Here is a 71,721-nt window from a genome sequence, read left to right as displayed (position 1 = left end):
TTAAGAATCCGCCTGTCAATGTAGGGGACACAGGTTCGAGCCCTGGTCTGGGAAGATCCCACATGCTGCAGAGCAACTAACCCTGTGTGCCACAACTACTGAGCCTGTGCTCTAGAGCCCAAGAGCCACAACTTCTGAGCCCACGTGCCACAACTACTGAAGCCAGCGCACTTAGAGCCCGTGCTCCGCAACAAGAGAAGCCACTGCAATGAGAAGCCTGCGCACTGCAACAAAGAGTAGCCCCTGCTCGCCACAACTAGAGAAAGCCCGCGTGCAGCAACAAAGACCCAACGCAGCCAAAAATAAATAAATAGATTTTAAAATAAAATAAAGTTATATCAAGAGACTTCCATGGTAGCCCAGTGGTAAAGAAACCACCTTCCAATGCAGGGAACGCAGGTTCGATCCCTGGTCAGGGAACTAGGTGCCCACATGCTGCAGGGCAGCTACACCTGCACACCACAACTACAGAGCTCATGCGCTTCAACTAGAAGGCCCATGTGCCACAAACTACAGAGCCCATGTGCCCTGGAGCCTGCATGCCACAACCAGAGAAGAGAAAACCTACGCCAGAGCTAGAGAGAAGACTGCACGCCCCAACGAAAGTTCCCACATGCCTCAACGGAGATCCCACATGCCACAACTAAGACCTGACTCAGCCCAAAAAAATAAATAAATAAAATAAAATTATATCAAAAAGAGTAGAGCTTCCCTGGTGGTGCAGTGCTTGAGAGTCCACCTGCCGATGCAGGGGACACAGGTTCATGCCCTGGTCTGGGAATATCCTACATGCCACGGAGTGGCTGGGCCCGTGAGCCATGGCCGCTAAGCCTGCGCGTCCGGAGCCTGTGCTCCGCAACGGGAGAGGCCACAACAGTGAGAGGCCCACGTACCGCAAAAAAAAAAAAAAAAAAAAAAGAGAGTAAAATACCTAAGAATAAACTTTACCAAGGATATGAAAGACCTATATGCTGAAAACTATAAAAGACTGATGAAGGAAATTGAAAAGGATGCAAAAAAATGAAAAGATAGCCTGTGTTCATGGATTGGAAGAATTAATACTGTTAACATTACACAGTGCAGATTTAATGCAATCCCTATCAAGATATCCATGACATTTTCCACAGAACTAGAACAAATGATCCTTAAATGTATATGGAAACACAGAAGACCCCAACTAGCCAAAACAATCTTGAGAAAGAAAAATGGAGCTAGAGGAATCATGCTCCCTGACTTCAGACCATACTACAAAGCTACAGTAATCAAAACAATATGGTAGGTCTTCCCTGGTGGTGCAGTGGTTAAGAATCCGCCTGCCAATGCAGGGGATATGGGTTCAAGCCCTGGTCCAGGAAGATCCCACATGCTGCAGAGCAACTAAGCCTGTGCACCACAACTACTGAGCCTGCGCCCTAGAGTCCATGAGCCACAACTACTGAGCCCACATGCCACAACTCCTGAAGCCTGTGTGCCTAGAGCCTGTGCTCCACAACAAGCGAAACCACTGCAATGAGAAGCCCACACATCACAACAAAGAGTAGCCCCCGCTTACCACAACTAGAGAAAGCCTGTGTGCAGAAACAAAAACCCAATGCAGCAAAAATAAATAAATAAATAAAATTTTTTAATTAAAAAAAAAAAACACAATATGGTAGGGTATTCCCTAGTAGTCAACTGGTTAGGACTCCACACTTTCACTGCTGAGGGCCCAGTTCAATCCCTGGTCAAGGCCACTCAGCGTAGCTCCCACCACCCCTCAAAAAATAAAAACAAAAACACCAGTATGGTACTGGGACAAAAATAGACATATAGATCACTGGAATAGGATACAAAGCCCAGAAAGAAACCTACACACTTATGGTCAATTAATCTATGACAAAAGAGGCAAGAATATACAATGGGGAAAAGACTGACTTTTTCATAAGTGGTGCTGGGAAAAATGGACAGCTATATATAAAAGAAAGTAGAATATTTTCTCATGCCATATGCAAAAATAAATTCAAAATGGATTAAAGACCTAAATGTGAGACCAGAAACCATAAAACTCCTAAAAGAAAACATAGGCAGAACACTCTTTTGCATAAATCATAGCATATTCTTTTGGATCTGTCTCCTAAGGCAAAGGAAAAAAAAACAAAAATAATCAAATGAGATCTAATTAAACTTAAAAGCTTTTGAACAGCAAAGAAAACCATCAATCAAACGAAAAGACAATCTACTGACTGGGAGAAAATATTTACAAATGATATGATAAGCAGTTAATATCCAAAATATATAAACAGCTTGTAAAACCCAACATAAAAAAAACTCAATTAAAAAATGGGCAGAAGACCTGAATAGACATGTTTCCAAAGAGGATATGCAGGTGGCCAATAGACACATGAAAAGAAGTTCAACATCGCTAATCATCAGTGAAATGCAAATCAAAACCAACAATGAGGTATCACCTCACACCTGTCAGAATGGCTATCATCAAAAAGACCACAAATAACAAATATAGGTGAAGATGTGGAGAAAAGGGGACCCTTGTACACAATTGGTCAGAATGTAAGTTGGTACAGCCAGCATGGAAAACTAAAAAGAAAAGTACCATATGATCCAGCAATTCCACTCCTTGGTATATATCTGATGAAAAGGAAAACACTAATTCGAAAAGATACATGCACCCCAATGTTCACAGCAGCACTATTTACAATAGCCAAGATACGGAAGCAATGTTAAGTGCCCATCAGTAGATAAAAGGATGAAGAAGATGTGATATATATACTGGAATATTACTCAGCCATAAAAAATAGAATGAAATCTTGCCATTTTCAACAACATGGATGGAAATACAAGGTATTATCATGCCTAGTGAAATAAGTCAGAAAGAGAAAGACAAATACTGTATGTTATTACTTATCCATGGAAGCTAAAATATGAATGAATATAAGAAAACAGAAAGAGACTCACAGATACAGAGAGCAAACTAGTGGTTACCAGTGGTGGGAGGGTGGGGAGAGAGGCAAGATGGGGGAGAGAGTTAAGAGGTGCAGACCATTATGTATAAAATAAATAAGCTACAAGGATATATTGTACAGCACAGGGAATACAGCCAATATTTTATAATAATTTTAAGTGGAGTATAATCTACAAAAAATTTTAGTCACTATGTTTTACACCTGAAACTAAAGTAATATTGTAAATCAACTGTATCTCAATAAAAACAAAACATAATGAAACAAAAATATAAACAAACAGTAAAAAATAAAGTGATTATTGATAGGTCTGTACTTATTCCCATTTTGTTATTTGTTTTCTGGTTTTTCAAATTCTTTTCTATTTTTTTCTTTTAGTTTCTTTCCTTGTGGTTTGATGATTTTATTTTGTAGTATGCTTGTGTTCCTTTCTCTCTACTTTTTGTTATCTTTTGTAGGTTTCTAATTTGTGGTTACCATGGAGTTCATATATGTTACCTATAATGATATCCACTTGTTTTAAAATGAAAGTCATTTAAGTTCAACACATTCTAAAAGATCTACATTTTTTTACTCCCTTCCCCCACATTTTGTGTTTTTGATGTCATATGTTACATCTTCATATCTATCCCTTAACAGTTTACTGTACTTACAGTTGATTTTACAATTTTTGTCTTTTAAGCTTCCTACTAACTTATTTAAGTGGTTGATCCTCAGCCTTTACTATATATTTACCTTTACCAGTGGAATTTTACTTTGCCTATAAAATTCTTACTTCTTGTTTTAGCCTTTTCTTTTCCACTTAGAGAAGACCCTTTAACAGCTCTTGTTGGGTCATTTTAGTATTGATGAACTCTTTCAGTTTTTGCTTGTTTGAGAAGTTCTACGTGAATATCACATTGTCTTACTATTCTAGCTTAATAAAAACCTCTTGTTCTCTTGTATCTAGGAGGGAAAGCTCCACTGATTGTTATGCATGTTCATTATTGTCGTGTATATCTGAGACCTGTAAACGTTCATGTAAATATTAGAATTTGTTTATCACATTTCAAGAAAAAATTATTTTGTTTTGATTTAAATTATATTAAATATATATTTTATAAGAATTAATATTTTATGATATTGACTCTACTCCATTAAGATATTATATCTTTCAATTTTCAGTTTTTTATGAACTTTTATAGAATTTTAATTTTATTATTTTATTAATAAATTCTCAGTTTATATAGTTTTTTTAAGATTTATTCCTAGAAGGACTTCCCTGTTGGTCCAGTGGATAAGACTCTGCCTTCCCAATGCAGGGGCCTGGGGTTCAATCCCTGGTTAGGTAACTAAATCCCACATGCCACAACTAAAGATCCCGCATGCCATATCTAAGACCAGGTGCAGCAAAAGTAAATAAATAAATATTTTTTAAAGATTTATTCCTAGATAGTTCTAATTTTAAATTCAACATTGTATCAGATGTATTCCTAAGTTGTTTATCATTCCCAGTGATATTATGAAGACAAGCTTTTTTCCCCCAGTATAAATTCTTATTGCCTATTAATTGTGCTATGAACTGAATGTTTGTGTCCCTCCAAAATTCATTTCTTGAAATTGTAACCCCCAATGTTGCTGTATTTGGAGATGGGGCTTCTAAGAAAATTAAGGTTAAGCGAGGTCATAAGGTCATAACCCGATCCCATAGGGTTAATGTCCTTATAAGAAGAAACACCAGGGAGCTGGCTCTCCTGGTAATCTCAGAGAGGCAGCAGTGAGTGGTGGTGTGAAGCGAGATCTTAATTCCCTGCCCAGTAATTGAACCTGGGTAGCCTGGATGAAAACCAGGAATCCTGGACTTCCCTGGTGCTGCAGAGGTTGGGAATCTGCCTGCCGGTGTGGGGGGCGCGGGTTTGAGCCCTGGTCCGGGAAGATCCCACATGCCGCAGAGCAACTAAACCCGTGCGCCACAACTATTGAACCTGCGCTCTAGAGCCCGCGACCCACAACTACTGAGCCCGTGTGCCACAACTGAAGCCTGAGCTCTAGAGCCCGTGCTCCGCAACAAGAGAACCCACCACAATGAGAAGCCCGTGCACCGCAACAAAGAGTAACCCCCGCTCGCCGCAACTAGAGAAAGCCCACACGCAGCAACAGAGACCTGGCGCAGCCATAAATAGATAGATAAATAAATAAATATAAATATATTAAAATATATATATAACAGGAATCCCAGCCACCACACCCCCTGGCTCTTGGCCCCAGTGAAAGACGCGTTTCTCATGGAGGCAAAACTGTAAAAACAGGTGCAAAGTTTATTATTAGAGACACAGCACAACAAGTGGGAGAGCACACAGAGGAACAGCTTGTTCAGTTAAAACAGAAGTAGGGCAGAGACTCACACCCGGAGAGCAAGGGTGTGGGCGTCCCCCCGAACAAGGAGGAGCCCAGTAAAGAGGCGGTAAAGTCACTTATATAAGGCAGGTCTTCCGGGTCTCTGTTCCCCTCTGGCCAATCATCTGGTTTCTTTCTCCACGCCTGCCCTGCCCTAGGACCCTCCCTAACACGCGTGTGCAGCTTCTTTCCAACATGGATTCTAGCCCAGAGGTCTATGGGACGGCCTTAACATCACCTATTATGGAGTGGTTCCCCCTCCTTTTGACACCCACGGAGGCTTTCTGTGCATGTGCAGGGTCTCCCTTGTCCCAAGGATGGGAAATGTATGACCTCTTGATCTATTACTCAAAAAAGGGTTAGCCCCTCTCTGTTCCTGCCACGACTGTTATCTTAAGGCGTCCACAGGAGACGAAGCCTGGCTATTTACCCGGTTTCTGTTGTTACTTCCATTTCAGAGAGCAAACAGGAGGCTGATTGTAAATGTCTAACCTGGAGCCCACCTATCTCCTATCTCAGGAACCACAAACAGAAGACTAGTTGTAAGTGTCCGGCCTGAAGGCCACGTTTTCCTGCCCCATGAAATGTAAACGGGAGGCCAACTGTAAATGCGTAGCTCAGGGTCCATCTATCTCTTGCCTCACTGGCACACACACCAAGGAAACCCATGTGAGGACACAGTGAGGAGGTGGCGGCTATTTACAAGCCAGGAAGAGAGGTATCACCCCAAACCGACCCTGCCGGCACCTTGATCTTGGACATGTAGCCTCCAAAACTGTGAGAAAATAAATTTCTGCTATTTAAGGCACCAAGTCTGTGGCATTTTGTCACAGGAGCCAGATCAGACTAAGAGATGGTGTACAGGAAGAGAATTGATTTGTACCTAGCAACAGTGCTAAAATCACTTTTCAGATCTTGCTTCTAATAACCACAATTCTTCCTCTTTCTTTCCAGTCCGTATAATTCTTAATTTTCATTTTTTGTCTTTTAGTGCATTGATTAGGGTGCCAGTTCTATGCTTAAGAGTATGATAAGTAGGGGGGTCAACTCAGTTGTTCCTGATTTTATAATGTTTCTAAAGTTTTACTTTAAGTATGATGTTTCCTGTAGGGGTTGGTAGCTATCCTTTATTATCTTGAAAGGAAGTTAGTTTCCATCTTGAGTTTGTTAAGGACTTGATTATTAAGAATTGCTGAAATGTACCGAATATTTTTCTTTAGCTATATAGGTAGTTATGTTTCTTTATTAACCTATTTCTACATTAAGATTAATATGATACATACATTAATAAAGTCTAGTATTATCTTGAACATATTATTTATTTACTTATAAGGTTGAACAATATGAAATTGTCCTTTTGTGGGCTGGTCCAGTTCCTCTTCTACATAATAGATGACAATTTAGTGGCTTATTATATCGCAGAGTTTCCTGGGTCAGAAATTCAAGACAAGCTCAGCTAGGCAGTTTTGTCTTGGGGGTCTCTCATGTGGTTGCAGTCAGGTGATGGCCGGAGCTGGAACATCCGGGTGGTGTAGGCAGCTCCTGCTCTTGCCGTAGCCTCAGGCCTCTTCACTGGTCTTTTTGTGTGAGCTGTTTGAACCTCATCACGGCACAGCAGCCTCAGGGCAGTTGGACTGCTTACCCGGCTGCTGAAATCTTCATCAGGGAGAGCTTCTGAGAACAAGGTGTGAAGCTGCATTTCCTTTCATGACCTGGGCTTGGAAGGCACACAGCTTAATTTCTGCTGCAATCTGTTGACTATGAACGAGTCACCAGCCCATCTGGATTCAAGGGGCAGGGTGTGTAGACCTCTCCTCCCTGTGGGAGGAGTGGCAAAATCACATTGCCCCTTGTAGAAGAGGATGCTGTGTACGAGGTGTTCTTGTAGCCATCTTAGGGAAACAAAACTTACCACAGACTGCCCTCTGGCTTTGACCATTGACTTCCGCAAACCATAACCATCTCCTGCCCCAAGACCCCAAACGTCTCATTCCATCGCGGTGTCAGGTTGAAGTCCAGGATTTCAATCTCGAAATCAGGCCCTGTGGCAGGTGAGGGTCTTCAGGACTGCTCCCCTGGGTACCGCTCTTTACGTGCTATTCTCAGTCTTCGTCTTACACATCTGAAATATGATAGTGGGGCAGACAGAGGAAGACTTCTATAGATATTCCTATTCCAAACTGGGGACAACATGAGTCCTCACACAGCAGCCGCTGGTCCACAGAAATTCCAAATCCTGCTGGGTACGTGTTACCAGTTAACTGATTAGGGTCCGGTCCTGCTCGCGTGGAGCTCTCTGTACCTCTTAGCGGCACGTTGGGGCTTGGTTCTGCCGAGCCACGCTTCCTTATCCTAAACATCCACGTTTGCCAGAGTGTCCTTCTCAGCCTCCTTCCTGCCCAGACAACGTTGGGAGCCCAAAGAGCTCTTTTTATTTTGTCCAGGGCTTGTCTTTTCAAGTTAATATGGTTGGGGTTTTTTTGTTTGGGGTTTTTTTTTTTTTACAAAGTATATTTTATTTATTTATTTTTTGTAAGACCTGCTCACTGCAGTGTTACAGAGTAGATGGGGAGATTAAAGGAGGAGTTATTGGAGAGCTCAGAGCCCTGACCCTTGAACCTCAGCCCCGTAGCCACCTCCTTTGCTTCCTGGGTACCCTCTGTCCAACTGTGGTGACAGGGATGTGAAATCCCTGCAAAATGTCAAGATTGTATTTCGTGTCTTTTATAGGCTCTGCTCTGCACCTGCCCCCCTCCCTGATCTCCTAGTTTCATTGAGATCTTTATAAAAATTTTATTTTATTGAAGTATAGTGATTTACAATGTCCTGTTAATTTCTGCTGTACAGCAAAGTGACTGTTCTCTATATGTACATATTCATACATATATTCTTTTTTTGAATTTTATTTATTTTTTTATACAGCAGGTTCTTATTAGTCATCAATTTTATACACATCAGTGTATACACGTCAATCCCAATCACCCAATTCATCACACCACCACCCCACCCCCTGTCCCTTTCCCCCCTTGGTGTCCATATGTTTGTTCTCTACATCTATGTCTCAACTTCTGCCCTGCAAACCGGTTCATCGGTACCATTTTTCTAGGTTCCACATACATGCGTTAATATACGATATTTGTTTATCGCTTTCTCACTTACTTCACTCTGTATGACAGTCTCTAGATCCATCCACGTCTCAACACAAGACTCAATTTCGTTCCTTTTTATGGCTGAGTACTATTCCATTGTATATATGTACCACAACTTCTTTATCCATTCATCTGTCAATGGGCATTTATGTTGCTTCCATGATCTGGCTATTGTAAATAGTGCTGCAATGAACATTGGGGTGCATGTGTCTTTTTGAATTATGGTTTGCTCTGGGTATATGCCCAGTAGTGGGATTGCTGGATTATATGGTACTTCTATTTTTAGTTTTTTAAGGATCCTCCATACTGTTCTCCATAGTGGCTGTATCAATTTACATTCCCACCAACAGTGCAAGAGGGTTCCCTTTTCTCCACACCCTCTCCAATTATGGCTGGTTTTAAACTTTGTGGTGTGTATGTATGTGTTTATATTATCTTTCAGTTTACAAGTAGACTTCACTTTTCCCACTTCTTGCTGGGAACCCTACAATTAGCCACGCTTCTATTGTAATTTTGTCCTGTATTTTCCTTTCTACTCAAACATGTCCCAATTTCACCATTTTTCTTTATTAGACACTCATGTTATCTCTTTAGTTAGCATGCTTGCAACCTCAAGTAATGGAAAATATTCTTGGGAATTGAGGCTGTAATGAGACTTTCCTCAAAATGATTCTCCCCAGATCTGCAGCTGGGACCTTACAATCCGCCAGCTGACTCCACAGCTTGCCTCACTGAGAGCTTGCTGATTTACCTCAATTCTTAAAGACGAAGCTCCCAAATTTCTGTTTTGAGAGTATTTTGGTGGAGGAGTTTCGTGGATGTACATATGAGTTGTTGGGAGGATACATAGGAAATGGGGGGGAAATTTTTGTGGGCTTTTTAATATATCAATTTGGCAAAAGCCACATCTTCAAAATATCTCTTAGAGATAAGACTTTGTCTGCCTTGGGCTCTCTGTGAAGGTTCTGTGTTAACACTAACAGAAGCTCTGTTTTTTATGAGAGCGTTCACAGAGGCTTTCCCATAAGGTACTTAGAAGGTTTCTCTTTTCTCTGAAGGGGTACACGAGGCACCCCCTTAGGTCTTTCTGAAACCTTGCCTAAGGATTTTACAGTCCCTGAGGACCTTTATCACTTTGAGAACACTTTAACTGGCTGAAAAGACTGTACTGGGCCACTGTCATTTCCTCATGGACTGGTTCATTTTTTAGCTCCTCTCTCTCCTCTCTCATTTTATTATAAGCAGTGAGAATAAGCCAGGTAGCACAGTAACACTGTGCGTAGAAAACTCTTAGCTCGGGACGTCCCCGGTGGCGCAGCGGTTTATAATCCACCTGCTAATGCAGGGGACACGGGTTCGAGCCCTGGTCCGGGAAGATCCCACATGCCACAGAGCAACGAAGCCCATGTGCCACAACTAATGAGCCCGCGTGCCACAACTACTGAAGCCTGCGTGCCTAGAGCCTGTGCTCCGCAACTAGAGAAGCCACTGCAAAGAGGAGCCCACGCACCACAACGAAGAGTAGCCCCCACTCGCCACAACTAGAGAAAGCCCGTGCACAGCAACAAAGACCCAACATAGCCAAAAATAAATTAATTAATTAATTAATAAAAAAAAAAGAAAGAAAACTCTTAGCTCTACCATTTGAGGTCATTATGTTACCGAACCAAACTTGGGTCCACTTGCCCCGCACAGCAAAGCCAATCTACTGACACCAGTTGTGGTGAAGGAAAGGGCAACGCTGACTGCAGGCGCCCAACATGGGGCCAAGCAAGGAGCAAGGTTGGCTACTGCTTGAAAGACACCAACCCCTGATGGCTTTCAGGGAAAGGTTTTTAAAGACGGGATGAGGGAGGGGGGCTGTGGGGTGTGATCAGCTCGTGGACCTTCTTCTTATCGGTTGGTGGTGAGGTAATCGGGAGTCGGCATCGTCAACCTTCAGGTTCCAGCCGGTCTGGGATATACGTGCTTGTGGGCAGCAGACAGTTAACTTCTCCCACGTGGTGGGGGTCTCAGTATCTGCAGAACAGCTCAAGGACATGGCTCAGCATAGTATCTACAGCCCTTGAGGAGGAACTAAAGACCTTTGACTTGAACAGCTAAAGTATTATTATTTTGTCTTGCTTGACTGTTTTCCCTCCTTTCTGCATTTTCTCACTTCTCTGGTTGCATTTGTTCTCTGGAACTTGGGGAAGGCCTAGGAGGCTAAAGGCTTTGCACAGACAAGAGGCAGGCAGGGCACTGGTCGGGGTGCTGTCCTGTTCTGGGAAGGTCCCACAGGCTCCTGCTGGGCTACGATTGGGTGCGTATCTATTTTCCATGTCCATTAGGCGACAGTATTGAGATACTTTCTGCCACTCATAACAAAGTCTCCTTTTCCCCATGTTCCCATAACACTCTTCTTATGTCCCTTCAAGCCCCCATCAACAACTTCCTTGATGACCTTCAGGCTCTGCTAACACCCCTCCTAAGGGCCCTTCAGGCTTTCACTAACATCTTCCTCAAAAGTCTTCCAGATTCTGCTCACCACCCAGTGCCCAAACCAGTGGCAGATGTTTTAAGGTTTTGTTGCAGTAGCACCCAACTTCCAAGACCAAATTTCTATTCCAGTCAGTACTGCTGCCTAAAGCATGTCCCCAAACTATAGCATACGTAACAACAAAGATGTTACATCTCTCACGGTTTCTGTTGGTCAGGAGTCCCTGGAGGGTTTGGCTGCTGGTTTATGGTTCAGGGCTCCTCGTGCAATTGCTGTCCCTTGGTGGCTGGAGCTGGAAGGGGTAGCACTGGAAGATGTGGGGCTGGATGGGCACCTCTTTTTCTCCATGGAGCCTCAGAGCCTCTCTACATGGTTTCTCCACCGGCACTCTCTGCGGTTTCTCTCTGAGCACCACAGCCTGACAGGCTGCTCACGGGGCCGCCAAAGCTTCAAGAACACGTGTTCAAGCAAGGAAAGCAGAAGCACTTTCTCCACATTCTTTTAGCTACAAACAAGTAACCAGCCAACAGGACTCTCGGTGGGGGGAGTGTCACAGTCACATTGTAGAAGAGGATGCCAGCTGGGACATGTTGTCACAGTCAACTTTGGAAAACAAAATCTGCCACATGTGTCAATAACAGGTCCATTGTTGGTGATTTCATATAGTTCCACCTAATACAGACATATACAAATGTGTGGGGGAAGAAACCTGGATTCCATTTTATTCAGTTTTTCATCTATTACATTGACCTCTACTTTTTTTTCTACTGTGTCTATCCAATTTCGGTGTGAAGGTTATACAGGATTGTAAATGAATTTGAGAGTAATCTATCCTTTAACATTTTTCTAGCACTGCTGTATAACATGACGATCGAGTCCTTCACTGTTTGGTAAAATTTTACTGTTCAACAATCTAGGCTTGTTACATTTCAGTGAGGGTTTTTTTTCTTTCTTTCACTGAGAGGATTTTGACTACAGTTCAGTTTATTTGTGATTGATTTATTCAATCTCACTTTTTCCTGCTTGGTCAATTTTGGTAATGTATAATTTACAAGAAAATCGAAAATTTTAATCTAAATTTTCATATTTAGTGGCACATGGTTATTCTTAGTATTCTCATATAATTTAAAAAATCTAAATTATCTGTGTTTATGTCCCCTTTTTTATCTAATATTAGTTACAAGTACTTTCTCATGAATGTCCATGAATCTATCACCCAGTTTGAGAAACAGAAAATTACAAATCACTTGCAGCCTCTGTCTGCTGTTCCTCCTTTCCAACTCACTGCTTTCTCCACAGAGGTAGACACTATCCTAAATATTTTGCTTATCATTATCTTGCTTTTTCATTTCATCATCTATCACCTACACGTGTGTGTCTAAATAATATATAATCCATTTCATTTTATTGGCCTTTAACTATGGTATTATATTATATACAGTCTTCTGAGAATGACTTTTTTTTTTACTCAATACTATGTATCTAGGATGTAAACATGTTATTTATTCAATTGTAGTTTATTTCATAGTTATAGCATAGTATTCTATTGATTGTATATAATAGTTTATTCATTCTACTTTTACATCCTTATTAGATTTATTTTGTATTAATTAAAAATTTTATCAAGATAATTGCAAGTTCACCTCCAGTATAAAATAAAATACAAAGCGATCCCTAATACACTTTGCCCAGTTTACCCCCAGCGTTAACATTTTGCATAACTACAGTATGATATCACAGCCAGAGTACTGACATCGATACAGTCCACAAGACTTACTAAGATTTCCCCAGTTTTATTTACACACAGTTGTATGTGTATATGTATCAAGTTCTATTTGATTTTATCACCTGTGTATGTTTATATATCGATGACTACAGTCAAGATACAGAATAGTTCCAACACACAGAAAATTTATTGTATAATTTGATACTTTTGAAAATGAATTCATTTTATTAAATCCTATATTATAAAGTTTTTCTGGTGTGTAGAAGTAGAACTGACTTGGATATACTGACCTGACATCCAGTGACCTTGCTAAATTCATTTTTTCGTCCTAACTATATTATTTATAAATGATTTCATGCTGCTGAAAAGTTGAAAAAATGCCACAGAAATACAGAATTTAAAGAATTGTAAAGAATGCCTGATTGGTTCAAGTAGATGGACGTGCACTCAACCCCTCTTGCAAGAGCACCAGAATCACAACTAACTGCTGAACAATCATCGACAGGAAGACACTGGAACTCACCAAAAAAGATACCCCACATCCAAAGACAAAGGAGAAGCCACAATGAGACAGGAGGAGGGGTGCAATCACAATAAAATCAAATCCCATAACCGCTGGGTGGGTGACTCACAAACTGGAGAACACTTATACCACAGAAGCCCACCGACTGGAGTGAAGGTTCTGAGCCCCACATCAGGCTTCCCAACCTGGGGGTCCGGCAACGGGAGGAGGAATTCCCAGAGAAACAGACTTTGAAGGTTAGCGGGATTTGCTTGCAGGACTTCGGCAGGACTGGGGGAAACAGAGACTCCACTCTTGGAGGGCACACACAAAGTAGTGTGTGCATCAGGACCCAGGGGAAGGAGCAGTGACCCCCATAGGGACTGAACCAGACCTACCTGCTAGTGTTGGAGGGTCTCCTGAAGAGGTGGGTGGTGGCTATGTCTGAGCGTGAGGAAAAGGGCACTGGCAGCAGAAGTCCTGGGAAGTACTCCTTGGCGGTGAGCCCTCCCAGAGTCGGCCAATAGCTCCACCAAAGAGCCGGGTAGGCTCCAGTGCTGGGTCGCCTCAGGCCAAACAACCAACAGGGAGGGAACTCAGCCCCACCCAACAGCAGACAAGCAGATTAAAGTTTTACCGAGCTCTGCCTACCAGAGAAACACAGGGAGCTTGATCAAGCCTCGTAGATAGCCTCATCCACCAGAGGGCAGACAGCAGAAGCAAGAAGAACTACAATCCTGCAGCCTGTGGAACAAAAACCACATTCACAGAAAGACAGACAAGATGAATAGGCAGAGGGCTATGTACCAGACGAAGGAACAAGATAAAACCCCAGAAAGACAACTAAGTGAAGTGGAGATAGGCAACCTTCCAGAGAAAGGATTCAGAATAATGATAGTGAAGATGATCCAGGACCTCGGAAAAACAATGGAGGCAGAGATCGAGAAGATGCAAGAAATGTTTAACAAAGACCCAGAAGAATTAGAGAACAAACAAACAGAGATGAACAATACAATAACTGAAATGAAAAATACACTAGAAGGAATCAGTAGTAGAATAACTGAGGCAGAAGAACGGATAAGTGACCTGGAAGACAGAATGGTGGAATTCACTGCCATGGAACAAAATAAAGAAAAAAGAATGAAAAGAAATGAAGACAGCCTAAGAGACTACTGGGACAACATAAACACACCAACATTCACATTATAGGGGTCCCAGAAGGAGAAGAGAGAGAGAAAGGACCCAAGAAAATATATGAAAAGATTATAGTTGAAAAACTCCCTAACATGGGAAAGGAAATAGCCACCCAAGTCCAGGAAGTGCAGAGAGTCCCAGGCAGGATAAACCCAAGGAGAAACACACCAAGACAGACAGTAATCAAACTGACAAAAATTAAAGTCAAAGAAAAATTATTTAAAGCAATAAGGGGAAAATGACAACATACAACAGAGCTCCCATAAGGTTAACAGCTGATTTCTCAGCAGAAACTCTACAAGCCAGAAGGGAGTGGCATGATATATTTAAATTGATGAAAGGGAAGAACCCACAACCAAGATTACTCTACCTGGCAAGGATCTCATTCAGGTTCGACGGACAAATCAAAAGCTTTACAGACAAGCAAAAGGTAAGAGAATTCAGCACCACCAAACCAGCTCTACAACAAATGCTAAAGGAACTTCTCTAAGTGGGAAACACAAGAGAAGAAAAGGACCTGCAAAAACAAACCCAAAACAATTAAGAAAATGGTAATAGGAACATACATATCAATAATTACCTTAAATGTGAATAGATTAAATGCTCCAACCAAGAGACACAGGTTTGCTGAAAGGATACAAAAACAAGACCCATATATATGCTGTCTGCAAGAAACCCACTTCAGACCTAGGGACACATACAGCCAGAAAGTGAGAGGATGGAAAAAGATATACCATGCAAACGGAAATCAAAAGAAAGCTGGAGTCGCAATACTCCTATCAGATAAAACAGACTTTAAAATAATGTTATAAGAGGGGCTTCCCTGGTGGCACAGTGGTTGAGAGTCCACCTGCCGATGCAGGGGACGTGGGTTCGTGCCCCGGTCCGGGAAAATCCCACATGCCACGGAGCGGCTGGGCCCGTGAGCCATGGCTGCTGGGCCTGCATGTCCAGAGCCTGCGTGTCCGGAGCCTGTGCTCCGCAATGGGAGAGGCCACAACAGTGAGAGGTCCACGTACTGCAAAAATAATAATAATAATAATGTTATAAGAGACAAGGACGGACACTACATAATGATCAAAGGATCAATCCGAGAAGAAGATATAACAATTATAAATATATATGCATCCAACATAGGAGCACCTCAATACATAAGGCAAATGCTAACAGCTATAAAAGATGTAAGTAACAATATCTCAATAAGAGTGGGGGACTTTCAACACCTCACTTACATCAATGGACAGATAATCCAGACACAAAATTAATAAGGAAACACAAGCTTTAAATGACACAGTAGATCAGATAGATTTAATTGATATTTATAGGACATTCCATCTGAAAACAGCGGAGTATGCTTTCTTCTCAAATGCACATGGAACATTCTCCAGGATAGATCACATCTTGGGTCACAAATCAAGCCTCAGTAAATTTAAGAAAATTGAAATCATATCAAGTATCTTTTCTGACAACAACGCTATGAGACTAGAAATAAATTACAGGGAAAAAATAAAAAAACACAAACAAATGGAGGCTAAATAATACGTTATTAAATAACCAAGAGATCACTAAAGAAATCAATAAGGAAATCAAAAAACAGTGACAGACAGACAAATGACAATGAAAACATGACGATCCAAAACCTATGGAATTCAGCATAAGCAGTTCTAAGAGGGAAGTTTATAGCAATACAATCCTACCTCAAGAAACAAGAAAAATCTCAAACAATCTAACCTTACACCTAAAGGAACTACAGAAAGAAGAACAAAGGAAACACAAATTAGTAGAAGGAAAGAAATCAGAGCAGAAATAAATGAAAAAGAAACAAAGAAAACAATAGCAAGGATCAATAAAACTAAAAGCTGGTTCTTTGAGAAGATGAACAAAATTGATAAGCCTTTAGCCAGACTCATCAAGAAAAACAGGAAGAGGACTCAAATCAATAAAATTAGAACTGAAAAAGGAGAAGTTACAATGGACACTGCAAAAGTACAAAGCATCATAAGAGACTACTACAAGCAACTCTATGCCAATAAAATGGACAACCTGCAAGAAACGGACAAATTCTTAGAAAGGTATAACCCTCCGAGACTGAATCAGGAAGAAATAGAAAATATGAACAGACCAATCACAAATAATGAAATTGAAACTGTGATTTAAAATCTGCAAGCAGGGCTTCCCTGGTGGCGCAGTGGTTGAGAGTCTGCCTGCCGATGCAGGGCACACGGGCTCGTGCCCCGGTCCGGGAAGATCCCACATGCCGTGAAGCGGCTGGGCCCGTGAGCCATGGCCGCTGAGCCTGTGCGTCCGGAGCGTGTGCTCCGCAACAGGAGGGGCCACAGCAGTGAGGGGCCCGCGTAACGCCAAAAAAAAAAAAAAAAAAATCTGCAAACAAACAAAAGTCCAGGACCAGGTGGCTTCACAGGTGAATTCTATTAAACATTTACAGAAGAGCCAACACCCATCGTTCTCAAACTCTTCCAAAAATTTGCAGAGGAAGGAACACTCCCAACCTCATTCTACGAAGCCACCATCACCCTGATACCAAAACCAGACAAAGATACTACAAAAAAAGAAAATTACAGACCAATATCACTGACGAATATAGATGCAAAAATCCTCAACAAAATATTAGCAAACAGGAGCTTCCCTGGTGGCGCAGTGATTCAGAGTCCGCCTGCCGATGCAGGGGACGCAGGTCCATGCCCAGGTCCAGGAGGATCCCACATGCCACGGAGCGGCTGGGCCCGTGAGCCATGGCCACTGAGCCTGCGTGTACGGAGCCTGTGCTCCACAACAGGAGAGGTCACAACAGTGAGAGGCCCGCACACCATAAAAAAAAAAAAAAAAAATTACTAGCAAACAGGATCCAACAACACATTAAAAGGATCATGATCAAGCGGGATTTATCCCAGGGAAGCAAGAATTCTTCAAAATACGCAAATCAATCAATGTGGTACACTATATTAACAAACTGAAGAAGAAAAACCATATGATCATCTCAAGAGATGCAGAAAAAGCTTTTGACAAAATTCAACACTGATTTATGAATAAAAACTCTCTAGAAAGTGGGCATAGAAGGAACCTACCACAACATAATAAAGGTCATATAGGACAAACCGACAGCAAACATCATTCTCATTGGTGAAAAACTGAAAGCTTTTCCTCTAAGATCAGGAACAAGACAAGGATGTCCACTCTCACCACTATTATTCAACATAACTTTGGAAGTCCTAGCCATGGCAGTCAGAGAAGAAAAGGAAATAAAGGGAACACAAATTGGAAAAGAAGAAGTAAAACTGTCACTGTTTGCAGATGACATGATACTCTACATAGAGAATCCTAAAGGTGCCATGAGAAAACTACTAGAGCTAATCAATGAATTTGGTAAAGTTGCAGGATACAAAATTAATGCACAGAAATCTCTTGTATTCCTATACACTAACAATGAAAGATCAGAAATAGAAATTAAGGAGACAATTGCATTCAGCACTGCAACAAAAAGAATAAAATACCTAGGAATACACCTACCTAAGGAGGTAAAAGACCTGTACTCAGAAAACTGTATGTCACAGATGAAAGAAATCAAAGATGACACAAACAGATGGAGAGGTATACCATGTCCTTGGACTGAAAGAATCAATACTGTGAAAATGACTATACTACCCAAAGCAATCTACAGATTCAATGCAATCCCTATCAAATTACCAATGGTATTTTTTACAGAACTAGGAAAAACAATCTAAAATTTGTATGGAGACAGAAAAGACCCCGAATAGCCAAAGAGGTCTTGAGGGAAAAAAACGGAGCTGGAGGAATCAGACTCCCTGACTTCAGACTATACTACAAAGCTACAGTAATCAAGACAATATGGTACCGGCACAAAAACAGAAATATAGATCAATGGAACAGGAGAGAAAGCCCAGAGATAAACCCACGCACCTATGGTCAACTAATCTATGACAAAGGAGGCAAGGATATACAATGGAGAAAAGACAGTCTCTTCAATAAGCGGTGCTGGGAAAACTGGAAGCTATATGTAAAAGAATGAAATTAGAACACTCCCTAACACCATACACAAAAATAAACTCAAAATGGATTAGAGACCTAAATGTAAGACTAGACAATATAAAACTCTTAGAGGAAAATATAGGAAAAGCACTCTTTGACACAATTCACAGCAAGATCTTTTTTGACCCACCCTCTAGAGTAATGGAAATAAAAACAAAAATAAACAAATGGAACCTAATGAAACTTAAAAGCTTTTGCACAGCAAAGGAAACTATAAACAAGACGAAAAGATAACCCTCAGAATGGGAGAAAATATCTGCAAATGAATCAACAGACAAAGGATTAATCTCCAAAATACATAAACAGCTCATGCAGCTCAATATTAACAAAACAAACAACCCAATCCAAAAGTGGGCAGAAGACCTAAATAGACATTTCTCCAAAGAAGACATACAGATGGCCAAGAGGCACATGAAAAGCTGCTCAACATCACTAATTATTAGAGAAATGAAAATCAAAACTACAATGAGGTATCACCTCACACCAGTTAGAATGGGCATCATCAGAAAATGTACAAACAACAAATGCTGGAGAGGGTGTGGAGAAAAGGGAACCATCTTGCACTGTTGGTGGGGATGTAAAGTGATACAGTCACTATGGAAACAGTATGGAGGTTCCTTAAAAAACTGAAAATCTAATTACCATATGACCCAGCAATCCCACTACTGGGCATACACCCAGAGAAAACCATAATTCAAAAAGACACATGCACCCCAATGTTCATTGCAGCACTATTTACGATAGCCGGGTCATGGAAGCAACCTAAATGACCATCGACAGACAAATGGATTAAGAAGATGTGGTACATATATACAATGGAATATTACTCAGCCATAAAAAGGAACGAAAATGGTCATTTGTGGAGACATGGATGGACCGAGAGACTGTCATACAGAGTGAAGTAAGTCAGAAAGAGAAAAACGAATATCTTATACTAACGCATGTATGTAGAATCTAGAAAAATGGTACAGATGAACCAGTTTGCAAGGCAGAAATAGAGACACAGATGGAGAGAACAAATGTATGGACACCAAGGGGGGAAAGTGGTGGGGGGAGGGTGGTGGTGGTGTGATGAATTGGGTGATTGGGATTGACGTGTATACACTGATGTGTATAAAATAGATAACTAGTAAGAACCTGCTGTATAAAATAAAATTAAGTTTAAAAAAAAGAATTGTAAAGAATTCCTAAATACCGTTTACTTATACTTCCCCAATTTTATTGCTTTACCACGTCTGCTTTCTCTGTAAAAGAACATATTTTTCGTGAAAGGTACGAGCATGAGTTGCAGATGTGAGTCCTCTATACTCCCCAGTGCTTCAGTATCTCCAACAATGTCATTCTATCATCTAGTGACCATAAAATTATCAAATTGAGGAAATTAACATAAATGTCGTACTATTACCTAATACACAAAACTTATACAAATTTCATCAGTTGCCCAGATAATGTCTAAGAAACAAAATTTGGGTTCGGTGTGCAGTGCCCTGTCTCTTTAGCTCTTTTTTCACTGGAGCAGCCTTTCAGCCTTTTTCTTCTACAACCTCAACGTTTTTTAAAGTGCATGCCATTTTCATGGTAAATGGCTGTAACTTGTGTTTGCTAGATATTTCCTCACAATTTAGATTCAGGTTATGCATTTGGGGCAGGAATACTACAGAAATGACGTTGTGTCCTTCTCAGAGAATTACAGCAACAGTTCCCTGAAATTTGTTTGTACCAGTAGTGGCAATATTAGTTTTGATTGCTTAATTAAGGTGGTAAATGCCAGATTTCTCTTTTTCCAACTGTAATTAATAAGTATCTTGTGGGCAGATGTTTTGAAACTAATAAAATAACCTCTCATAAAGCTGTCACTCAAAAAAAAAACCCAAAAAACTGTCACTCACCCAGTTTTAGCATTCATTAATGATTCTTGCCTAAAACAAGTATTACTGTGCTGGCTACCAAATGGTCGTTTCCTTTCATATTTATTGATATTCAACTGTTTAAAAGAGTTTTCTCCTCTTCCCTAGTTGTTTATACATTTATATATCTATATATCATTATGGATATATGGATTGTTATTTTATTCTTTGGGTTGTAACCTGTTATCATTATTTATTTGGTCCCAGTTTTGGCCAGTGTGTTAGAGCTGCTTGCAGTGTCCTTCGGGGCTTGTTCTGTGGCCTAGCATGTGCTCTGTGCGGCACAAAGTTCCATGTGTGCTTGGGGAGTCTGATGCAGTGGAGTAGAGCGCTCCACATGTCTGCTAGGTCCAGCTGGTTTAGAGTGTTCAAATTGCCTGTTTCCTTGCTGAATGTCATGGGTTGAATTGTTTCCCCCCGAAAAGAGATGTTGGAATCCTAAACCCCCACCTCAAAATCTGACCTTATTTAGAGACAGGGTCTTTACAGAGATAACTATGTTCAAATGAGGTCTTTAGGGTGGGCCCTGAACCAATAGGACTGGTATCCTTATAAAAAGGAGAAATTTGGACACAAAATAGACACACATAAGGAGAAAAATGATGTGAAGACACAATGGGAGAAGACGGAGACCTAGAAGTTGAAGAGAGAAGCCTGGAACAGATTCTCCCCTCACAGCCCTCAGGAGGAATCAACCCTGCTGGCACCTTGACTTCAGACTTGTAGCCTCCAGAACTATGAAAAATATAAAAAATAAATTTCTGTTACTTAAACCACTCATTTTGTAGTACTCTGTTACCACAGCTCTTGCAAACAAATGAAGATTTTGGCTGGAAAACAGGGTGCTGCTTTAGCAAATACCTAAAAATGTGGAAGTGGCTTTGGAATTGGTAGAGGATGGAAGAGTTTTGAGGTACTTGATAGAAAAAGCCCAGGTTGCCTTGAGGACACTGTTGGTAGAAACACGAATGTTAAGGTAGTACTGGTGAGGTGCCAGACAAAAATGAGGGACGTGTTACTGGAAATCAGAGAAAAGCGGCAGAGAACTTGGCTGACTTGTGTTCTAGTGTTTAATGGAAGGCAGAACTTGTGAGTGATGAACTTGGATATTTAGCTGAAGAGATTACTAAGCAAAGTGTTGAAGGCATGACTTAACTTCTTCTGAGAATGTATTGTTAAACATAAAGGAACTAGGTCATGAAGATCTGGAAGACTCTCAGCTTACTCATATCACAAAAAACGAGAAAGCAAGCTCAGGAGAGAACACCAAGCATGTGGCCAGACGCTGCTTGCTCAAGAGATTATGGGTGTATGGCTTGTGAATCCAATTAATCATCTCAGCAGAAATGCTACCAACTTGGACTGAAGGGAACAGAGCAAGGTTGAAAGGAAGGAACTTTGTCAAACTTCTGAGATTCTACAGGCAGGAAACAGGCTGATAGAACCATCTAGCTGTGAACATAGGTTATCCTTAAAGCAAAGGGAAGAATGACCCTGAGGGCGGGGCCACTTCCTTGGTTCCAGAAGGTGAAGCCTTTTTAATTCCAGAGGGCTGGCCCACCATCCAGGGTTGAAGGGGCAGGGCCACCACCCCAGTGGGCTCAGAGGACAGAGTATTTAGACAAAGAGGGTTATTCTCAAGCCTTAACATCTAATGGAATTCACCCTGCTAGTTTTTGGACTTGGTTGGGACTCATAACACCCTTTTTCCTGATGATTTCTTCCTTTTGGAATGGGAATGTCTATCCCATGCCTATCCGATCATTGTATTTTGGAAGCAGATAACTTATCTGGTGTCACAGATTCACAGATGAAGAGGAACATTGCCCCAGGATAAATCATATCCCAAGTCTCACCCATACCTGATTTAGATGAGATTATGGACTTAGAGTTGATGTTGGAGTGGACTAAGATTTGGGGGGATGTTGGGCAGGGGTGAATGTATTTTGCATGTGAAAAGCATATGAATTTGGTGGGGTGGGGAGGGGCAGGAGGGCAGACTGTTATGGGTTGAATTGCATCCTGTCAAGAAAGACACTGGATTCCTAACCCCTAGTATCTCAGAATGTGAAGTTAATTAGAGACAGGGTCTTTACAGAGATAATCAAGTTTAAATTAGATCACAGGGTGAGAACTAAGCCAATATGACTGGTATCCTTACAAGAACAGGAAATTTGGACACAGAGCTGGTAACAGCGAGGCATGGGGTACTGCAAGAATAAGCTGCCTCCTACAAGGTATGGTTCACGTTTTCACTGAAGGGAAGGGCCTCTACATCAGGAGTTAGTGGGTTCTGTGGGTAATACCGTGTCTGCCTCAACCATTCAACTCTGCCACTGCCGTGCAAAAGCAGCCGGACAGCAACACACAGTCAGATTGTGTCTGCCTGTGGTCCAAGGAAACTTGATGGATGGACACTGATATTTGAATTTCAAATAATTTTCTCATTTCATAAAAGTTTGGATCTTTTTAACCATTTAAACATGTAAAAGCTTCTTACTTGCCATCCATACAAATATGGGCTGCAATCTGTATTTGGCCTGCAGTCTGTAGTTTGCCAACATCTAGGCCATATCCCCGAGTGAAGAGCATACAGCGCAAGGTATATCACGAGTTTGCTAGGCTGAGTCCTCGGATACTTCTCAGATATCGCTACTCCAATTATCAAGAGACAACTTTTCTAATGCACGTTTACATAAGGGATTAGTGCGTACTTAAGGTAGATGACTCTAATTCAGCAAGCCAACTGTGTATTTGGTTTCCATCATCTCAACGCTACAGCTCTGAGTAAGCAATTATTTCAGCAATGTCAAAGCGTGGCTGAGTTCAGTACTCTGCCTTGAGATGAGATTCCAGGCCTTCAAGTCTGTCCTTGTTGTGTTTAAGAGCCAATGTAACCAGAATGAGGCATCTCATCTCCTGCCCCAGGTTTCCTCATTAATTTAAAACTCTTCTAGGACAATAGTTCCTCAGTATTCCCAGAATCTTACCAACGGGGGCCACAAGGTTCTTGGTGTACACAAGCAATAACACTATCTCATACTATGTACTAAAAAGTATCCACCTTGGAATATAAACAGGAATCTGAAAGACTTTCTTCTTGTCTCAGGAAAAAACCTAAACCACACACCCAGCTGTTCTTCAACAGTTTACTACCTACAGCTACTCCAGAACAACGACTTACCAGTTGAAACCCTTCAGTGACAAGAAATAGGAACTCATTCTGCTTAACTTCAGCAGAAAACAATATTTATTGAAAAGATGAGGAAGCACACAGAAGACCAGAAAACCAGGTTCAAAAGGGGCATTATCCAAAGTTATTCTGAGAAATCAAAACAGCAAGAACTAACTGATGGTCTCAGTAGAATTCTGGGACAAGAATGGGTTCCAATATTTCCCTGCTGGTTCATGGGAGACTGAAATCGAGATGCAAACTCCTGGAAAAGAGGCTCCCATTTCCCAACAACGGCAGAGTGCTCACCTGTGACTGGTGGAAAGGATACCCTGAAAGACCCACCGCAAGGGTGCACACACACAGGAGGGGTATTTCTCCAGAGAGATCTAAGCCGCTCTTACCAATCAATGCGGAACAGACACTGAACTGTTAAATATAATCAATGTTCATTATGGTGAGTGCTCTTAGGAAGCACCCCTGTTAACAACTGCCAGACCCACTTGCTGGATAAGTAAATTCATTTGGAATGAGAACTGAATCCTTTCATTTATTAAAAACTATATTATCTTAGTTATATTGCTAAGAAATAAAGAGACAACACTGATCCTTAGCATTTAATGTGGAGAATATTAGAGGGTGTTATTCCATAAACTATCAAATATAACAAGTTACATTTTAAAATAAAATACCAAAATTTTTTAAAACACTATTCAGTGTTACTCAGGAAAGTCACACTCCATACCTCTTAACCTTCAGAGTATGTTCCTTGCCATTTTCCTGCTATTACTCTAGTTACATATTAAAATAAAAAACAACTTTACTCTCTACCAAGACTTTCTTCAGCACCACATCTGGAATGCGACTCCCCATGTAACACAGCTTCCACGGGAAGTGCTTTCCTGATTTATTAAAGTTACAAGGGTTTCTCAATATGAATTCCCCATGTTAAATCGTCATAATCAGGCTACCACTTCTGATACAGTTACTGCTCCGTACTCCTGCAACTATTCTCTTGTATATAAAGATTTGTATGACTTACTTCTGAAAGCTTTTGCACATTCATTCCAAATATGATTGGCCTCTCTCTCGTATGACTAATTTGATAAAAGAGTATTTTTAGGACTTCCTGCCTCTATTATCCTCTGAAGTCTTCTGTGGATCAGCTTCTGTGAGAATGCTTCTAACATCTACTCCGCTCTGATTTCTCACTTGTGAGTTTTTCGATGTATACGAAGCCCTGAATTCCAGCAGAAGGATTTCCCACATTCAGAGCATTTCCATGGCTTCTCTCCTGTATGAACTCTCTGATGTTCACTGAGAGACGACTTTTGAGTGAAGGCTTTCCCGCATTCACTGCATTTGTGGGGTTTTTCTCCTGAATGAGTCTTCTGGTGTATCTGAAGTGACGCCTTCCTAGGATAGGCTTTCTCACATTCGCTGCATTCATAGGGCTTCTCTGTTGAATGAGTTCTCTGATGTATAATTAGCTGTGATTTCCCACAAAAGGCTCTCTCACAGAAGCTACACTCATAGGGTCTCTCTCCTGTGTGTGCTCTCCGGTGTATAACGAGGTATGACTTGCTGCTGAAGGCTTTCCCACACTCACTGCACCCATAGGGCTTCTCTCCCGCGTGAGCTCTCAGATGCGCGGTGAGCTGTTCCTTCCTACCGAAGGCCTTCCCACATTCACTGCACTGATAAGGATTATTTCCTGTGTGAATTCCCTGGTGCACAACAAGTTGTGTCTTCATGCTGAAGGCCTTCCCACAATCCCTGCACTGATAGGGCTTCTCTCCCGTGTGCATCCTGATGTGAACGAGGAGATACGACTTACTCCTGAAGGCTTTCCCACAGTCACTGCATTTATGGGGTTTCACTCCTGTGTGAGTTCTCTGGTGCACAATGAATGGGGACTTCAGACTAAAGGCTTTCCCACATTCACTGCATTCATAGGGTTTCACTCCTGTATGGCTTCTCTGGTGTAAAATCAGCTGTGATTTCCAGCTGTAGGCTTTCCCACATTCACTGCAACCATAAGGTTTCCCTCCTGAGTGAATCTCCTGATGGACAATCAGCTGTGACCTGAATGAGAAGACTTTCCCACACTCGATACAGGAGTAGGGCTTCTCTCCTGTGTGGACTCTCTGATGAGCATTGAGGTTTGACTTGGCACTGAAGGCTCTCTCACATTTAGTGCATTCGTATGGTCTCTCTCCTGTATGAATTCTGAGATGTACAATGAGCTGTGATTTACAACGAAAAGCTTTCCCACATTCGTTACATACACAGTTTTTTTCTATACTATGAGTTCTTTGATGCTTAAGAAAATATGATTCATCACACCCATGAAACTGATCAGGATTCTGCCTTAGATAGCTTCTGGCTGAAGCTAAGTTTTGTGTCAAGCTTTTTCCATGTGTATTATATTTAAGGAGACTTTGTCTTGAAGAAATGTGGCTTTTGCTCAGATGAAGCTTTCCAAATGCATTACAAGCATAGCTTCTCTCAACACTTTCGAGTTCATCTTGATTTTTCTGGTACCATTCTTTCCAACCTTCTAGAAAAAAAAAACAAAAAACACCATATATTTAAAATCATAACACAAACCGAATATAGAACTAAAGGGCTTTAGAACTGCCATGTAATGAGTGTTTTTCTTTTGGTCCAGGCCTCTGACACACTGGTTTAAAAGAAATACTGGCCAAGTGCACACACATCACATAACCAAGCATGGGGGCAAGGGGAAGTGAATCAAACCAAAATAAGTCCCTTTACAGAAATGGGTAGCCGATTAGCAGTGATCAAAAATGTTTTTTTTAAAAATAGAAGTTTAAAAAATTTAGCCTGCACTTAGAAGCCAATGCCAACTATTTATGCCAATTTTATTATTGCAGGAGTTTACTCATAAAGTTAATTCACAGGATACAGAATAGCTAGGCATGACATGTAGGTAGGTACAATGAGACATTAAAAGAGAGACTGAGTGAGCCATAAGGAAAGTAAGGCAAAAGCATTCCAAACAGAAGGAAGAACAAGTGCAAAGCTCCTGGGGAAGGAACCTGTGTGGCATGGTTAAGGAACAGAACAAAGGCCAGGACAGCTGAGACCCCCTGAGTGAATAGAGCGAAGGCAGGAACCAGATTAGGCAAGGCCCCAGGAAAGAGTTTTCACCCAAAGGACTTTAATTAGAGGGGATCTCGATTTATCTTGTGCTTTTAAAAGATCAGTGGCCGTTACGTAAAAACGAATAGGAAAAGGGCAGAGAGCCAAATGAAGAGCCACTGCAGCAGTCCAGGATGACAGGGTGGGGCTGGCTGTCCTTCTGGAGCTGAGCAACGTGGACATACTTGGAGAGAGAACTAAGAAAGGTACTAATGGACTGGATGTGAGAACCCAGAGGAGGGGAGGACTTAGTAAGTCCTAGATTTGAGACTTGAGAAGCAGGTGGTGCTGCTCTTTGAGACTGAAAACACTGAGAGAGAGACATGTTCGGAGGAAAAACAAAGGACTCTGTTTTGGATCTTATTACATTTGAGATCATAGTTAAGTATCCAAATGGAGAAGCAGGTAGGCAGTTAGACCTCAGTTCAGTGCTCAGTAAAAAGTAGGCATCAACAGCACATACAAGGTATTAAATGACGTTGGGGATAACGTCTTCTAGGGAACACGTGTTAATTAAAAGGGATGCCAAAACAGCCCTGGAGCAGAAGACATTTAAGGTTGGAGAGGAGATGCAGAGAGAATGGGAAAGTCCATCTGTGAGGCCCAAACAGTGTGAAGATGACAGTGATAGCAAGACAAGGGTTAAAGGAAAGGAACAGCAGCAGGGTGCAGTCTGGACAGCAGCCGTCCAGACAAAAGCATTCCAAACAGAAGGAACAGCAAGTACAAAGCTCCTGAGGAGGGAACCTGCGTGGCATGGTTAAGAAACAGAACAAAGGCCAGGACAGCTGAGACCCCCTGAGTGAACAGAGTGAAGGCAGGAACCAGATTAGGCAAGGCCCCGTACACACTGTCTGTGTGTCAGCACCCGTCAGACACACAGCCTCAGTCACCCCCGTACACAACTGCTGCGCTGGGGGCCTCAGTAGATGTCCTGCTTTCTCAGGACTGCTTGCTAAACACTTTTCTGCCCAAAGTGGTGGGAAACCGGAGGAAGAAGAGCAATTTCAGAAGTGCCTTCCCATTTCTGCCACTGAGAATGCAGAGTGGGAAAGCCCAGGGGCACTCTCCTGCAAGCATATAAAGCTGGGACCAGAGCGCACGAAGAAAGGAGGAGGAGGATGGTGATTCTGCTGTTACAACACTGGGAGGAAAAAAGCTTTGATTTTCAGGACAGAAGAGCCTTTCCACAGTTACAGTATAGAAGAGAAGCCCAAACTTGGACAACTCAAAAGGGAAGAGTAAGCGGGGTCAGGGAAATAAAAGCAGGGTGATAAAAACTACCTAAGATACAGGTGAGACTAGGCTAGGTTTCAGAATTCTTTTAAGAAAAGAGCCCAAGGGACTTCCCTGGTGGTCCAGTGGTTAAAAATCTGCATGTACACTGCAGGGAGCATGGGTTCCATCCCTGGTCGGGGAACTAAGATCCCACGTGCTGTGCGGTGTGGCCAAAAAAAGAAAAAGAAAAGTGCCCAAGAAAGTAACAGTTGTAATTTCCAAGTGACTCGTGTGAGAAGAGAGAAGGAAGCAATGAAATCTCCTAAAACAGTCAAGGGGAGAGAATGAAATGAAAAACTATGGGTAAAGTCAAGGGACTTAATTGCAGAGGCAAGAGAGAAAACAAGGCCCATGACTACGGGAAGGAAGGCAGAGAAAAAAGGTGCCAGAAGGAAGGAAACTAACCCAGAAAGCAACCTCTCGGAGCCACGGGAGGAAACCGAGGGCCCCGTCCTTACCTGAGGACTCGCGGGCTCATCCCAAGTCCACCCGGTGGTTCAAGGACTTCAAAGAACAGTTGGCACACACAACACTCCCTGAGTGCCAGCCTCGGTTCACTCCAGACCTCCCCTCTCCATGGTTTCTGCTCACCCACCTGGACAGCTCTGACGGGAAACTTCCGCATTTATTATCCATGGCTCTTCTCCTTGCTCCAACTTGAAGACTAAATCAGGTTTGGTACCATGATACCCTGTTAAGGGAAAATCACAAAGGATGTGGGCCAAACTGCTGGGGACTAGAAAAGGAAGCTACGAGCTCAGAAAGGAAGCAGCTCATTTGCACTTGCAGAAAGATTACAATGAGGGGGTGAAGACAGGATAGGGACTAAGAACATATGACCTCCAGAGCTCAAGTCCATAATCATTAATTACTTCAGAGACCCCGGGATAGAACAACAAAAGAAAAAGTGGTGGCAACTTATGACTCACGACCTGAGCCGAAAAGAGAAGCTGTACTTACCCACAGACACCAGGTTACTATAGTTTTCCAGAGTCACATCCCGGTACAGGTGCTTCTGTGCAGAATCCAGTAACTGCCATTCTTCCCAGGTGAACTCCATAGATATATCCTTGAATGACGACAATCCCTGTAACAATACACACACCATTCCACAGGCTGCAATTATACTGGGAGACATGGAAAAGATGTAGAGGACCCAGGAAAGGAGAATGTCCCTCCACAGACTGCATCCTGAGCCCACCACTTGCTTTGAGAGAGAATTAAAAACTAATAATAATAAGTGAGCCTCTGTGTGCTAGACACTCCTTTGGGTCCTGAAGACTTCAGGATGAGTGAAGCCCACTCTGGCCTTCAGAAGCTTTTAGTCTTATAGAGGGAAATGAACAGCTATGGAGGCAGAAAAAATAAGGTGTTTCCAGTCTGATAAGAACCTATTCAGGGAGACCTTGCATGGGGTGGTGAGCACGACTCTAACTACAGGCACCAGACACACAAGGTCTGACCCTCCGGAAGTGCCTGCCGTCTGGCCGGCTGCTCAGCCCACCTGAGTCTCAGTGGGAGCGAGCACATGAAGTAAACATTCCAGGGACTTCCCTGGTGGTGCGGTGGCTAGGAATCTGCCTGCCAATGCAGGGGACACGGGTTCGAGCCCTGGTCCGGGAAGATCCCACATGCTGCGGAGCAGCTAAGCCCGTGTGCCACAACAACCAAACCTGCATTCTAGAGCCCACGAGCCACAACTACTGAGCCCGCATGCCACAACTACTGAAGCCCGTGCACTCTAGGGCCCACGTGCTGCAACTACTGAGCCCACATGCCACAACTACTGAAGCTGCACTCCTAGAGCCCGTGCTCTGCAACGAGAGAAGCCACCACAATGAAAAGCCTGTGCACCACAACGAAGACCCAACGCAGCCAAAAATAAATAATTTTTTTTAAAAAAGAAAGAAAGAAAGAAAAGAAAATGTGCCAAATAGGTGACTTCCCAGGCTTCTTCCAAGAAAATAGGGGTCCACGACCGAGTCAACCAGGGGATACCCAGCACAGACTGTGAACCTAAAGCCCAGGTCGCGGAGCCACAGGACACAAGCCAGTGCGGGGGCGTCTGTTCCCTGAGGTGCGCGGGTCCTACCAGGCGGCCCTGCGGCAGTGTCAGCCGTGCAGCCTGCATGACTGGTGCTTGATGCCTCTGAGAACTACCCAGTGTGCTCACAATAAATTCCTCTCACAGGACCAAAAGATAGCGGCAAGCCACAGACCCTCAGGGGACCATTCAGTAAGTACTTATTAGGCACCAACCGTGGACACAGTCCCTGTCTTCAGTGGGTTTCCATTCCTGCAGGGGAGATGCCAGTAAACACACAGCCACCTAGCACGCAGGCGGTGACAGTGCTCTGACAGGTCTCCAGCAGCTTCATGGGAGAGAGGCAGGGAGGAAGACACAGGCGCTATCTCAGATGGGTCATCAGGAGCCCCCTGCTGAGGCGACATTTGGGCAGAAACACAAGCAGTGTGAGAATGAGCTCTGAGATTTCTTCGGGAAGAGCCTTCCACGCAGCATGAAAACAAAGGCACAGGCCTGCAGGGCTCAAGGACGTGGTAAGGACTTGGATTTCATTCCACAGGAGGAGAAGCCCCCGGAAGGCCTTGGACAGGGTGGCGCGCTCTGACCCCCACCTGAGACCATTCTGACTGCCACGGAGAGGGGAGGGGTCCTAGTTCCAGTGAAAGATGAAGGTCCCTGGGGCTGGAGTAAGAGCACTGGGGTAAGGAGTCGTGGTTGGGTCCCAGGCATCCAGTGAAGCCAGAGGCAGAGACGCCCCGGTGGAGACGACAGCGCAGAGAGAGAGAGAAGGACGTCGAGGAGAAGGCAAGGATCTGGCCGAGCAAACGGAAGACACTGCCCTCTACAGGTTGGGAAGCCTGCAGGACGAGAAAGGGAGGGATGGGGGCTGAAGACAAGGAAGCAGCAGCTAGAGGAGCCCCGACTGACGCCCTAACAGGCTCCTCCCCAAGAACGCTGCCTGCAGCGAGGGGGACCCCGGGGAAGACACAGTGAGTGCAACTCTGGGGGAGCCTCAGAGGCCAGTGGAAATACAGGGTAGAGCCCTGTCACAGGCTCCAAGCGATCCCCGTCGTGCTGGGGACTGACCACCAGATGACAGGAGCTTCCCATCCCAACCCACGAGGAACTCCCACAGGGACAAAAATTGAAGTGGGAATAAAGAGAAGAGCCTCCCATCTCCCACAGCCTGAGTCGGGGAAGAAAAGGGGTTGGACTGTAGCCTGGACTTTCCAACGCCTGGAAGTTAACTGACATCCAAATACTTGGCTCTTGCCAAGATGACTGCCAGGGCCGGGGAGGGACAGCTGACAGGGCACGTCTGAGGTCGTGATGGAGAAAAATGAAGCCGTGACATCAAGTCCAGGGCATTCATGCAGGGGGGAGGAGAAACAGGAAGCAAGGCCTGAGGCAGATGCCACAAGAGCAAACGCAGACCAAAGGGACAGGATGGAAGAAGAAAGGGGTAGAGCAGAGAGTGTATTTTATTTTAAGCCTTTTGCTATTTTTAAGCTTGATAAGAATAAAAACAAAATACAAAGGAAATACTACAAAAAAATTTAATTGGGCAAGCATAATCAAGAAATGAGGAGACTTCCCTGGTGGTCCAGTGGTAAAGAATCCGCCTTCCAATACAGGGGAAGCGGGTTCGACCCTTGATCAGGGAACTAAGATCCCACATGCCGTGGGACAATTAAGCCCGAGCTCCACAACTACAGAGCCCGCGTGCCCTGAAGCCCTCGCACCACAACTAGAGAGAAGCCCGGGGGCTTCCCTGCTGGCACAGTGGTTAAGAATCCGCCTGCCAATGCAGGGGACATGGGTTCGAGCCCTGGTCGGGGAAGATCCCACATGCCATGGAGCAACTAAGCCCGTGTGCCACACCTGCTGAGCCTGCGCTCTAGAGCCCGTAAGCCACAACTACTGAGCCCGTGTGCCACAACTACTGAAGCCTGTGTGCCTAGAGCCTGTGCTCTGCAACAAGAGAAGCCACCGCAATGAGAAGCCCACGCACTGCAACGAAGAGTAGTCCCTGCTCCCCGCAACTAGAGAAAAGCCCTTGTGCAGCAGTGAAGACCCAACGCAGCCAAAAATGAATAAATAAAATTTAAAAAAAAAAAAGAGAAGCCCGCGTGCCACAAGGAAGAGCCTGCCCCACAATGAAAGATGCCGCAGCTAAGACCCGAAGCAGCCAAAAAAATAAAGAAAATAAATAAATTTTAAAAAAAGAAAAGAAAGAAAAGAGGGAATGACCAAGACAGGGTGCATAACTCTAAGATAGAAAAGGGATTTTAAAATTCATAAACGATCACTATACACAAGCAGTTCTGCTATAATGTGATGTTACCAAAAAAAAAAAAAAAAATCACCACTATGCAAAGTCTCCGGCTTATGGGAAGAGCACGGTTGGGGTGTGACACCTTTGTAGCACACAGGAAAAAAGAAAATCAGGAACCTTAATAAAAACAGTAGCAGTTTTACACGTTTGATTTGAGAAATACATAAATACTACCATAAATATGGCACTGTACCTTGAAAAACGCCTGATGTTTGCGTGTCAGAAGGGCCGTAGGTTAGTATAAAGTGGTGAAAAGAGGCTTGCCTGAAATCAGTCAGAAAGCTCACATTGTTCCCTAAGATATCAATCATGTTGAAACAAATTTACATCCTTAAAGCAAACATGATAGCAGAACTGACTGTATTTACAAATTTCTTCCAGTAAATTTGAAAACTTAGAAGAAATGGAAAATTTCCTAGGAAAATAAAATAACCAAAATTTGCCTAGAAAGAATTAGGAAGACCAGACTGACTAGCCCATGGTCATAAAATAAACTGAAACAGTAATCAAAGGTATACCCTCTCCATAAACACAACAGTCCCACACTATCTTGAAAAGTAAGTTCTATCAGCATCCAAGGAACAGAAAATTTCTCCCATATCTAATCTGATGTAGAGCCAGGAAATGATAGGAAACCCATCACACAAAACCTGTACAACCCTACAGAGCAGGCAAGGACAGCACAAACTGTAGTCCAATCTCATTTATTAAAAATACCTAGATAAAGACACTAATAGAGTAAAACAAATCCTGTACATATATACATAGCAAACTATGAATGAAGTTTATCCAGAAATTTAAAGGACAGTCCCAACTTTAAAAAAAAAAACACAACCGTATCAAAGAAATAAGTAACATTAGTACATTAATGGAGGACAATCATCTCAATAGATGAAATAAAGTACTATGAGGAAATTTAACGCTTTTAAAAATCGGAATTCAGTTTGTTACAGGTAAAAGTAATTTCCCTAAGCCTATAAAAAAAATCATACTTTGTGTGAAACTAAAATCAGGAACAAGACACGGACGCTCACATCAACTCTGCTAGTCAGCACTGTCCCAGAGGACCCAGCACAGCAGGAACAAAGCAAAATGCCAGCGATAAACACTAAGCAAGAAGAAACTACTGTCATTATTTACAAACATCTGATTTTCTGACTAAAAAACCTAACAGAAACAGCTGGCATAACATGAGAACCGATAAGAAACATTGGCAGGGTGGCAGTTAAAAAATCAACATGTAACAGCTCTTTCATACATCAACAGTAACCAACTTGAAAATGTAATAAGAACCACAACAAATCTAGAAAGTACTCAGGAATAAAGCTTAAAAGTAGAGAAAAACTTATCGAAAAATACACATGTGATAAAATACATAAATGCAAAGGCAAAGAAAACACAATAGCCCAGATATGGAAGCAACGTAAGTGTCCAGTGATAGATGAATGGATACAGAATATGTGCTACACACACACAAACACACACACACACACACACACATACACACGAACATTACTCAGCCATTAAGGAAAACCCAAAATCTTGCCATCTGTGACAACATGGATGGAACTAGAGGGTATTATGCTAAGTGAAATAAATCAGACAGAAATACAAATACCATATGACCTCACTTATATGTGGAATCTAAAAAATTAAATGAACAAATAAACAAAACAAAAACAGACTCATAGACACAGAGAGCAAAAAGGTGGTTGCCAGAGGTAGAGGGGTGAGTGAAATAGGTAAAGGGGATTAAGAGGTACAAACATTCATTTATAAAATAAATTAGCCACGGGGATGCAGCATAAGGAATATGGTCAATAATACTGTAATAACTTTGTACTGGGACGATTATCAGCCTTGGGGCAGTGATCATTTCATAATGTATGTAAATGTCAAATCACTATGTAGTACACCTGAAGCTACCATAATACTGTATATCAACTAAATTTCAAACATTTTTATATTTTTTAAAAAAAGAAAAAAAAAGAGGCCTGAGTAATCGAGTAACATTTATGATAAGTAGACTCAATGTGGTATAAGGATATTAATTTTCAACAAATTAATTTATAAATTCAATGAATTCTCAATCAAAATGCTAAGAAGATATTTCTTTTCTAACACTTATTCACAATAAATAAAATCATACATCTGGACTACCGCTGCTACAACTAAAAAATTAATGGTAAGTTACAATCCTCATGAACATCAGAGACCCACGGAAGCAAGGAGGACTAAATGAACCAAATTTCAGAGAGAGGAGAGCTCTTTCCAGGTGAGCTAAGAGCTGGCTGGCTGTTTACTTCGCCAAGGGCATTTGTCGAGCCTGAGAACAGGTGGGACGGGGTCAGCTGAGACAGAGGACGACACCAGGAGAAAGAGAAACCAGTGGAGCCTTCGATGTCCCCCTGGACAGCAGGCTGTCCCCCTGGGGCATTTGCTGAGTGCGGTCAGTACAGGAACTGGGCGGGAATGGCAGACTGACTCTCCCATAGTCTCAAGGCACTTAGGACACAAAGTACTGCGAGGGAGGAGCCTGTGATCGGCACACCCCGCTGAAAATACAGGTGAACCGAGTCGAACTAAAGCAGCACCCCAGCCCCAAACCAGCTCAATGTCTGTTTAGATGAGGTGATCAGTCACTCCCCAACTGCACAACAGAGGAGAGGGGAAAGAGGCTCTGGTAGAAAGTAACATTGAACTTCAGTCTCTGTGGCTGTTCCCTTTATACCAATTCATGTACACACACACACACACACCCACACACACACACAAGTAAAGAGAGAATGACAGAGCTAATCTGGGGAATCTGGGTGAAGGGTGCTTTTTTTTTTTAATACAATACAGATTATTTTATACTATTCTTGTAACTTCTCTAGTTTTGAAATTATTTCAAAATAAAACATAAAATGTAATAAACTTTAGGGCTTTCCAGATGATCCTTTGCCTACTGAAAGGGCCCTACACAATCCAGCCTTGCTCTCGCACGCTCCCTCCCCGTTCCTGCCGCACGCCTCCTTTCCACTAGACAGGGCACCTGCCGGTTCTCACCTTAAGGCCACTGACTTAGCTGCTTCCTGTTCTGCGCCCCCATCCTCCCATGATCATCCAGCTGTCATTCAGACTCTGCTTAAATGCTGCCTCAGGACAGGGTTGCCAGTCTGAAGTAGCCACCCAGCCTCTCATGCAGGAGCACTCACAACTTTGCTCCTGATGTCCCCTGGTGTGTCTAACCATCTCCCATACCCTTCACGGGGTCATGGGCCCTGTCAGTCTTGTTCACCCCTGCATGCCCTAGAAAATTACCTGGAATAATAGCCAATGAAGGCTTGCTAAACACGTGCACTCAAAAACAAGGAAAGACTGTCTACATTTGTTCAAGTCTTTTAGGTCTTAAGAGGCAATAAGAGCACAGGCTCTGAAGACACTCTGCATGGGTCTGAATCTCAGCTCTGCCACCCTCGTGTCCTTGTTTCCCTTACTAGTTTGGGACCTGGCAGGCTCCCCAGTTTCCTCAGCTGTAAAATGGGGACATACTTGCCTCACAGGGCCGTGAGGTGCTAATGACGCCACACACACAAAGTGGCTAGGCCAAGAGTGGTGCCTATTAATATTATTCAACAGTTGTGAAGTCTTCTTTTTTCAGGTCTGTACCCTTATGGTCACTTATTTTATCTTTTCCAATTGCTATTGCAAATACGTTTTCTCTCGTTGTACTCTCTGTATAGTTATTGTTTAAAAGCAAAAAGTTCATTGATTTTGAGGTTAACTGTACCCCTCCGGCCGCCTTGGTGAAATCCCTTCTCCCCTGACACCCAAACTCTTGCTGTCACACTTGATCACCTAAAAAAGTGTCTATACTATTACTAATCGCTTCTCTACATCCTGCTGCCCACAGTCGCATGCAATCCCTTCACCTCTCAGGAACTGACCACCTGCACCACCCCCGACATTCTCTCTGCTCTGGAAAAGCTGCTTAAGACCCACACATTCTGAAGTCCAGGCGGCACCTTTCGGCCTCATGAAATACTCCTGAGGCATTTCGTATCATGGCTTCTAGGAAGCTCTCTTTTCTCAAATTTGCAGCGGAAGAAACCACTCTCCAAATGTTCTGTCACCTCCCTTGCACCCCAGCCCTTCGGCACCGCCGTCCTGGTTGCCCCGAGTCCTCTACTGGTCCCTCCTGGGGCTCTCCTCGTCGTACCCTGCGCTCCCCCGAACACAGGCGCCTTTAATCTGCACATGTTAGTTGAAAACCCCTACCCAAGCCTACAGACCCGACGACAGGCACTGCGCTTCGAACACCTACAAGCCCGCTCGGCCCCTGGATGCCTCTTCCAACAGTGTTCTCAAGGCCGGAAACACGAGCAGCGCGCCAACGGCTCGGTCCACTGGCCCTCTCCCCTCGCGACGCGGATCCTTCCGGCTCTGAGCCCTCGAACCCGCCCGTCACCCTGCCCAGCGACCACCCTCCACAAGAGACCGCAGCTTCTCGAAAGCAAGAAACGTACGTAATTCCTTCGCACTGCCAGCGCCAGTCTCAGCGTCAGCACACAAAGACACTCGGTGTATGAGCATCTCAACAAGTGAATGAACAAAGAGGAGGTTAATTTCCCTGATGGGGCCCGAAAGGGCTGGACACGAAGACAACTCCGTACTTGTGTGTGAGAAACCTGAAACGACAGAGGATCACTTCCTTCACGAGGACCCTCGCTGCCCTCAGAATTCAGGGGCCGCTGTAGACCATAAAACAGGGTACCTGCCGAAGGACAGGGCACCGGACACAAAATGCCCGAAGACGAGGAACGTTCCTGGAGACCCAGGCGGACGGCGGCGAACACGCGAGTTCAGGCCCTGGTGTGGCCGTCACGGGATGAAAACGTCTACGCTCACGGCCCAGTCAGCTTGCGCAAGGGAGAAAGTCCCGACTCACCCAACACGAAGCTGTCCGGGACCTGCTGGCCATCCCGCGCTGTTTCGTGCAGGGTCTCCCGGCTGCTCCCACCCCGCCCACCCAGCAGGGGCTTCGCGCCCCACGGAGGGAGGGTCCGCGGGCACCAGGCACCTGCCCGTCGGGGCTGAGTCCCTCGCAGGGACGCGGGCTCCGGGACCGGGCGGAGGGAACCGGGGCGATGAGTTTGTACCGTTCCGCAGCCGTGAGGCGGGAGGGACCGAGGCCGGGCTGGCCGCCTCCACGCCCGGATCGACCGTGGGGGTTCAGGCGGCCAAGAGCCTGGCGCGCACAGGACGTTCCGGGCCAGGGTACCTTCGCGTCTCCGCCAGCTCCGCGGCCAAGGAAACAGTACGTCCCCGGCCCGCCTCTGTGCACAGTCGCTCCGCAGGCTGCAGCCCGCTAGGCGCGTACTCCGCTGAGGCGGGGGTGCGGCGCACGCGGAAGTACGTCACGCGACCAGGAGCGGCCGGCAGAAAACGACATCTCCCAGAACACCCTGCGGAGGAGGCGGAGGGCCTGGGGAGAGCGGCGGAGGCTGACGGGAAAGGCGGGCTGGCTGGCTTTGCAAGCGCCCGGTGTTCCTCCCTGCCAGCGCCTGCCCGCGCAGAGTCCCTCTCCGTGCAGGGGCTGGCGCTCGGGTTTGGACGCCACACCGGGTAGAGTTCCGACCGGAGGGCACAGCGGAGAAGAACACCGTGTGAGGCTGCAAGCTGCAGTGCACAGGGTTATAAAACAGTTGTGAATATCGGTAGATGAAAAGAAAAATAGAAGTACATCACTAATGGGAGACATGAACATGCTAACTCTCCGTCCGAGACAGAGCAAACAATAGCCGACTGAAAAAAAACGCACAACCTAAACGTTGAGACTTATGTTTTATTTTATGGCCAAAACTGAGGCCTTAAGCTTGGGACACAGCATCTTAGCTCTGAGGGGCTGCTCCAAAGAGGCAAATGGGGAAGCCAGGATATTATAGGAGTTTTTGCAACAAAGAGCAGGTAGTCAGAACATCAAAAGATTACTGTTGATTAAAGAAAACCACACATCTCAAGTTAAGGAATTCAGGGCTTTTTCTTGTTGTTGTTACTTTTACCATAAGGAAGAGATTTATTTATTTGTTTTGGTAACTTACCATAAGGAAGAGTTTTTTTATTTTTATTTTATTTTTGAATTTTACTTTATTTTTTATACAGCAGGTTCTTATTAGTCATCCATTTTATACATATTAGTGTATACATGTCAATCACAATCTCCCAATTCATCATACCACCACCACAACCACCACTTTCCCCTCTTGGTGTCCATACGTTTGTTTGCTACTTCTGTGTCTCAATTTCTGCCCTAAAACCGGTTCGTCTGTACCATTTTTCTAGGTTCCACATATATGCGTTAATATACGATATTTGTTTATCGCTTTCTGACTTACTTCACTCTGTATGACAGTCTCTAGATCCATCCACGTCTCTACAAATGACCCAATTTCATTCCTTTTTATGGCCGAGTAATATTCCATTGTATATATGTACCACATCTTCTTAATCCATTTGTCTGTCGATGGGCATTTAGGTTGCTTCCATGACCCAGCTATTGTAAATAGTGCTGCAATGAACATTGGGGTGCATGTGTCTTTTTGAATTATGGTTTTCTCTGGGTGTATGCCCAGTAGTAGGATTGCTGGCTCATATGGTAATTAGATTTTCAGTTTTTTAAGGAACCTCCATACTGTTCTCCACAGTGGCTGTATCAACTTACATTCCCACCAACAGTGCAAGATGGTTCCCTTTTCTCCACACCCTCTCCAGCATTTGTTGTTTGTACATTTTCTGATGATGCCCATTCTAACTGGTGTGAGGTGATACCTCATTGTAGTTTTGATTTTCATTTCTCTAATAATTAGTGATGTTGAGCAGCTTTTCATGTGCCTCTTGGCCATCTGTATGTCTTCTTTGGAGAAATGTCTATTTAGGTCTTCCGCCTATTTTTGGATTGGGTTGTTTGTTTTGTTAATATTGAGCTGCATGAGCTGTTTATGTATTTTGGAGATTAATCCTTTGTCTGTTGATTCATTTGCAGATATTTTCTCCCATTCTGAGGGTTATCTTTTCATCTTGTTTATAGTTTCCTTTGCTGTGCAAAAGCTTTTAAGTTTCATTAGGTTCCATTTGTTTATTTTTGTTTTTATTTCCATTACTCTAGAGGGTGGGTCAAAAAAGATCTTGCTGTGAATTGTGTCAAAGAGTGTTTTTCCTATATTTTCCTCTAAGAGTTTTATACTGTCCAGTCTTACATTTAGGTCTCTAATCCATTTTGAGTTTATTTTTGTGTATGGTGTTAGGGAGTGTTCTAATTTCATTCTTTTACATGTAGCTTCCAGTTTTCCCAGCACCGCTTATTGAAGAGACTGTCTTTTCTCCATTGTATATCCTTGCCTCCTTTGTCATAGATTAGTTGACCATAGGTGCGTGGGTTTATCTCTGGGCTTTCTCTCCTGTTCCATTGATCTATATTTCTGTTTTTGTGCCGGTACCATATTGTCTTGATTACTGTAGCTTTGTAGTATAGTCTGAAGTCAGGGAGTCTGATTCCTCCAGCTCCGTTTTTTTCCCTCAAGACCTCTTTGGCTATTCGGGGTCTTTTCTGTCTCCATACAAATTTTAAGAGTGTTTTTGTCCTAGTTCTGTAAAAAATACCATTGGTAATTTGATAGGGATTGCATTGAATCTGTAGATTGCTTTGGGTAGTATAGTCATTTTCACAATATTGATTCTTTCAGTCCAAGAACATGGTATACCTCTCCATCTGTTTGTGTCATCTTTGATTTCTTTCATCTGTGACATACAGTTTTCTGAGTACAGGTCTTTTACCTCCTTAGGTAGGTGTATTCCTAGGTATTTTATTCTTTTTGTTGCAGTGCTGAATGCAATTGTTTCCTTAATTTCTATTTCTGATCTTTTGTTGTTAGTGTGTAGGAATACAAGAGATTTCTGTGCATTAATTTTGTATCCTGCAACTTTACCAAATTCATTGATTAGCTCTAGTAGTTTTCTGGTGGCATATTTAGGATTCTCTCTATATAGTATCATGTCATCTGTAAACAGTGACAGTTTTACTTCTTCTTTTCCAATTTGTATTCCTTTTATTTCTTTTCTTCTCTGATTGCCATGGATAGGGCTTCAAAACTATGTTGAATAATAGTGGTGAGAATGAACATCCTTGTCTTGTTCCTGATCTTAGAGGAAATGCTTTCAGTTTTTCACCATTGAGAATGATGTTTGCTGTCAGTTTGTTGTATATGGCCTTTATTATGTTGAGGTAGGTTCTCTCTATGCCCACTTTCTGGAGAGTTTTTATCATAAATAGGTGTTGAATTTTGTCAAAAGCTTTTTCTGCATCTCTTGAGATGATCATATGGTTTTTATTCTTCAATTTGTTAATATGGTGTATCGCATTGATTGATTTGTGAATATTGAAGAATCTTTGCATCCCTGGGATAAATCCCACTTCATCATGGTGTATGATCCTTTTAATGTGTTGTTGGATTCTGTTTGCTAGTATTTTGTTGAAGATTTTTGCATCTATATTCATTAGTGATATTGGTCTGTAATTTTCTCTTTTTGTAGTATCTTTGTCTGGTTTTGGTATCAGGGCGATGGTGGCCTCATACAATGAGATTGGGAGTGTTCCTTCCTCTGCAATTTTTTGGAAGTGTTTGAGAAGGATGGGTGTTGGCTCTTCTCTAAATGTTTGATAGAATTCACCTGTGAAGCCATCGGGTCCTGGACTTTTGTTTGTTGGCAGATTTTTAATCACTGTTTCAATTTCATTATTTGTGATTGGTCTGTTCATATTTTCTATTTCTTCCTGGTTCAGTCTTGGAGGGTTATACCTTTCTAAGAATTCGTCAGTTTCTTGCAGGTTGTCCATTTTATTGGCATAAAGTCGCTTGTAGTAGTCTTTTAGGATGCTTTGTATTTCTGTGGTGTCTGTTGTAACTTCTCCTTTTTCATTTCTAATTTTATTGATTTGAGTCTTCTCTTCCTCTTTTTCTTGATGAGTCTGGCTAATTGTTTATCAATTTTTTTATCTTCTCAAAGAACCAGCTTTTGGTTTTATTGATCTTTGCTATTGTTTTCTTTGTTTCTATTTCGTTTATTTATGCTCTGATCTTTATGACTTCTTTCCTTCTACTAACTTCAGGTTTTGTTTGTTCTTCTTTCTCTAGTTCCTTTAGGTGTAAGATTAGATTGTTAATTTGAGACGTTTGTTGTTTCTTGAGGTAGGATTGTAATGCTATAAACTTCCCTCTTAGAACTGCTTTTGCTGTATCCTGTAGGTTTTAGATCGTCATGTTTTCATTGTCATTTGTCTCTAGGTATTTTTTTATTTCCTCTGATTTCTTCAGTGATCTCTTGGTTAGTTAGTAACATATTGTTTAGCCTCCATGTGTTTGTGTTTTTTATCTTTTTTGCCCTGTAATTGATTTCTAATCTCATAGCATTGTGGTCAGAAAAGATGCTTGATATGATTTCAATTTTCTTAAATTTACTGAGGCTTGATTTGTGACCCAAGATGTGATCTGTCCTGGAGAATGTTCCATGCACACTTGAGAAGGAAGTGTAATCTGCTGTTTTTGGATGGAATGTCCTATAAATATCAATTAAATCTATCTGGTTGATTGTGTCATTTCAAGCTTGTTTTTCCTTATTAATTTTCTGTTTGGATGATCCGTCCATTGGTATAAGTGTGGTGTTAAAGTCCTCCACTATTATTGTGTTACTGTCGATTTCCTCTTTTATAACTGTTAGCAGTTGCCTTATGTATTGAGGTGTTCCTATGTTGGGTGCATATATATTTATAATTGTTATATCTTCTTCTTGGATTGATCCCTTGATCATTATGTAATGTCCTTCCTTGTCTCTTGTAACATTCTTTATTTTAAAGTCTATTTTATCTGATATGAGTATTGCTTCTCCAGCTTTCTTTTGATTTCCATTTGCATGGAATATCTTTTTCCATCCCCTCACTTTCAGTCTGTATGTGTCCCTAGGTCTGAAGTGGGTCTCTTGTAGACAGCATGTATATGGGTCTTGTTTTTGTATCCATTCAGTGAGCCTGTGTCTTTTGGTTGGAACATTTAATCCATTCATGTTTAAGGTAGTTATTGATATGTATGTTCCTATTACCATTTTCTTAATTGTTTGGGGTTTGTTTTTTAGGTCCTTTTCTTCTCTTGTGTTTCACACTTAGAGAAGTTCCTTTAGCATTTGTTGTAGAGCTGGTTTGCTGGCGCTGAATTCTCTTAGCTTTTGCTTGTCTATAAAGCTTTTTATTTCTCTGTCAAATCTGAATGAAATCCTTCCTGGGTAGAGTAATCTTGGTTGTAGGTTATTCCCTTTCATCACTTTAAATATGTCATGCCACTCCCTTCTGGCTTGTAGAGTTTCTGCTGAGAAATCAGCTGTTAACCTTATGGTAGTTCCCTTGTATGTTGTCATTTTTCTCTTGTTGCTTTTAATAATTTTTCTTTGCCTTTAATTTTTGTCAATTTGATTACTATGTGTCTTGGTGTGTTTATCTTTGGGTTTATCCTGCCTGGGACTCTCTGCTCTTCCTGGAATTGGGTGGCTATTTCCTTTCCCATGTTAGGGAATTTTTCAACTATAATCTCTTCAAATATTTTCTCAGGTCCTTTCTCTTCTTCTTCTCGGACCCCTATAATGCAAATGTTATTGCGTTTAATGTTGTCACAGAGGCCTCTTAGGCTGTCTTCATTTCTTTTCATTCTTTTTTCTTTATTCTGTTCCGTGGCAGTGAATTCCACCATTCTGTCTTCCAGGTCACTTATCCGTTCTTCTGTCTCAGTTATTCTGCTATTGATTCTTCTAGTGTATTTTTCATTTCAGTTATTTTATCATTTTTTTCTGTTTGTTTGTTCTTTAATTCTTCAAGGTCTTTGTAAAACATTTCTTGCATCTTCTCAATGTTTGCCTCCATTCTTTTTCCAAGGTCCTGGATCATCTTCGCTATCATTATTTTGAATTCTTTTTCTGGAAGGTTGCCTATCTCTACTTCATTTAGTTGTTTTTCTGGGGTTTTATCTTGTTCCTTCATTTGATACATAGCCCTCTGCCTTTTCATCTTGTCTATCTTTCTGTGAATGTGGTTTTTGTTCCATGGGCTGCAGGATTATAGTTCTTCTTGCTTCTGCTGTCTGCCCTCTCCAGTGCTTTTTTTATGTATGGGAAGATGCAAAGTCTGGACTCACTGAAATCGTTCTTTTGATATGCACCTCAGCTATCTGGGGCCAGGATCCTGTGTTTTCTCATCCTGAGTTTCCTCAAGGCTCACCATCAGGGCAGCTGTAATGTGATGGCTTGATGGCTGCAACATCCTTTGTTTACTGATATGGCAGGCAATATTTAACTATAAATTAATAGCATAATTTCAAAAGGTCTTTCTGCCTGAAAATCTTTTTTTAAAAAAAGCTTTCTATTCAACAAATGGCGAGGGAAATACAGACCAAACCGTGTACAACATGGTACAAGAATTTGTGGGAGAAACTTAAAGCAGTGATGACAGGTAATTTCATAATCTTAAATAATTATAACAATAAAAAGAAAACAATAAGTGAGTTGAATTCTCAAAAAGCTAAAGAACAAAGTAAATCTAAAGAAGGCAAAGGAGAGGAACTATTAAAGATAAAAGCAAGAAACTATCCAAAATTAGCAGGAACAGAAAAGACTGAAATAATACTATGAATCCACTCAAAGTAACTGACAAATATAGAACACTGTCTCTAAAGATGGTTAAATATGCAAAAATTTTACATTTTTACATTTGCATGGATCATTCTGCAAGATAGATCCTATGTTGGACTACAAAAAAGGCTTAATAAATTTGAAAGGATTGAACTCATAAAAATTATGTTTTCTGACAACAGTGGAACTAAATTAGAAATCAACCCCAGAAAAATTGTAGGAAATCCCCAGGTTTTTGGAAATTAAAAAAAAAACATTTTTAAGCAACCCCTAACTCAAAGAAGAAATCATAGGAAAATTAGAAAATACTTTGAACCGAATTAAAATGAAAATGCAACATATCAAGAAGTCTAAATCACTAGAAATTCAAATCCTGAGCTCTTTCCTTTATTCCACTTACCTCCCATTTAATCCTCCCTTTCTATTTGAACCCAGACCTGCTCAATCACTGTTATGATTTCATAAAATTCTCAAGCAAATTGTATTTGTAACAAGTCCCAAATACATTCTATGCCTGGTTCTCGGATTGAAGGAAACTCAGCACTTAAGATCTTTCTTAGGCTATCCTACCATTTGGTTTGCCATTTTATGTCATTTAAGTAAATTTAAATGGATAATCCCTAATCTTACTGTCTTTCCAGATCTTTCCATATTAGACCTTAGTCTCCTGTTAATCCAAGTCTCCTTATTCATAATTATGAAACTTTTGTTATCGTGTAAAGCTGCTACTGCCTTAAAACAATGCAGAACTATTTTTAGAGAAGAGGGTCTAGGATTGCTATTGGGTATGAAGGAACGGAAGGAGGTCTTGGAAAAGTGAGTGAGAGAAATAGACATCTGTAAGAATAATTAATGACAGTGTATAGACAAGAGGAGACCAACGAGGACATTTCAGTGTGTAGGATATGACAAAATACAACACAAAGAAAACCATTCTGTTCATAGAAGATTAGGGACAGTAATCGGGGCAACTGCATGCAAGAAGGAAGTAGAGCTGCAACAATGAATAAATACATACCTTTTTGTTTCTATATTTTTCAGTGATTTAGCTTAGGTTTTTTGTTTTTTTTTAATTGGCATGGGAACTGATGCTGGAAATGAGGTGGGAGGTGGATGGGCTCTGGGCTGAGCAGCTGGAATTTGTCAAGCTGAGTAAATTGGGGTTTGTCTCCCCCTGACACTTCAAGGAAAAAGTTAATGGCAGGAGCTGAGCTCTGTTGGAGTAAAGAGATAAATGACCACATCTACCACTCCTGAGGTCAAGGAGACCTCCCCAACTGCACATGCACAGAAAGGCTCCTCAGGGGTCAGAAAGGGAGGGGCTGCTATCCCATAATAGGTGCTGTCTATCTCCCAGAGACCTCCACGGTGGAATCCATCTTGGCTAAAAATGCGCGCACATGGGGAGGGCCCTGGGCCAGGTCAGATGTTGGAAACAAAGCAAGATTATTGGCCAGAGAAAAACAAAGACTCAGAAGCACTGCCCCCAGTGATTTAAATCGCCTCTCTGGCGTGCTCCTCATTAAGGAGGATGCATGCACTCTTTTCCTGGTGCGTATTTCTGCCTTGCTTCTGCCTTAAATAAATAAACTGCTTCTCTGTGTGCTCTCCCGTATGTTGTGCTGTGTCTCTAATAATAAATTTTGTGTCTGTTTTCAAGTTTTTGTCTCCTTGAAAAACTTTTGTTTTCAAAGGGGACAGGAGCCAGGGCAGCTCTGCTTCTAGCCTCTAGCTTCTGGTTGTCTAGTGGTTAGAATTCCTGGTTTTCACCCCAGCTACTCAGGTTCAATTCCTGGGGAGGGAACTAAGAACCTGCTTCAAGCCACCGCTCACTGCTGCCTCCCTGAGATCAGAAACACCATGCCTAATTAATGCAGTAAATTTGTATTAAGAGTCGTTTGGATACAAATGCCAGAAATATAGCTCAAACTAGTTTAAACTAATAGAGAAAATGTATTAGTTTTATAACTGAAGGGGACAAGCAGTGGGCTTCAGGAATGGCTGGACTCACAGCTTCATTCGCCACTACACTACTTTCTCCCTTTCTCTATTCTTCCCAGTTGGCCTTTTCTCATGTAATATCAAAGTAAAACTCACCCTTCTTTCATAATCCTTCGGGAAAATATGCGGGGATGGACTCTCATAGGGTCAGATGCCCATCCCTGAACAAGAGTCACAATGACTGATGGTCCAGCCCTTGCCCATTGTATAAAACCAATACTTCATTGTCTGAAGCTTTACTGAACCCACATAGACTAAGAATAGGAGAAAGGTTGTTTCCCAAAGAAAAACTGAGATGAATTATCAGAAGAAAGGGAATGGATGTAGGGAAGGCAAAAATAGATTTTCTCAGGTCCTCTAGTTCTAGAATTACTGGCTCCCCTGATACATGAATTCACCCTGTTCCATGGGACAGTCGCAGCATGAGGAAGCACTATACACATTTTCAGTTTGCTCAGGTCATATTGCAAAGCCTCCAAATTCATTCTTATCTATTCCAGTGAACTTTGACCCCACCATATTTATGAACTGTGGTAGGACTTGTAATTTGAACCATGTAAATTACTCCTATGGCCTTCATATCACATATCATTCTTTGTTTCCTCCTTGTATATCTTTATTTTTTTCTCTACTTAAATTCTAAGCTTCGGGTAAGAAAGTGCTCCTACTTATTTTGCTCCCCATTTTGGAAACAGTAGTTTCTCTTTAGATATTGAATTGATTGGTTTATTTATATGGAAGATACCTAGAAAAATTATTTCTCCATTTTTAAAATTGTCTTTTTCATAATAATTTCTTCTCAGTCTCAGCCTCCCTGATCTTCCATTCTCTTTCTGTGCTTTTATTTTGTGTGGGGGGGAAATCTACTATATAAGCCTAGGACTTTAATACTAAGGGACTCAGCAAAAGATGAGACAAATGTATTTCTCTAACAGACACTTATAAACTAACTGGAACAAGAAGTGTACACAGGTAGCAGGTTGAGTTTTGCAGGAAGCGGACTTTGTAATGGAGGTTTATGAGCAGGTGGTTTGTAAGGGAATGAGGGAAGCAGGACTGGAAGGAAGGGAAATTTGAACAGAGATCCATTTACAAAGGAGGCCTCAGCTAACCCTGCAAAGGTCTCTGAAGCGGGCCCTTCAGATATATCCAAAATTGAGGCAAAGGGGTGGGGACTTTGTACCCCTATATTGACCAGTTGTTGGATACAGGCTGTCCCCAAGGAGGAGGCTAATCTTGGGTGAGGCAGCTCCTTCAGCTGAGGGCAATTTCTTGAGAGGGACTCATTTGTGGCCTCTTAGAAGGCACCACAATTGGTAGCTGGAGGAATCAGTGTCTCAGTCCTTAAGGAGGTTCTGGGTCGCACACCAGAGCACCCATGACAACACACAAGGCAGTAAGCCTCTGAGATAAGATTTTGCAGAAAAATCAGTCTATTGTTACAAAGTCAGCTTTTAAAAAGAACTAGGGGGACTTCCCTGGTGGCACAGTGGTTAAGAATATGCCTGCCAGTGCAGGGGACACGGGTTCGAGCCCTGGTCCAGGAAGATCCCACGTGCCACGGAATAACTAAGCCCGTGTGCCACAACTACTGAGCCCATGCGCCAAAACTACTGAAACCTGTGCTCTAGAGCCTGGGAGCCACAACTACTGAGCCCGTGTGCCTACAGCCCATACTCCGCAATAAAAGCCCGTGTGCCTACAGCCCATGCTCCACCATGATGAGAAGTCCACACACTGCAACGAAGAGTAGCCCCCGCTCGCCACAACTAGAGAAAGCCTGCGCACAGCAACGAAGACACAACACAGCCAAAAATAAATAAAATAAATAAATTTGTAAAAAAAAACAAGTTGGGGCTTCCCTGGTGGCACAGTGGTTGAGAATCTGCCTGCTAATGCAGGGGACGCGGGTTCGAGCCCTGGTCTGGGAAGATCCCACATGCCGAGGAGCAACTGGGCCCGTGAGCCACAACTACTGAGCCTGCACGTCTGGAGCCTGTGCTCCGCAACAAGAGAGGCCGCGATAGTGAGAGGCCCACGCACCGCGATAAAGAGGGGCCCCCGCTTGCCACAACTAGAGAAAGCCCTCGCACAGAAATGAAGACCCAACACAGCCATAATAAATAAGTAAATTAATAAATTCCTACCCCCAACATCTTCAAAAAAAAAAAAGATTAGCACATTAAAAAAAAAGAACCAGCTGTAGGAGTGCTAACTAAGTTGCTTACTTAAAACACAAAACCAAACCTTCTTTGCCACTTAAAAAGGCACTACGTAGTTGATCCAACTTACTTAGGAAATCAACTGATTTATCACAATAAATTAGCACCAAAGGAAGCTAGGTGAAAAATGAATACAAAATTAATAATTTTCACCGTATCATCAACAAATTGTAACCAGGTGTTGGGCTCATTACAAAGAGTGATGGAGGCGCAAAGAACAATGTCAAGGTCGTCAAGATCGAGACTCTACAGGGTATCATAGTTAAGATGTAACTAGAGGGGCTTCCCTGGTGGCGCAGTGGTTGGGAGTCCGCCTGCCGATGCAGGGGACGCGGGTTCGTGCCCCGGTCCGGGAGAATCCCACATGCCGCGGAGCAGCTGGGCCCCTGAGCCATGGCCGTTGAACCTGCGCGTCCGGAGCCTGCGCGTCCGGGGCCTGTGCTCTGCAGCTGGAGAGGCCACAGTGGTGAGAGGCCTGCGAACCGCAAAAAAAAAAAAAAAAAAGTACATACCTTAATAAAAATAAAAATACTTAAAAAAAAGAGATGTAACTAGCAGCAGTAAACACTCTAAACTTTCACTGACAAAGAGGATGAAGTACATACCTAAGTGCTCAGGTCATCTTGTTCTGTTGATCTTGAGCAGAAGTTGTCCACTTCATGCAGTCATCTGCTTCTGAAAATTTCCTAACACCCTTCAGTGTGAGGCCTCCAGCTGGTACTGTTTCCCAGTTATTTAAGAATGACAAGTCTTGGGACTTCCCTGGTGGTCCAGTGGTTAAGACTCCACGCTCCCAATGCAGGGGGCCCAGGTTCCATCCCTGGTCAGGGAACTAGATCCCGCATGCCACAACTAAGAACCCGGCACAGCCAAATAAACAAATAAATATTAAAAACAAAACAAAACAAAAAAAGAATGAGAAGTCTTTACTTGAGACCAGGATCAACAACCTGGAGATTTAATGTTGAGTTTGTCAACAATACCGTTCATGTAAAGTTAAGACATAAAATGTATGACATATGATAAACACAGTCTGCGTGTAGTAAAAGTATACATGGAATGGCAGGCTACACAGCACACTCATTGCAATGATTGCCCCAAGAGGAATGGTAATAGGAAGAAAGAGACTAAAGGCTCAGAGAACAGCAACTGAATATACAGTGTTTTAATTTTTTTTTGATTAAAGAAGGATCTGAATCAAATACTACCAAATATTTGGTAATATTCATATTACCAAATATGAATATCTGATCATTTGACTGTTTATGATCTCATTCTCTATACTTTCGTGTATTTTTAAAATATTCTCAATTTAAGAAAACAATATTGGTGATAGTTTTATGATTTCTAATGATAATACTTCTTATACCATTATCCATTTATGAGACATTTATTTTCACATGTTGTGGTAGTAGTATCTTAACACTTCTGTGTGCTTTTTTTTTTTAATGGACATTCTAGGACATTCTCCGTGACATGTGGGATCTTCCTGGACCGGGGCACGAACTCATGTCCCCTGTATCGGCAGGCGGACTCTCAACCACTGCGCTACCAGGGAAGCCCTGTGTGCTTTTTTTTTTAATGGACATTCTAGGTTGAATTTATTTAAAGATTTTTCAGTATTTAATTAGATGATGATGCATGTTTCCCCCTTTAATCTACTGATATGGTGAAAAGTCCTGCAATGACTTCTACTTGTTTATGATATATGTTTTTAAATGTATTGCTTGATTCTATTTACTATTTTTTTTTATTTTTCACATAAATATAACTGAAACTGCTTTACAGTTTGTTTGTTTGTTTGTTTGTTTGTTTGTTTGTTTTGCGGTACGCGGGCCTCTCACTGTTGTGGCCTCTCCCGCCGCGGAGCACAGGCTCCGGGCGCGCAGGCCCAGCGGCCACGGCTCACGGGCCCAGCCGCTCCGCGGCATGTGGGATCCTCCCAGACTGGGGCACGAACCCGTGTCCCCTGCATCGGCAGGCGGACTCTCAACCACTGAGCCACCAGGGAAGCCCTGTTTGTTTTTTTAAATTTACTTTTGGTTATGGTATAACTATTTTGCTATCTTTGTGTTAGGAAAAGGGTTCGGTCTAGATTTTTCTAGAAATTGTTTGGTAAGATTATACTCCTTGACAATGTGGAGGATTCACCAAGGAAAACATATGAGTCTGTAGCTAAGAACTTTTTTAAAAAAATTATTTTATTTTATTTTTGGCTGCATTGAGTCTTCGTTGCTGCGCACGGGCTTTCCCTAGTTGCGGCAAGCAGGGGCTACTCTTTGTTGCGATGCGCGGGCTTTTCATTGTGGTGGCTTCTCTTGTTGCAGAGCATAGGCTCTAGGCCTGAGGGCTTCAGTAGTTGTGGTTCGCAGGCTCTACAGCGCAGACTCAGTAGTTGTGGCACACGGGCTTAGTTGCTCCGTAGCATGTGGGATCCTCCTGGACCAGGGCTCGAATCTGTGTCCCCTGCATTGGCAGTTGGATTCTTAACCACTGTGCCACCAAGGAAGCCCACTAAAACATTTTTAACCCTCACTCTAGGTCTAAAAAGATATTGTTTTCTTAAGTTAATTACCTAACTATTCCTTTAAATCACGTACTTCATTAAGTTCTAAATTTATTAACATAGTTCCTAGATTACATGTAATTGAGCAAAATATTCCTTCACAAATATTTTAATTTGTTCTTTTTGGCTAATTTTCTTTTTTCATTACCAATTGTTTTTGCTGTTTCTTCCCACTTTTTGATAAAAATCTCTAGTATGATTTTATATTTTATTTTAAAAATTGGATTTATCAAGTTTAGTTTTTTCTATTTTAATTCCTTTTATATTCTGCTTTTATATTCTTTAATTTACTTCTCTTCCCATAATTACATTTTATTTCTCCCCAAATCCCTCATTTCATTTATTTTCATTCTTTTTGTTAGTACTGTTGGACTGGATAAAACGTACCTATACTACTACTTTGATTTTATAAATTACTTTTCTCTATGATCAAAACTGGCGCACATTGAGGGGTGGGGGGGAGCGCAGGCTACATCCCACCGTCTGAACCGAGAGCCCCAGGCAGCCGCAAAGAGGTTGGCACCAGGAAACCTCACCCCTGTCCATCAGGGAGGCGTGCCGCGGAGCCCTCTGGGAAATGTAGTTCTAAGGCGAACGGGGCTCCGGGAAATGTAGTTCTGCGCGGACACTCCCGCGGCCCGGCCGTGCCCGCCTCGGCGCCGTGGGCCAAAGGGGTAAGGGTGTGGGGGGCGGGGACGGGACGGAGGGGCTGCGGGCTGGCGGTGGCCTCAGCGTCCGACCGGGGCCGCGGTGACCCCGGCGCGGACCGGCTCGGGGCTAAGCCGGCGTGCGCACGAACCGGCTCCCGAAGCCGGGTGCGGGGAAGGCGCGAGAGGACGGCCCTGCCGCGCAGGCGCCGATTCCGGTCCAGGTCGGGGGGCGCTGTGGGGGAGGGGCGTGGGGCGGCAGAGGGGAGGGGCCGCGGGGGCCGCGGGGGCCGCGGGGCGGCCGGGCAGCGGGGAGGCGGGAGGGAGGGAGGGCGACGGTGGGGAAACGCCTGGGGGACAGGGGTCTGGAGGGGCGGGTGTGAGCGGCAGTGATGTGGGAAGCAGGAGGGAGATTTGGGGGGCAGGGCAGGGCCTGCCGTGGTGGTGGGAGAGGAGGAGCTGTGCGGGGAGACGGTGGGGCTGATGAAGCTGGGGACACTTGGCGGGCGAGGTAGTGGAATGTCTGTGAAAATCAGTAATTCGGGGCCAGGGAGGGGTGAGTGGTTGTGAAGCCGGCGGAGGGAATTAAGTGGATGGGAGGGGCCTTTGGGGGGACGTTAGCCTCGGGGGCTGGAGGCAGCAGGCCCTGGGGGTGAGGGAGCCCGGAGGCTCCCCTCGGGAGTGAGTGGAGGGCTGTGCGGGGCCGGCGTGTGCCCTGGGGATGTGGGTTCGGGTCTGTGTGCAGCAGTAGTTAAGGCTCTAGCCATCCACGATTTGCGTGCTTTTGGCTTGGCGACTGGGCGCGAAGGGATGAACGACGAGGCTCTGTGGGCGCGTGGGGGGCATGTAGAGGGCCCAGAGTGGTTGCACTGAGGAATTCGTCGGCAGGAGGGGCCGCTGGTTGCTGCAGTGTTGGACTGTACCTGAGCCGTGTGCTCCTGGGAAGATCCACCCCCCGCTCGGGTTCCGGGAAACAGCTGGCTGCAAAGAACCCCCTTCCCACATGATGCCCTTGTTTACCTGTGACAAGGCCGTAGGTAAATATGACGCAGCCCCTCTCATCTGTTGCCTCATCAATGATTAGCTGAACTGTTTGTTCTCACTGATGAGAACGCTTAGAAACCAAATTTGGTTCAGCTTCTCTCCTTCCTGCAGTTCCCTGAACTCTGGGCGGTAGGCTTGAGCAGCTTGTAGCCCGCCACTGCACCCAGAACTGGCCGACCTCCGGTGAGAAGTCCTCTCGTCTGCTGTCTGGTCCCCCGCCCTTTGATCCAGCTTCCCCACACTCTGAAGGGATGCTGTGCGTCTTAGGGCCCTAGCGTCCTTCCTCTTCCAGCATCCCTCCGCCCCACCCAAGAATAAATCCTCGGAGTAAAACATTTCTTTGCTACGTCTATGTTTGGTTTGACTTGACAGTTCGATGGTAGCTTTTTCGGTGGAGGGCAGTGACCGGGGCAGCCCGTGTTTGGGGATCTTGTGGCTGAGGCATCAGGTCGGAGCCCGCGTGTCAGTGGCAGGGGTCTGCACACAGGTTGACGAGTGGCCTGTTGGGGGCTGTGAGGGGGAAGTGGGGGTGGTAATTGGCGCCGTTGGAGGGGCCGGGGGTGTTTGTGAGGAGCTGGGGGCCCTCGCAGGGTGATGAGCTCTGGGGGCGTCTGAGTGGTGGGTGAGCATGGCGTGGACTGGAGAGTGGGTATCTGGAGGTGAGTGGATGGCAGCCCTGTGTGATGAGGGCCTGGTTTAGGGGGCGGGTGGTGGCGGGCTCTGTGAAGGTGAGTGGGTGGGCATCGCGAGAGGGAGGGGTTGGAGTTCTCTGGGGGTCCTTTGGGACTCAGCATTTGGGGTTCCACTGACTCAGTGTCTAGTCAGTGGATAGACCGTGGAGGTTATCGAGTGGGGTTTGGAGGAGCCAGTGATGGGGTTTCTTGGCCTTGGCATTGAGAAGCCTGTGGAGGTCAGACGGCTCTGGGGTCGTGATCAACCAGGTGGTCCGTAAGGCGGCCTGTGGCTGGTGCACAGGGCTGAGTGACGGAGAGCTCGCCGTGACCGGGAGTCAGGGGTTCTGTGGGCGTCTGATGGTGGGTTGGCTGTGGAGAGACTTTGGGGTTCTTTGATTCACACACTTCTGTGGATTGGTTTTGTCACTGGTGGTTGGTGATGGGGGGGGGCTTGCTAGAGGAGCCGATGGGGACTCACAGTGTGTGTAATTGACGGCCCAGACCCCCTGGGGGGGCATTGGGCACATGGGCTTTATGGAGTCAATGGTTGTGTGTCCTGGAGACTCATGTGTCCAGTGATCTGGGGGCTGCGGGTTCTCGGGGGGTCAGTCAGTGTGATTGAGGTGGTCTTTGGAACCGCATTTGAGGGGCTTCGGGTGTTGGTGATTGCGGGGCCTTTAAGGGTGGTGTTTTGGGGTTTGGGTGAGTCCTTCGTTGGCTCAGGCAAGACAACGTGGTGACTTCCGTTCAGTAACCGTGTTGTCCTTTGTTCTTTGGCCCCTCTCACCCGGCGTGTACACGGCTGTGTTGGTCAGTGATGGCTCCTTTTACTTGAATATTGCCTTGTTAAAAAGTACTCAGAGACCCCACCGGCTAGGAGTCCCCCCCCCTTGCTCCAGCCCTTTGTGTCGATGCTCGTTGCTGGGCATGGCTGGCCTGTAGCCTTCAGGGGCCGGCCCCACCTCCTCAGAGCTCGGCTCAAAGTCATCTGCAAGGAGTGCCCTCCACCCACCCACTCTGGCGCATCTGAAGTTTCTTCTGCGCGCTCTCACAGTCTGAAATTATTTTACTTACTTGTGTGTCTGTTTCCCATCCTAGACGGCAGGGACTGTCTGTCCTGTTTAGTGATCTCTCCCACGTGCCTGGAACAGGACCTGGTAGTAAGAGGCCTTCAGCAAATCGCTGCTTTCCTGGCCCGTAAACGAGACTGGGAGTGTGTGTCTAGGTCTGCATTAGTGTGTGAGTGGGCTCTGACGTGGATGTGAGAGCACAGTGCAGGAGTATGTTGGGGTCCTGGGGGAGGAACCAGGGTGACTGTTCGGGGTGTTAGTACAGTTGGCACGTCCCCTTTTCCAGAGGAGAAGCTACAGAAGGTCTCCTGTGCATCAACCCAAAAGGGGTCCAGACAAGATAGAAGCTTCCAGGGCAGGTGGGCCTGTGTCTCAGGGGGCCTCAGGTTTGGAAAGCAGTGACTCTGGGCTCTCTTTTCACTGGACCTCCTAGACCATCGGGACCTGCCCGTGCCCAGGAGCTCCAGGGAGCTCCCTGTGCATCTCGGGAAGAGGCGCTTCTCCTTCGGGTGTTGCTCTCTGCTCTCCCAGGACGTTTTTCGTGAGACACCTGTTCTCATGCACCACACTCTTCACTCTGGTCTCAGGAGAGTCCGGTTTCACTCAGGGAATCTGACCTTTGTGTCTGCTGCCCCCCACGCGTGGGCAGAACGCATGCCATCCTTCTCCATTCCCACTTGTAGAGTTCTTCCTGCCCTGGACACCCTCGCTCTGCCCTCTGCCACTGTTTCACGTCAAATTTCAAAATCCAGCCTGTCTGTCCAGATGGGCTGGTTCTTGACTCTCCAAAGGATCCTCAGCACCTGGGGAGCATTGGGACCTGCCCTCCCTCCCTGGCCTGTGTCCTCCCTCGATTCGTTAAAGGACGAAGAGGGAGATGGTTAAGGCCCTCGAGAGACGGTGTCAGGAGCTGGTCCATGGTCCGCCTGGCATTGAGTAGCATTCCTGGGTTTCCTTTCCTCTTTCCCTTGCTGACCGAGGGTGTGGGGCTCCCGAGAGGGTGGTCTGATTCCAGCCCTCAGCCCAGCTCTAGGGGTGGGCAGGAAGGGCCTCAAAGGGGCCAATGTTCTCTCCATTCTTGTTAGCTGCCCGGGAGCAAAACCTGGCAGTCTGCTAACACCAGGGCGTAACTTGCTTCCCTCATTTGTGGAGGACGAGTCCACCCATCTCTCTTTGTTCCACTGGGACCCTGAGGATACCTCCCTCCGCTCCCCCCATTCTTTGTTAGAACAAGGGGCTCCTGCTCTAGATCTCCTGTAGCTATTACGTTCTCTCCTTGCTCAGCTTACTTCGCGGAAAGGTGCCCACTGGCCATCCACCATGTCGGCCTTCCTCTCAGCCTGTCCGCCTGTGGGGACCAAGCCGGGAGAACAAGTTGCCACAGGTGTGGACCGCAGCGCTAGGCATCTTGGGTGGGAGGTGGAGTTTGTCCCTCAGGCCCCCAAGGCTTACCGGTAACTGTATTTTTGGATATTTCCTTTCAGGTGTACCCTCATAAAGGAAGTCACATCCCTATGTGACCCTGCTGTGAGCCCGTGGAGTCCTTGACCCTGATCCGGTATCCGGCTGGTGTAAGTGCCTGGTTCACTCCACAGCGGTGGAGAGATTGAAAGTGTAAGTATTTGTGTGCATGAAGGCGTCATGTTTTTTGTGACTGTGCTGATCTTAACTATTGGTCCATCTGTTCTGATAATTCTGCCTCAGGTGATCTCTGTAATACAGTTTGTGATCTTTTAAAAAGTTTTTTTTTTTTTTTTTTTTTTTGGTGGTATGCGGGCCTCTCACCGCTGTGGCCTCTCCCGTTGCCGAGCACAGGTTGCGGACGCGCAGGCTCAGCGGCCATGGCTCACGGGCCCAGCCGCTCCGCAGCATGTGGGATCCTCCCAGACCGGGGCACGAACCCGCGTCCCCTGCATCGGCAGGCAGACTCTCAACCACTGAGCCACCAGGGAAGCCCTTAAAAAGTTTTTAAAGTAGTGGTTGTACTCATTTATTTGGTTATTTGGCTCGTTGAGGAAATAATTTCAACCAGCCTCTGCCAATCCAGAAGACTTTTCCACAAAAGCAGAAGAGAAAGAATAGGTGGTGGTTGTTTCTTAATTTTTTTTTTTAATTAAAATTTTTTTTTGGCTGCATGCGTGGCATGCAGGTTCCTAGTTCCCTGACCAGGGATCGAACCCGTGCCCCCTGCAGTGAAAGCATGGAGTCTTAACCACTGGACCACCAGGGAAGTCCCTTAGAATAGTTTTATTATTGAATAAAAATTGAACCAGAATTTGATGCCCACCTCAGGCAGTCTGCTAAAGACATTGCGAGAGACAGGAAGAGATCGTGCCCTTTTCTGTAGCTGGGCAGGTACAAGCCGTTATACACACGGTCTCAAGATAAGTGATCATTTGTCACATGTAGTCCATCCTAACCTTGCCTGGTAGTGGGGGTGGCTACTGTGTTGGCTACTTGCCTTCATCCAAAGGAAAAATACACTTGTCGTACCTTTATGATGGGGGGTAATTTTACAATTTGGAGCCAGGTGCCAAAGTCAGGCTGGCTAGGCTCCTGTCCTCCCAGAGACCCAGAGAGAGGGGTGTACCTTCCTGGATGATTTCGGAGACGGCTCCCATGTCCTTAAGAAAGGCATTCTTGAGTTGTTAAACTTAGTTTTAGGAAAGATTAACCTACATCCCAAAGGGGCAGAGAAAGACTTTGTAATTTTCTACAGTAAATATTCTTTGAATAAGGTTCTGGGGAGTCTTTTTCTTTTTAATTTGTATTTGCCCTCACAGGCTCTGAGCTGTATCCCCTAGAGGTGTTATCTGCTTTCCTACTCTGATAATTGCATTAGGAAAGGGCTGAGGCCAGGCCTTCGAAGTAAAGGGAAGGGAAGGGGCCCCAGGGCCAGCAGTGTGGACCTTAGAGCCACTGGATAGCCCCGTACCCACCACTTGTCTGAGCAGTTCCTCCAATCAGGGATCAGAGACCCTTAGGAAGAAGAAAGTGTGGAGCAGTTTCCTTGGGGTCCATGGGGCGGTGGGAGACAAGTGCCTGAAGGCAGCTGGGCCCTTGCCGTTTCTGTGATTCCTAAACTCAGCAGGGATTTTTGAGCTGCCTTCTACCATGGCCTAGGCTGTTCTGCTGATTTCCGAGGGAAGGGAAGGCAGTATTTGCGCCAATGTGAGCTGAGAAAGAAAGAACTGAAAAGATTTCCTTAGGCCTCTCTTCTCACTGCGTCTGCTCTGGGCTGTAGCGCGGCCAGCTCAGCCAGAAACCCACACCCGAGCGTCAGCTTCACCGCGGCCTCCATCTCCCCCGGGGTCTCTCCTCTTCTTTTGGCCATTTCTTTTAGTTCCTCTGATCTATGCTTTCCTTTTGCTCCAGGGCTGATTTTGGAGTAGAGAGCCAGCACCCCAGGCCATTGCCCGTTCCCTGTCCTGCCTAGAAGTGAGTGGCATTTTATCCTGTAGTACCTGTGCCCGTGGTTTCATCTAAGTGCCCCCGGGAAAAAGTGCTGCAGGGGGAGTGAGCCAAGACTGTATTTCCAGACTTTGTTGCCGTCTCTGCAGAGTGCTTTGAGGTGGTGGGGCTCCCCTGGGGTCTTTGGTTGAACCAGTGAGGCAGGTGGCTCCCGTCGGGCATTCCCAGGTGGGAGCCAGGCTGCAGAGCCCCGTGTGTGGTGCAGGCCTGGCCTGGCTGCGGTCGGCTCGGCTGACACACGCCAGTAGCTCACTTTCTATCCTGTTTCTCAGTGCTAGCACATAGCCTGTCTGAGTTCCCAGCTATAGAGAACCAAGATTGAGGTCCCCAAATGAATTACATCATCTAAAATAAAATTCCCACTGCACCTCCAGGCCATGGCCCTCAGGAGCACGAAAACTCATGTGAAATAAGAAAGAAGAGGCCTCAGGACTCGGGGTGCATTCCCAGTCCACAGACCTTTGACCAGAGGCCTTCTTCCAGAGCATCAGGACAGAGCAGAGCAGATTTCCCAGGACCGGGGGAGGATGGTCAAGTCACAGGTGAGTTATTTGTCCTCTAGCGGTTTTATCTGTGCGTGTGATGAGGCTCACAGACAACTCTATAACTAACAGGAAAGGGCTAAATACATTTCAATTGTAACCGGAGAAAATCTAACCTTGGGAAGGAAGATGTCAAAAGAAGTACAAGGTGGATCACAGAATCATACAAAAGTCTTCAAGTTGGGGCACAGATATAAGAGAATTAAGGCCCTGCACTGTTGGAGTTGAGCCGCAAGCTTCCTCACATGTTCCCAGAAGCCGCCACAGAAAGAGAAACGGGAAGAGTTGCATGGTTTCCTCTGTCAAAAAGCAGACCATTTGCTCGGTGGGAGCAAACATCTCCTGATGGTTTCCTGTAAAGAAAGCGTTTTACTAGCTGCTGTTGTAGATGACGTGGGAGATGACATCCTGTAACGGATGAACACATTTCTGAGGCTGCTCCTCGCAGGTCCTCGGTGGGCGCGGGTGTAAAGAGCACAGCGATGGGCAGCAGGCCTGGGTCCATGTCCCACCTGAGCTCTGGGTTTAGGGAAGAAACCTGAATCATCCGGCACAACTGATTGTTACAAAACCTTCAAACGGCCCCATATGTATTCCCTCAGTTGGAATTTCGATGCATTTTAGGTAGAACTGTTTTTGCTTCTGCTGTACAGGAGGGTATCTGCCTTCAGTTCCTTTTCCTGACCTTTTTTTTGATGTATAGTTGATTTACAATGTTGTGTTAGTTTCTGCTGTACAGCAAAGTGGTTCAGTTGTATATATAAATATACATACATTGTTTTTCATATTCTTTTCCATTACGGTTTATGCCAGGAGATTAGATAGTTCCCTGTGCTCTACAGTAGGGTGTTGTTGTTTATCCATTCGAGATATAATAGTTTGCATCTGCTAGTCCCAACCTCCTAATTCATCCCTCCCCCCACCGCCCCGACTTTATTGACTCAAGATACGACTGCGGTGTCCCTTCACTTTTCTTCTTCTTCTTTTTTTTTTTTTAAATTAATTAATTTTTTGGCTGCATTGGGTCTTCGTTGCTGCGTGCGGGCTTTCTCTAGTTGCAGTGAGCAGGGTCTACTCTTCGTTGCGGTGCATGGGCCTCTCATTGCGGTGGCTTCTCTTGTTGCAGAGCACGGGCTCTAGGCACACCAGCTTCAGTAGTTGTGGCACACGGGCTCAGTAGTTGCGGCTCACAGGCTCTAGAGCACAGGCTCAGTAGTTGTGGTGCAAGGGCTTAGTTGCTCCGCAGCATGCGGGATCTTCCCGGACCAGGGCTCAAACCCGTGTCCCCTGCATTGGCAGGCAGATTCTTAGCCACTGCGCCACCAGGGTAATCCCTCCCTTCACCTTTCAAAACAATTCCCATCCACCTAGCTGACCTCCTCCCTCTTTTCCTTCCTCTGTTCCTTTCTTTCTTTTAAAAATCCTCTTGTTTACAGCAGCACTGTAGCTTTTCCTCTTCGCTGCTGTGTTCTGTGCCAGGAGCTCAGCAGAGCTGAGAGGGCTGAGCTGCCAGGTGTCAGAGTAGCTGGTGACGGCACAGCCAGGGTGACAGTAGCCGAGAGTGATGGCACGAGTGAGAGCCGGATGCCGCAGAAGGCGCCGACTCCCCATTACCTTTTCCTGAGGAGTGAACAGCGCCCTGGCCACGTGTCAGGTGTGTCAACACAGGTGTTCGCTGCCCAGGGAGCCCCGAACAAAAGGCTCCGGCAGATTTGTGGACTTGGGGGCCAGGAGGAGGGGAAGAGGGGCAGGGAGTGGAAAGTACAGGGTACTGGGTCAGAGTGCAGACAGTGTCTTCAGGTCCCCCCTCTCACAAGGGGGTCTTAGAGAGGCACCTGAGAAAGGCTTCTGCCAAAGGCCTCAGGCGGAGACGCAGGGCACACGAGATCCTCACCGGCCCCTTGGAGGCCATGGCACGCAGGCTGCGCCCCAGTTCTGGGGGCAGGGGTAGGGACAGTGTCCCCCAGGAGCCCTGCGGGGTAACCCTTTGGGCCTGCCTGTGTTTGGACCTGAAGGTTCACATGTAGGTTTTTAACCAGGAGCCAGACTCGTCAGCCCATCCACTTGATTTTTCAGGACCTGAGTGAGAAACAGGCAACCCCATCATGGACCTGAACAGGTCGGACCTAGAGGGGCCGAGACAGGAACCAGGGAGTTCATCCGGGGCAGCCTCTCAGCCTGCATGTGGTCTCAGCTGTTTCCCAATCAAGAAGGCATGTGTCAGCCCGTCAGGAGGCTTCTCAAGTGGCCGTGTGAACCTTTGTGACCTGGCACAAGGCAGTGGTCCGCATAGCACAGCTCTGGCAGCAGGCGGAGGCTGGCCTGAACGCCTGCCAGGGCTGAGACACCGGGGTCACATGGCTGGGCGTGCACACCAGAAGCACAGTCCCAGAGCCTCGAGGCAGCACGTGCTTTCATCAGGCAGTTAGGCTAACGGCCCCAGCGTGGCTTTCCGTCGCCCAGTCTGATTACTTTACTTCAGTCCTTGGCTTCCGAGGGGCTGCCTGGGGCGCTGAGTTCCAGGCCATTTGGTTTGTCCGGGCCCTGCCACCTCATGGGGTGCAGACAGCATCGGGCTGTTGCGTGGGAAGCATGGGGGCTGAGGCGCCCTGTGCTGCTGGCCGGCAGCCCCGTCGAGAAGGCAGGCGTCAGTCTACACGCAGAGCGGTCACGGGCACGGGGAGAAGCACAGCGAGTCATTTTCTTTTGTTTCTTGTGTTTTTTCCAGGCGGAAGGAAAGTTTTCAGGAGTAGGTCTAAAACACAGAGGTCGTTAATGTCTTTCTCCCTCCCCTGTGCCTCCCCTGGTGCTGGGCTTTATTTTCCTTTCTCTCTGGTCATCATCGCTGTGTCCCATTTAGTAATCAAAACTTTAAAAGAAATCATCTCCGTTTTCATCCAGACCCTTTGTCTGGAAAGACACGTTGTCCCTATACAGAGGGACGGATATTGTTACATAATTTAACCAGAGAGATAGAGCGCATTTAAGAATTGTTTAGCAGAAACTCCTGAGGTTTTAAAAGATTTGAAAGTGGATGTACAGGATCTGGCAGCCACTGAGTCTTCAGGACGGGGTCGTAGGGGTGGAGGCTGCCACGGGGTCTTCCGCAGAACACGACGGGTCAGTGACTGTAAGGGGAGGGCTGTGACTGGGGGCAGCCTGGCCGAGCCCCGGCGCCGTGCAAAGGGCCGCTCCCTTCTGAGCTCTGTGCTCCAGGCTGGGGTCGCCATGAGCCTTCCTGTCAGCCCCTTAAGCCTGTCCTCAAACTGTCCATTAAAACGCTCACTCAGCCCCTCTGCAAATACGGGACTATTATCAGATGGCGTGAATTCGAACAGGAAGTAAATGTGGTCAGGTAAGGCCTGGAGAGTGTGACCCGTGCCTGGGGAGCCCATGAGGATGGCCAGACCAGACCCCAAGAAAGTGTCAGGGTCCAGTGAAACCCTCTGGTTGGGACCAGAGGACCAGTGAGGTCCACGTGTTGAGAGCATCGTGGCCCGCTGGCACGGGAGCCTGTCCCTGGGCAGTGTTTTGGGTCTCGTCCAGCGTCTGGAAGGCAGGACAGCTTTCTGTGCTGTTTCGGCACCTTCTGACGACACGGCAGCACACGTACGTGGGCCCAGCCTGGGACGGTATCGGTCTCTGTGGTGTCTTGTCCTTTGCCCAGATACCAGTGGCACCTTCTTTGAGAAACACTGCTTATTTAAAGACAGCCTATTCCAACTTCTTATTCTATGGATAGATGGGTGGGTAGGTGAGGGAATTCATAGTGATGAATATTTTAATAACATCTTTGTTTTCCTCTCAAAGTATAATGCACGACTAGGATATTATATTACTTACCCCTTGCTATGTAACAAATTACCCCAAATCTCAGTGGCTGAAAACACAAACATGTATCTCAGTTTCTGTGAGTTAGGGGTCTGACAGCTGCTCACCCATTTGGTTCTGGTGGAGGGTCTCATGCGGCCCCGCCATCAGGATGTTGAGAAGGGCTGTGGTCATCTCACGGGGCGGTAGGGAGGTGACCCCCTCCAAGCTCGCTCACGTGGGTGTTGGCAGGCCTCGGGTCTTTGCCACGTGGGCTTGTGCACAGGGCTGCCTCGCCATGTGGCCCAGGGAGAGCAGGAGAGGGTTCGCAACGTGGAAGTCACATTCTCTTACACCTGATCCAGCACTTCTACCCTGTTCCATTCAGTGGAAGTGAGTCAATAAGTCCAGCCCATAGTCAGGATGGTGGGGATTAAACGAAAGCATGAACCCCAGGAGTTGGAGACCATGGGGCCAACTCGGAGGCCACCTGTCACTGTAGAGAAGAAAGCCTGTATTCAACAAAGAGAATGACTTCCGGTTTAACAGGCACTATGCTTTCTTAGATATCGTTTGAGGATGTGGCTGTGGACTTCACGGTGGAGGAGTGGCAGCTACTTAATCCTACTCAGAAGACCTTGTACAGGGATGTGACGCTGGAGAACTGTAGCAACCTAGTCTTCTTGGGTAAGAACATTCTTGTGTGATGCAGGGCGCACCCAGCAACTGTGGGACCCCTAAGATATTACGGATTTCGGGCTTAAGTTTCAGATGCCGAAGGATTTTTTGATTGCTACACCCAGTTGAAAGGTTTTTATTTGCTTGTTTTGTTTTTTAGCCTCTGTAGTGAAATCTTCTTTATATTTAAGAGTCCCTCAGCCCAAGCAGTTGGGACTCTCTGTGTTTCCAATTGACAGGTTATCAAATGATCAAACCTGAGGCGATTATCAAACTGGAGCAAGAAGAGCCGTGGATATTAGGTGAAGAAACCCTAAGTCAGAACTTTCCAGGTGAGAAATAATCAGGTATATGGCAGATAGTGAAAGTTAGGTCTCGGGTTTTGATGACAGGCTGGTACTTTTGAAATGTTATCTGTAAAACCGTGTTTAAAGTTCCTCCGTCCTTAGAGTTGACTCAGGACTAGTGACACAGGTCCTTCCTGACTTTTCATGTGCTCTCCATCCTGGTCTCCGTGTCAGGATGCGTCCCCTTTGACGGAGCTGGTGATGAAGTGTGCCCTGTCTTCTGTACCCGGCAGCACAGTCATTTAGGACCTGCCTTCTTGGATACGCCCCTTTTGCTAGCTTCCCCAGTCCCACCTGTACATGTGGGCTTCCTTCCTCCTCTTTAAGAATTCATAGTTTTTTCCTGTTTGAGGTGACACTGATTGCCTTTGAGTTTCCTTTATTAATTTTCTTTTCTCTGCCTAATTGGTCAGATTTCTATTTCAAACCCACATAGAGCAGAAGGTGAGTCCATGGATACAGGAGAAAAGTCTAACGCCTTAAGCACTCTTCTGGCCTCCCTGCAGATAAGAACTTCAGGGTCAGTGTCCAGGGCTTCTTTCTGGTGCCTTTGGTATTCAGCTTATAAAGCTTCTCATTTATCCCTTCAAATAGTCTGCTGGGTTTAAGACCTGCTCTGTGATACTTTAACGCCATTTGTGTTGAAGACCCTCACAGTGTGGCAGCATCTTATCTGCAGTTTTTCCTGTGCCCAGAGGTCCTGGTTGACTCCACTCAAAGTAGTTCTTTCCTCGTGTCTTTCACGTTTGTTTCTCTGCATGCGGGCCTTTGGTTGTCCTACACTTTCCCATTTAGACACCCTCCCCTTCTTCACTTTAAGCTCTTTTTCCACCTCCAGGGAGTGTTCCCTGACTCCCAGCCTTTTCTGAAATCTCTACCCACTGAGCAGTATTGTAGGAACTCGGGTGTGATCACACATTATCTGTAATTCCTTAACCGATTAGGTCTTAAGGTTTTTTCCTACATAGAAAGATGGTGAGTAACTTACTCTTCTCTGTTCTGTATGGAATTTATGCTGTGTAATTACTAAATACTTCATTAATTGGTTGTTGTGAGGCCAGGTATGGCAGGAGCTTTCTTATTTATCAAATATTTCTTTAGTGCAAAGGTTTTCGTCTAAGTAAGTGTTTCAGCATACCTTAGGAAATACTTCAAATTACAGATGTCTAGGCACCATTCACGCGGATTATTAGGACTGGGTAGGTGTAGTTTAGAAAAGCTGTCAAGATAGACTTTATGTTCCCCCATTAATTTAGAACCACTGCTATTTTGTGGAATGAGAGGAGTTGAGATAAAATATGAGTCATGAAATAACCTTGCAGGACCAGAGAATTTTAATTTAGAAGAAAATATAAAACTAATTCAGTGTTTGAACATGAAGCATTTGTGTCAAAATGCAAAGTTAATTCTCAAGATTAACTGTATAGAAAGGAATTGCTTTAGAAGTTTTATGACAAGTGAGGAGTATTTATCCTACATGTATTGAGGGCTGGTTATGCGCTATGTAGTGGGGGTACCTCAGTGAAAAATACAAACCTGTTCCCTGCCCTCAGGGTTTACATTCTAGTGCGAGAGAGAGAAGCAAGGTGATTACCTATTTGATACATGCTATGAAGGGAATAAACAGGGTGTTTGTTAGTGTGCCCTTAAAATAATGTGAGCCAGGAATGCTGGAAGCTGGGCAGGGAGAGCACATGCAAAGGGCCTACAGCAGGAAAAGGCCTTTGGGGTTTGGGATGGGGAGGAGCCCAGTGTTGTGAGAGGGAGTGGGGGCTGGAAGGAGCCGGCACATGGGGGTGCAGGAGCCGTGATAAACGTCTGGGTTTATCAAAGGTTTCTAAGCAAAGGGTTAAAAGGCCTGAGTACATTTTCTAAATGTTACGTGTTGCTGTGTGGAGACTAGAGTTGGGAGGGAGCAAGCCTAGAAGTGGGAATATCAATTGAAAATAGGGTGAAATTAAGGCAGAAAGGACAGGAGTGTAATGGAAACAGAGACGGGGAAACACATGTGTACCGCACCTGAGGTGGCACCAGTGAAACCCGGTCCACGTGTTTGCCAAAGTGACAAGACTTTTTTTTAATTTCTTAAAGATTTTTTGGTACAGTTTAACTTCAGTATTGTTTTATATCATTTAACTTATTAATTTGGATATATATCTTAATCTTATTTCCTGATTTGATTTGAATTAAAATTTGTAATTTTTCTTTAACATTTCCTGAAACAATTTTTTTGTAAACTGTTCAGGTGGATCTCACACTTCTGTGTCTACAGACGACTTTGTTTTTAACCCCCTAACTTCTCTCTCTAGTCTTTAAAATACCCACGAATAGCATTATCATCCACACTCACTGAAGCTCGGATCGTTGAATCCTTTGTTCTCCTCCGTATTGGGCTCTAGTTGGTTCTTCCTCTGAAATTCTGGTATGTCTGAGAGTTAGATGTGGCTTTTTTTCCCAAAAAAAATATTATCCTGCAGAAAAGGAGTGATAGCCTTACATCTGAGATCTTGCCATATCTTTCATCTTGGGAGTATTACCTCACAATTCCTAGTAAAGAATATCGTGAACTAAACATAAATAAATGGTCATATTGTGGAGATCACAAATAATTGTACTTACAGGGTAAAAAAAAAAAATCTGTCCTAATGTTATGCAAAGAATACTTGTGGTTTAGAATAATTTCCATCATATACAGATGCAATAAATAGATGATTGATTCAACTAAAGTGTCAAAAACCTAAATACAAGTGTTGATGTTGAGCTCTGGAGAACTCTTGGATAATTCCAAAAAGTAACTCTCATGATGGTAAAATTACTGATATCAGTGATTCGGGTGAGGATCTTGAATGAGAATGTTTTTTTAATGTACCAATAGTACAGCAAACTGACATACCTCACCTTTCAGACATGAAGTTGATATCCTGCATTTGCTGTGCATCATATTCAGTGTTTCTTCCTGCCTGACGTTCAGCACTGTGTACTAATCTTGCTCTTCTGTGTACTGTGATTCTCAGCCTTCTCTGATGGGGGTACTTACCTGCCTTCCTCCCTGATTTCTGCTACTCACAGCGTCTGGGCACACAGTAGATGATCAGTAGGTTATTGTGGAGTGAGTGCTTAACCACCCCCAGAAATTGCTTGTCTCTTTTACCTCATCATGATCACTTGAGTATATTTCATCTTTCCTTATTTGAAACTTGTGTTTATAAACATTTGTAATTTCAAAATCTGTTTTCATTTCTATTAAAATTCTCAATGCCTAATAAGTAGACATTGTATTTGGGAGAATTTTTTTTTTTTTATGGACTGGGATCTTAGGCTCCATTTCAGAAGACTTATTCAATAAGCATAATCATTGGGGAAATTTACACAGTATGGTTCATTTTTTCCTTTTTAGAAGAAGTCTGGCTAGATAATAATCTCAAAATGTGGCACCAGGATAATCAAGACAAGCTTAAAAGTATGGAGAGAGGCCATGAATATGACGTCTTTGGGAAAATGTTTCATTCAGGCATTAACTTTGATCATTTAGGAATGAGATCCCATAAATGTGGCACAGGTGAAAAAAGTTTGAAACATCCTTTTGATTTTCTTATTCCAAAACGTAACTGTGAAAGAAAAAAACTTGATGAGCTTAATAAGAAATTACTTTTCTGTATCAAGCCTGACAAAACCTGTGGTGGAATAAAATACTCTGATTGCAGTAAATGTAGAAAAGTCAGCAGTAAAGAGCCAGGGCTCATTACAAACCAAATAGCACATACAGGAGTCTGTTTATGCATAGAATGTGGTAAGGTTTTTAACAAAAAGTCACAGCTCATTATACATCAGAGAACTCATACAGGAGAGAAGCCCTACGGATGCCATGACTGTGGGAAAGCCTTCTCCCAGAAGTCATTACTCACTATTCATCAAAGGACTCATTCAGGAGAAAAACCATATGGGTGTGGTGAATGTCAAAAAGCTTTCAGCAGGAAGTCACTGCTCGTTTTACATCAGAGAACTCATACGGGAGAGAAGCCCTATGGCTGCAGTGACTGTGGGAAGTCCTTTAGTAGGAAGTCACAGCTTCAAAGGCATCAGAGAACCCACACAGTAGAGAAGCCCTATGGCTGCAATGACTGTGGGAAGGCCTTCTCCCAGAAAATAAGGCTCATTACACATCAGAGGACACACACAGGGGAGAAGCCCTACAAATGTAGTGATTGCGGAAAAGCCTTCTTTTGGAAGTCACAGCTTATTACTCATCAGAGGGTTCATACAGGGAAGAAACCGTATGCATGTAGTGAGTGTAAAAAAGCCTTCAGCAGGAACTCACTCCTCATTAGGCATCAGAGGATCCACACAGGAGAGAAGCCCTATGAATGCAGTGAATGTGGTGAAGCCTTCATCAGAAAACCGCAACTTGTCAAACATCAAATGACTCACACAGGAGAGAAGAACTATCAGTGCAGGAACTGTGAAGAAGCCTTCTTTAAGAAGTCAGAACTAATTAGACATCAGAAAGCTCATTTAGGAGAAAAACCCTATGGATGTGTTGAATGTGGAAAAACCTTCTTTGGGAAGTCACAGCTCCTGACACATCAGAGAACTCACACCGGAGAGAAACCTTATGAATGCGGTGCCTGTGGGAAAGCCTTCACCCAAAAGTCCAGCCTGGTATCTCATCAGAGGACACACACAGGGGAGAAACCCTATGAGTGCAGCGAGTGTGGGAAAGCCTTCAGTGAGAAGTCAAGCCTCATTCACCATCAGAGAACCCACACTGGAGAGAAACCCTTCGAATGTAGTGAGTGTAGGAAAGCTTTTGCCTGGAAGCCACAGCTTCTTAGGCATCAGAGAATTCATACAGGGGAGAAACCCTATGAATGCAGTGAGTGTGGGAAGGCATTTGTTCAGAAAGTACAGCTCATTAAGCATCAGAGAAATCATACAGGAGAGAAGACCTATGGATGCAGTGATTGTACAAAAGCTTTCTTTGAGAAGGCGCAGCTCATTATACATCAGAGGATTCATACAGGAGAGAGACCCTATAAATGTGGGGAATGTGGGAAATCTTTCACTAGAAAGTCGCACCTTATGAGGCATCAGAGGATCCATACAGGAGATAAATGCTATAGATGCAGTGAATGTGGGACAGCCTTCCACAGGAAGGCACAGCTCCTGATACATCAGAGAAGTCATATGCTGTAGACACAGGGCGAGTGCGGTGAGTATGGGGAGTCTGCCATCAGGTGTCAGGCCCCTCACACTCCAAGGACACGTACAGGAGAGAAACCCTGTCACTGCAGTGACTGTCTCACCATACAGAATTCAGAAAGAGAACTTTTTTTAAGTAGGCAATATAGGAAAGCCTTCTCCCAGAAAACAAAACTTATTACATATTGATGGTTCCTCAGTGTGGAAGTCTTATCAGTACTGTGATAAGTACAGACTTTTCAGTCAAAAGTGACAGCCTGTTAAATACTTAGAAGACCTAAACAGGAGAAAAACTCAATTGTTATAACAAGTAAGTGAAAGATTTCACCGGGAAAGGGTAACTCAGAGTACACTAGAGCATACGTACACAAAGGAAATACTGAGTATTATATATTAGAGATCTCATGCAGAGGAGTAGTTGTAATAATTTGAAGAATTTGATAAGCATGATCCTATTAAAATAATTCTAAAAGGAAGATGTGTACATTGTATATAAATTATTATAAGAAAATAGGCATTTTAAAGTGGTAGCTGTGTTTTATGTGTGAAAACTTCTGCTTTCTGCTATGGTGCTATAGGAAGAACCAGATAAACTCTCCTGCCTTAAGCAGCTAGAAACCGTACCATTTATGAAATAGTGGTTTTTTAGACATATGTCAAACACAGGTTTGTGATCCCTGGCAGGAGGTGGACAAGGTGAGGAGAGCCCCACGACTGCCCAGCCTAGACCCTGGGGGCAGCATCCAGGCTGCAGGTCAGGGAGGGGAATTAACGTGGTCCTGCTGGACTGAAGAGAGTTGCCGAGTTGGCGTCTGGCGAGCCCTGGTGGCTAGAATTTGCAGGGAAAAGTGCTGGATAGGAAGGAGCTTCCCAGAGACGGCCTGCAGAAATCCGCAATGAGTCCCCCCTTGAGTCTGTGGGCTTTAGTGCTGATTCACACGTGTGTGGAAGGAAGCTGAGACCATGAGAGTGGCACTGGGGAGCAGTGAGCTGGGCGAGCCCTGGAGCTCAGCGCAGGCAGGGACAGTTCACATTCCCACCAGCCATACGAAAGCACGTGGGCATCAAGAGAGTTCCCAGAACAATATTGTCTTGGTGGGGAGGGTAACTAACCCTAGATTAAAAGCTACTCTACCCACAGTGACTGACGTCCAAACACTTACCTGGCATACCAAGGGGCAGGAACATATGACTTGTAACCAGGAGGAAAATCAGGCAGTAGAAAGAGAAAAGACTGAAGTGATTGGAATTAGTAGACAAGGATGTTCAAATAGCTATTGTAAGTATAAAGTAGAGGAAAACATGAATTTGACGACACATGAGTGGAAGATATATTTTTAAAAGCTCAAATGGAACTTCTCAGGATGAAAACAACATCTGTAAATTTTAAAAAAAACTGGATGGAATTAAGAACATATTAGACACAGAAGGAAAACAATCAATGAATTTGAACAGGAAGTATAAAAATTATCCAGGTGAATGTTACACACAGAGAGAAAAAGACTGGGGGGAAAGGAGAACAGGGAATTAGTTACTGTGGTGTAACATACATGGAATGGGAGGTCCAGAAATAGAGGAGGGAGAAAAAGGATTTGGATAAACGATGGCTGAAAAATATCCACATATGATGAAAAGTATAACTCGACATATTCAATAAGCTCAAAGGACCCAACACGTAAGAAACATAAAGATGCCAATGGACATCATCGTCAAATTGATGAAAACCGGTGTTAAAGAGAACGATTGTAAAATGTCTGGAGAAAAAGACACAACACGTTCACAGAACAAAGAATAACAACATACTTCTGGTCAGAAACTATGCAAATTAAAGACAGCAGAGTGACATCATTAAATTATGAAAGATATAAAAGAAACCCCTGCAACCTGGAGTTCGGTTGCCTGTCAAAAACATCTTCCAAAAGTGAAAGCAAAAAAGACTTCAAAGAAACAAAATCAGAGAGAGTTCCTGCCGTAAGGAAACACTGAAGAAAGTTTGGGGTCAGCAAGAAAAGAACACTCTGGAAATGGTGAATGTGTGGGTGAATATGAAAGATTTTTTTTTCTCATTTAAAAATCTTTCAAAAAGTTAATGGACTGCTTAAAACCAAAGTAATGACAACATACTTGGGGTTATGATCTATTTAGAAGTAAAGTGTATGACTACGATAGCACTTAAGTGTGAATCTGTAAAAAATAGTTGAACAGACCGTGTCGTCTGAGACAGGGGCTCGGGATGACTTGTGTTTGTAGCAACTGCACGATGGAAGCTGTCTGTGTTATGGATCTGTGCACGTCACCACACCCATTCTCCTTTTTCTGCTCTGCATGCCCAGAGGAAGTGCACAACTGCTTCCTAGGGTTTCTGCTCAGGTTCACACAGGGAGGTATGTGTCAGCCCTCCCTCCCTCCTGCTGGTCTACAGACACCCAGATGGCTGCAGCTCCCTGCTCGTCAGATGCAAGGGTGTTAACTGCTTCTGGGGGCTTCACCATCCCTCCTGGTTGGTTTTCTTAATTGTGAACACAAATCTGTAAATAGTCCCTTTATTAAATGTTCCTGAGTTAATAATTTGAGTGTAACATTTGTTTTCTGTGATGTGTTAAATGATGAACGTTTGACCAAATTTTGAGTATCCACGGGGCATAGACTGACATCTGTCAAGATTTCTCACACTCTGGGCTTCCCTGGTGGCGCAGTGGTTGAGAGTCTGCCTGCCGATGCAGGGGACACAGGTTCGTGCCCCGATCCGGGAAGATCCCACATGCCGCGGAGCGGCTGCGCCCAAGTGAGCCATGGCCGCTGAGCCTGCGCGTCCGGAGCCGTTGCTCCGCAATGGGAGAGGCCACAGCAGTGAGAGGCCCGCGTACCGCAAAAAAAAAAAGATTTTTCACACTCAACATCAGTGTTTTCTCTTTGTGTTTTAATAATTCAGTAGAAATTATAACAGAGTTCTTTGTGTTTTTTGTTTTGTTTTGCTGCAAACGTAAATGGCTCTGGAGATCATTACCATCTGCTCCATATGCCAGTGGTCTTGCGGTTATTACTAGACTTTCTTCACTGATAGAAACCGAAATGTTTATGAGGTCTTTATGCTGCCTCTGGGTTAGCTGAACGCCTTACAAGAAAGCGTTGTTATTTATGTTAAATGTGTACAGACAAGAAAAAGGTATCCCATTACTGAGTGAAGAAAGAAAGGAATGATGTACTGTACTTCCGTGTACTCTCAGTTTGAAAACTTGTGCTGCGCAATTAAAATACTCTTATTCACTATTCTGCTGTTTTTATTATAATTCACGTAATCTGTCACCCGTAGACAAGATTTCCCATCTCAGGAGTCAGAATCACCCCAGAGAAGCTCTTCAAAGCCTCCACACCAGTTCCCATCACAAACACCATGCCAAATT

The 71,721-nt window shown here is 44.4% G+C and overlaps 2 protein-coding genes across 4 annotated transcripts; one reads left to right on the top strand and one right to left on the bottom strand.

Annotated features, from left to right (window-relative positions):
- Positions 1 to 24,738: 24,738 nt before the first annotated feature.
- Positions 24,739 to 37,300, bottom strand: ZNF26 (zinc finger protein 26). 2 transcript variants are annotated; one of them, XM_065890089.1, is made up of 4 exons: positions 37,268 to 37,300; positions 28,934 to 29,060; positions 28,569 to 28,664; positions 24,739 to 26,090 (listed from the first exon to the last, which is right to left on the bottom strand). In XM_065890089.1, the coding sequence occupies exons 1-4, from the start codon at positions 37,298 to 37,300 to the stop codon at positions 24,739 to 24,741; spliced, it is 1,608 nt and encodes a 535-aa protein (XP_065746161.1). The 2 variants fall into 2 exon arrangements, with proteins under 2 accessions (XP_065746161.1, XP_065746162.1); XM_065890090.1 differs by lacking the exon at positions 28,569 to 28,664.
- A 20,968-nt stretch (positions 37,301 to 58,268) lies between these two features.
- Positions 58,269 to 68,311, top strand: ZNF605 (zinc finger protein 605). Of its 2 annotated transcripts, XM_065890084.1 has the most exons (4): positions 58,269 to 58,283; positions 62,660 to 62,780; positions 63,011 to 63,103; positions 66,519 to 68,311. In XM_065890084.1, exons 1-4 carry the CDS (start codon positions 58,269 to 58,271, stop codon positions 68,309 to 68,311), a joined length of 2,022 nt encoding a protein of 673 aa, XP_065746156.1. The 2 variants fall into 2 exon arrangements, with proteins under 2 accessions (XP_065746156.1, XP_065746157.1); XM_065890085.1 differs by lacking the exon at positions 63,011 to 63,103.
- The last annotated feature ends 3,410 nt before the right edge of the window (positions 68,312 to 71,721 follow it).

This window comes from Phocoena phocoena, chromosome 13, assembly GCF_963924675.1.
Source record: "Phocoena phocoena chromosome 13, mPhoPho1.1, whole genome shotgun sequence".
Classification (NCBI taxonomy): domain Eukaryota; kingdom Metazoa; phylum Chordata; class Mammalia; order Artiodactyla; family Phocoenidae; genus Phocoena; species Phocoena phocoena.
Note: the sequence above shows the minus strand (reverse complement) of the source record. Positions and strands in the feature narration are given on the sequence as shown.

Excerpts from the sequence above, each read along its gene's own strand:
- ZNF26 (XM_065890089.1), bottom strand. The coding sequence starts at position 37,300 with ATGGCCAGCAGGTCCCGGACAGCTTCGTGTTGG. Across the intron at positions 29,061-37,267 it reads CCCGGACAGCTTCGTGTTGG|GGATTGTCGTCATTCAAGGA; the intron begins GTGAGTCGGGAC and ends GTATTGTTACAG. Across the intron at positions 26,091-28,568 it reads TTCCCGTCAGAGCTGTCCAG|AAGGTTGGAAAGAATGGTAC; the intron begins GTGGGTGAGCAG and ends TTTTTTTTCTAG.
- ZNF605 (XM_065890084.1), top strand. Across the intron at positions 62,781-63,010 it reads TAGCAACCTAGTCTTCTTGG|GTTATCAAATGATCAAACCT; the intron begins GTAAGAACATTC and ends TCCAATTGACAG. Across the intron at positions 63,104-66,518 it reads CCTAAGTCAGAACTTTCCAG|AAGTCTGGCTAGATAATAAT; the intron begins GTGAGAAATAAT and ends CCTTTTTAGAAG.